General features: G+C 43.5%; 1 protein-coding gene across 1 annotated transcript; it reads right to left on the reverse strand.

Moving 5' to 3' along the window:
- Nucleotides 1-8438: 8438 nt before the first annotated feature.
- Nucleotides 8439-39482, reverse strand: LOC146191912 (uncharacterized). The gene is made up of 2 exons (XM_084600398.1): nucleotides 38663-39482; nucleotides 8439-8614 (listed from the first exon to the last, which is right to left on the reverse strand). The coding sequence occupies exons 1-2, from the start codon at nucleotides 39480-39482 to the stop codon at nucleotides 8439-8441; spliced, it is 996 nt and encodes a 331-aa protein (XP_084456524.1).
- Nucleotides 39483-72089: the final 32607 nt, after the last annotated feature.

The raw sequence follows: 72089 nt of genomic DNA on the forward strand, positions 1-72089 counted from the left end.
ACTTATTATTGATACCAAAACTGATGCTCCTCCTCTACCCCCTCAACTCAGCCCATGCATGTGAGCAAGAAAACAAATGACGTTAACAGGTCGTGACGACGCACCACCACGCCCCGTCCAGCTCGGGTAACATAGGAGCGTCCAATGAGCGGGCGTGCCCAGCAAGCCCATATGACGTCACATGGGAGGTTTTCGTGCGGAGACCACGGAGATGTGTCACCCAAATCGATCGTGAGTGGTCGCCAGGAGCACTATTTAAAATTTATTTGTAAATCATACGCTGCAAGCAAACGTTTCAAACTTGAATCGAATACTCAAAAGAACTATCTCTATGGATTTCTTACATTAGAATATTACCACAACTAGCATTTATGGGCCCTTAACCAACGTCTATCCTGGTATTTCTTACGTTCAAATTTGTGACAGGACATGAAGGGGATTAACATCGCGACACTCGAATCGCTAGAGGAAACAGTGGCAGTTTAGCACAGGTGGAAACCGGATTAACGCGTAAAAAAACAACTATAGATTGCGTAGAATTTAATGTCAGTCATTTTAAAAGAGTGTTTACTATATTTCGCGTGAGATAACAAGTATTGATAAAGCTTCGAATAAGGAAAAGTATGCGTCGGTTTTTTTATCGCTGAAAAGTACAGCGCAAATTGTACATTTTTTTCTTGTACCTCAAAGGTCAATGCAACGAGGGCTGACGGAAGAGGTAAAGTTACAAGAGGATCTAAATGCCAGTATCTCTTACTGTGATATTTATGGAAATGACCTATTTATGCTTTTCAAAAATGGGCACTGCCTTAACGCAGCTATAGCCACCTTATACAAAGCGAAAGCAGTAGTAGTCGTGGATGAGGCCGAATTGCTTCACTGTTATTCTTGTCACACCCTCTTCCCCGCCACTTTGAGTCGTCGCTTTTCAAGCCTCCTTTCTCGCTCTACACAAGTTGCCATCGATCGTTTTACTCTCTCAGCTTCATTTTTCCCACGCTCAGCTGCTTCACGGCTAACGATATTGGCAGAATGAATAGATTCGGCTTGTAGGCGAGCTCATAGCGAGCCTTTACACTAAGCCTTCTTGCCTCTTCTATGCCATTGTACTAAAGACTGGGTGGATACTGTCAGCGTGTGTGACTATATATATATATATATATATATATATATATATATATATATATATATATCATTTATATAAGAAGAACGAGACGAAGAAGAATGAATCGCCGCCTGCTCCGTGCACCACACATGCGAAGAAGAAGCGGGCGGCGAGCAGGCAACCAGCTGAAGTCAATCTGCGATACGGGAAACATCGCAACTAGCCCAATGAAGGTTTCCCTTCAAAGTCCTTCCTGTTGACGCTGTTGGAATTATATTTTCTTCATTGAAAATAACGAAGTTCTATTTCACATCATCATGGTACAGCTAGTACCTGCTTGAGATCTGGAGATCTGGGTGCGATGCTGAAAAGTGAGTACATCTTTTTCTTTAATCTGCTGAGAGGGTTGCTGAAGGGTACAGGATCCAAGACTCTTTGCCAGTTTGGCTTCCGAGAATGGGCATGTTGATAAGCATGCGTGAATATAAAGTTATATAAGCCAAATAAGGTTCACGTGATTTAAGATATGTGGCGTATTTTTCATGGATATTTCTTCTTTAAACCAGGGTTTAACTCGATTAGAGAAAATAATTATGAGTAGTACTCAAGCTCGATCCCACTTTAAGGGTATGAAAGGATAGCGTTAAGTGCAGTCTTCAGCACTTATTTATCAATTTCTTAACTTGTGTGTCGGATATATCACACATTCTTCTCAATATACAGTAATAAGCTACCAGGTTATTCAGCTTTCTGTCATAGATGAACACCCGGCATATAAAACTCTACTTTAATTATTCCGCACGAACGTGTTGCTTAGAATGATGGAGCGGGCATGACTAAGCATCTAAGAGCACTTTAAGGTTGTTTCTTATTCCATGTTCTTAACTCAATTGAGCAAACCGAGCTGGCAGCTCCTCCTAAATTTCCGATATCACGTAGTCTCGTTAGGTGGCACAAACCACTATGCGTGTTAATCGATGCCAGATGCTAGCTACCACCTGCCAGTGTCATGCTCGTGCTCAAACGCTGACGCTGATGCGGGTGCCGACGTTGACACCAGATTTAATTGCGTACGCGGTACTACGCGAGGTTTCAGCACGTCGCGTAAACCCGGTCGGTAAACATGTTTGATCTTTGACCTTTAAAGAAGATGAAGAAAAATGAAAAGGAGAAAAAGAAGAAGAAGGAAGAGAAAAAAAGGAAAAAAAGAAGAAGGAAAATAAAACAAAAAAAGAAAAAAAGAAGGAAAAAAAGAAGAAGAAGAAAGAACAGAAAAAGAAGCTACGTCGGCTTTGCTTACGCAACTTACCGCGTTTAACTAAAGCTAAACCCCAGCTAATTTTCTGGCTAACTAAGCCTTTAACGTTCTAGCATTAAATATATCGAGATAGGACAGGTGCCAAACGCGATGGCCAGCGTGGCCGATTTTTTTCCCTCTCGGCCTCGGTTCGAAACTCATTGGTGGCTAGAAAGTATTTTATTCTGTTGTGACTTGAAACGTCAAAAGTCAAAACAGCTGCACAGCCGCACATATGCGGTTTTGGCGTGGATACCTGTAAAAGCTCTACTGCCCTTAGATAAGACGCTTTGTTACCTTACCACCAGACGTTGAAGATGAATTAACCATACAGAGGCATCTAGATTCAAACTGTAGCTCGTAGGAAGAGTGCGCCTTCTGTACAGATTTCTTTCCCTATGATTTATATGGTATGGGAGTGAAAGGGCACTTTGCTTCTTATCTAACCATAAAAAAAAAACGACAAAGCAATAACTAACCGCGTAGTGGTAGAGTCGTACTGTAATTTAACAGTTTATGCTGAATTCGTTAGTTCAGCTGCCATCTTACGTTTGGTACTTTTTGTCACTAAATAGAATTTCCGCAAGTCGGTACTGACGCATGACAAAAGGGAGAGCGCGAACCAAACTCTCGTGGTGTGTTTTCTATTTTTTTGGCGTCGTCTATGATTCAGGTTCTCGCTTTCAGCATGACATGACTTTGTACATTCGAAATCAATCACCATCGTCAATTTTGCTAGCTACTAAAATTTTTAATAGCAATTCAATATCTTCAAAAAAGATGTCATTCTGCTGCTGACAACAATGCTGCAGATAACCAGCGCATGCGTAGATAGTCCCTCTTTCCTTCTTCCCCTCCTTTCTTTCCTTCTTTATATATTTTTGAGCCGGAAATAAAGCGTCGCCTTTTCGCTCTGGGAATCTGCCTGGTTTTCATCGCGTAGCTGCCGGCCTTTGGCCGATAGATCGCAACACATTCAAAGTATGAAATAGGAATGCGAGAAACAGTTGTTTTTAGAACAATGAAAACACTGTATTAATTCAAACAATCTTAGCTACATGGGAGAGAGAAAGAAAGATACACTACAAAAGAAAAAAAAAACATACGGGTTCAACATTGCTGAACCGAGTGGTTCAGCGCTGATGAACTGAGTGTGGAGCGAAAGCTTTGGCTGCGGGCCACCGAGCGTTGCATCGAACATAACCAGCGTTCTGTTAAACGCATCAAATTTCACCGGCGTTTTAGGTGGTGGTGGTGGTGGTGGTGAAGCTGTTTATTGAATATAAATAAGGGGGACACTTAAGCTCCGCTTTTAAGGGTACGACGCGGTAGCGTAGGCTACCAGCCCACATATAAAGCCCCGCATTAACATATGAAGGCATATGAAGGTGCCTTAGTGGCCTATAGGGGTAACGTGAATACCAGGGTCGCGTCAAGCTGATTCGGACATAACCGTCCCATGTGAACCGAGAGATCCAAGTTGGCAGCTCCTGCCACGGCGCCGTGGGGCCATGGCGCCGCGGTGCCATGCCGACGGCTTGAAAAGCTACAGTAACAGCTACCTACAGCTTTCGCTACAAAACTACTACAATAAGTAACGCCAACATTACTTCTCAAAATTCACCGTTAGTCCACTGGTTTGCCCACTCCATTCCCTGTGCCAAAAACGCGTGCGTGCGGGCAAACTAAGCGAACTGACTCCCGAAGAAAGAGAGTAACCGGGGATGGAACGCAGCACAATAGCACGTGAAAGTTCCGTAAAAGGACTTGTACTGCAATAGAGCTTTTTCTTTTCAAAGCACAGGACGTACTCTAATGTCAGTGTGAGTAGAGCCACTTTCCACACCGCTGCAGATAGACTGTTCTGCACGATACTTCGCAGGAATAACTCAGCCCGTTGCTCAGTAATTGTACATACATGTATGAGGCACTTCAGTTCGTGTAGAATGCGAGTTGTACGTGAACGTTATAAAAAGTGTGTGGAATAGCATTAGTTTCTCGTTTTTTTATTAGCTTCTTTAAGCAATGTGCACATTGGTGACACTTTGAAGAAATGATGATACTGGCGAACCGCAAGCTCTCAATAGGCGCTGCCCACTAGTTAAACCAACCTAAGCGAAGAAACAGTGGCTTCCCTTTTGTTTTGTACAGGCCAGACAGTTCACTTGACAATTGTTAAAAACAAGGCAACGTTATGCATCCAAAAATGTAGAAAAAGAATAATATTCATTTCAGAAGTGTTGGCCTTATAGAATACACAATGCGGGACCTGCTTTTTGGAGAAAAACATGATTTCTACGATTGTCCTAGGCTACTCAACTTACCTTTAGGTTATGAAATAAAATACGACCGGAAGCTGTCCCTACCACGTCCTTGAAACTGCCCTTCTTTTGAGAAAAACTTGAGCGGTAAACCAAAAAAATATGTTCACTTTGACTCATGGCTATGTACTATTGGTGGGTTTTAGTAATATTACCCCCCCCCCCCCCCCCTGTTTTTCCAAACTTACTTCAATTTTTCAGCGGTTTTTACTTTTGCCGTCAATGCGTTATGAATAATCAGTGCTCTCAGAAAGAATTGTCCACTAAATCACATGAACGATCACATTATTGATAAATCTGTGCCTTCCCGCAAATGCAAAATTCGTGTTTAGCTTAAGAATGGAAGGTAAATTACGGAGTAATTAGCGTGTTAGGTCGAAAGAGAATTATTTACGATAGTACAGGGCTTTTAACTTTGGATTTGGATCGAGGCACATTTTTCAATGCCGAGCAGACTCCAGAGAGATGAGCACAATCAGTAGTTGGGAAACTTAGTGGAAGCGCTCTATAAATTTATAGGGCCGCTTAGCGCGCCTTTAGAGGGCAACTGATTCGGACGCTTTTAGGTCTAATGCATGCGACTGAAAGTTTATAAAGACAACATGGCAAGCACCGCGCAAAGAGACGGACAGTTTAACACGCAGGGTGCTCGTCTAAATAGCCCGATTGTTTAGGGCTCTAAAACAGCGGGCACAGAAGGTTATCTATTCGAATTGTGTCGCAATAAAAACAAACGACTTGAGGCCATAAATTATCATATTATATTTCAAGATAAAAGAAGGCGTGTGCAGGAAAACACCACTAGCGCAATCGCTGAATATGGGTCTGGTACAGGCAAGCTCAAATGACTCTTCGACAAAGTTGCAGAGGTTTCGTAATATAACATCACCGTCCGCCACTGGATTTTCTTATCTGCTTGCACAATAAGCAGCGTTCGATTTCTGGCTCGAACGCGCAGTCAAAAAACGGGATCATCGTTTCGCTCTACCTATCAGTGGTATTATGTGAATTAGCGTGTGTTTCAGTACCAAGAATGCTGTGGGTCTAAATATTCAGCACACGTGGCGCTCCTTTGACAACGCTCGCTAGATAACAGACTATTTGCTTGACGTGTGACAGATGGAAGTGACTGTGGCTAATAAATAGAATGTGACTCATAAATTAAGCATTAGGCCTGACGGAGCCACGTGCTGAGGGCAAACACCTGTTTTTGCTTCTAGGCAACTCAGGAATAGGTGATGTCACTATTGTACGCGTAGGCAATGAGTAAACAAGCACACGCGGGGGGAGGGGGGGGGGGTGCATTAGTTCTGTTTCTGTAAGCGGGACCTTGAACTATGCGAGTGGTACGTGTCTTGGAATGGTAGTGGGTTTACCGAGAAATTTCTTCTTACTCGAGACCCTTCGTATTTACCATAAGTATTCAATAAACGCTGCTTAAGTCTAATAAAAAACGAACACGTGATGAACTTTATACCGGCCACCTAAAGACCTCAAACCATTTTCTTTATCATTTATAGATTTCTCTTAATGGCTGCAGCTCATCCGGCAAAGTATTGACTTCCTAATATTTTTTTATTGCTTAAATGTCAACTCTGCCGATAATTGTAGTCTGAAATTCGCAATCATATCATTGTTACAGTGATGCAGTGGCTTCTAACCACGGTGGAAAAGTATAGCTTGTTCTTGGAGCGTGCTTTTAACTAAGCATGTTTGTAATAACAGTACATGTACATGTACATGTTGGCTTTCAGTCGTCCAGAGATATCAACCCGCTTGATTTCATTCGTCGCCCAACTCAAGTGAATGTGTGTATTGTCCAGTTAACCTTTATGTTTATATATTGCAGTATGCATTAAACTTAGGCACCATTGTTTATGAAACCAGATTACACCATTCTCCAAAAGAAATCATTGTCCTTGGAAGTCCAACTGCGCGCTACGTGCATAACACTTCTCAAACCTGGTTGTTTATAGCCGATGACATTCTCAGCCAGTAACATAAATCTTTGGTTTGTTATTATTGCAATTTACAGCGCTTTCTGCGTTTCCCCAAAGACCTTGCCCTTGCTGTGGGACGCATATATTCTCTTTTATTCTGGTATTGAATGAACACAGTAATATTCCTTGTATTACCGACCTTCGATTCAATACTTGTTTTTTTTTTTTGTGCCAGTTATAAATTGATGTGTGATGCGAATTCTTCCGGTCACAATGAATAGGCGCAAATTTATTAGCAATTTCTCTAAAAAAAAGGCAAGCCGTTGTAGGCAGCAAATATGTAATATGTAATATTACATATTGGGAAATGTGTAAGGAAATTGGAATTATGTAAAGAAAATAGCAAAGATATAAGGCAATGAGAAATATCATTTATCGAGGCTGATTAAGAAAACGGGCGACAGGTTATTACTCCTCACTCCAATGCAACAATATTTCACACTGCTTCAGTAGTAAGGGAGAAATCGCCGATTAAAAAAGACGCAGCTTCTTTCTCTTCTGATCTCACGCTCACAGGAGAGAAAAAATAAAGGAAACAGCTTCGGCACGGCGCCTGCCATTGGGATAGTTATTTGGTTGATGTTTCGTTTGCCGACTTTCGGTTGTCAGGCTAGTTTCCTTCAGCGTAACGTTTATCCCTTTCGTGGGGCACTACTTTCATGTTCCCTCTTTGCGTTATCTGTATTAAGGGGCACGGCACTCTAAGCAAATCGGACCCACGTAGTTGCGGCATTGGTATCGTACGTTCACTCATGAGGGGCCCGCGCAGCAATTTGAGCAGGCAGCTTTCTCAGCTACCGGAGTTGTAGACGTGATGGCTGCAATGAATGATAGCCTGCGGTGGCCTCTAACGTACCGAACATCACCGCTGCTCATTTTGGTATCACACTATTAGTATTTATGTTGGCATGGTAAATAATCTCGCATTGTTTATTGCATAGAAATGTATACGCCGCATATGAATATGTCTTCTTCAGTACATTTTGTATTTCTCTGTACACGGTGTATCAGTTCTGCAAAACACCTCCAGTTCTCAGACACGTTTTCATTCAGAACTTTAAGCGGGAATAGCGCTGGAGAAATAAATTGATTTTAATTGAACAATAGTAGGTTGGAAGGTGAATAAAACAGATATGTGTGATTTGTTTATGGGAGGAATTCAGCTTTTCTCAAACTTAGTTACTCTGAAGGCACATTAGAGCTGGTTAATATAGTTTAACTTAATCGGGTTACGTGAAAATAGGGATTGAATAGCTATGGGGGTGTTTTCCTAATTTGAATATTATCTAATTTAATGGCAATCTGCATGAAGTGGACGCTATTGCCAAAGAGCTCTATCAGAGTCTTTAACAGAGTCTTTAACGCGTATTTAAAGTCTGAGCCCTAATGGAAAAACGCGCCGTAGCTCAAAAACATATGGAAATTTTAAAACACACTAGCCTTCAATGACGCCTATTGTAGGTATATTGTTACATTTTATTCCAGAGGGAATGCAAGGATGAGAAGGAGGGAGCAGGGAGCCATGAGGCATATTTGGAGCATATTAAAGAATGAACAAGTTCCGTACGGCCAACATACCCACCTCTTAGCGAAATAATATCTGCCAGTGCTCTCGCTGCCGATATTTTAATGCCGACATAGAATGACGACATAATAAGCGCTTAACGGCAGGTGTGATTTATAAAGTTGTTTTGTGTTCGAGCTCACTTGCTATGTCAGTTATCTGCAGGTAAATATAGGCTCTTAAGGTGGAAGCAGCAGGCAACTAAGGTCCGCTTTTGTGGAGCCGGCATGTTGTCAGGCTGTTTTAAATGACCCTCAGGTGGAACAGAGACGTCCGCTGACACAGCCACTCCGTGATGGATTGCCTCCGACGCCTGTAGAAAAGAACCTAAATGGGGCAAGAAAAGAGTTACGTTTTTATATTTCACTGCCTCGGCGCGAATGCTCTTGCCTTGCGGCGGTGGCTTTCATGTAGCAAAAAGACACGCTCTCATACCTTGCCTGCCGTGATTTAAGGCCGCCGTTCTCGTAGCAGAGCGTTAAACTACAGACAACAGTGCAGTCTTGTAACCGGCGCCCAATCCCCACGTAAGCGACAAATGAGAGTGCATGCTGGGCTTGCGCATGGCTCAGTGCGCCTTTGCGCCTTCATGCTTGGCACCTCGCAATAGGGGACGTTGGCTACTTTCTCCAACAGCTTTGTGCAACAGCTCTGTCCATTCACTAGAAACACGAAACCTAACGTTCACTTGAAAATACGCACAGTTTTAACAATTGCGAAGATACTAAATGAGGCTTCTTGGTGCACTAAATAATAACATCACATCTTCTGCCTCAGTGGTAAAAAGCCCCCTAGCAGGCATTGATAATTACATAAAATAAATATTGTTTAGGGATAGAGCATGCTTCTTATCGCAGAGCATAGCATTCCGCGTTGTTACTTGCGGAATTCTACCTTACGGCTTGAAGAGAATACCGTGCTTCGGCAAGGAATCGAATTGGCTGGACGAAATATGATACTCATTTTTTATTCCCTAATAGGCTTATTCGTTTTTAGAGCGTGTAGCTCCCTAGCACGGCGAGTCAGGGATTATTTACGCTTCGCGAGTTTAGCCGAAGTAGGACTCACTATTGAGGCGGGGTTGTACTGCCATGTATATTAGCCACTCCAGAGGTTCAGCTGCTCAGTCCAGACTTCAAATCTGGGCACGTTCCAAGGCAATTCAAATTTTGACCTCTGCATCTAAAATTCCTTGAATGCACTTAGATCATCACTTTCATGTGCGGTAAGGCGAAAGCCTTTCCTGCAATTATTTTCCCTTATTTGCTGCTTTTCACTCATTCGCTTGTTTTTTTTTGTTTTTTTCCTCCTGTCTTATTTTTGCATTTTTTTCTTTATCACTCTTTCTAATTATCGTTATTTTGTTGTTTCTTCTTGTTTTTACTGTTTGTACTCTTTATAATGTTTTAGTAAATGTTTCCACTTTTACTCTGGTTGACTGTTTTCAATGCTGCTACTCAATGACTTCGCCTGACAAAACTTTGCAATCTTCATGCACGTTGTTTGCGCAATTTTTATGTCATCATCATCATCATCATCATCATCATCATCAGCCTGACTATACCCACTGCAGGGCGAAGGCCTCTCCCATATTTCTCCACTTAACCCGGTTCTGTGCTAGCTGCATCCACTTGACCCCTGCGAACTTCTTAATCTCATCCGCCCACCTAACTTTCTGCCGCCCCCTGCTGCGCTTTCCTTCCCTTGGAATCCAGTTTGTTACCCTAAGCGACCATCAGTTATCCTCTCTTCGCACTACATGTCCTGCCCATGTCCATTTCTTCTTCTTAATTTTGATGTATTTTATACAATTTCGACGTGCGTTGCTGTTTTCACGTTTGCACTCTATATCGGCGTCCTATGGCTAATTAGATATCGATTCAAATTTTTGGCTGGAAATAATTAACTACGCCACATCAACGAAAATTTGCACACAGGCACATGTTTACACCCTCTACCTCATACAGTTATTCCTTTACTCATAAATAAATACATTTCTAGGCAACGACCGGTGTGACTCACTCTTCGGACGCGCAAATGCTGTCCGCACTCATGATACTATAAAGGCTTTCGCCTTAATAACATCAAGCAAAGCACTCTCACTGCATCAACTGCTCCAATGCCACAGCGGTTTGAAACTTAATGATACGTACCGCGCCAAGGAAAAACCACCAACATGGCCGTAGGGAACCAAAGCAAGGTCCTCTGTCTCCTTAAGCACATGCGTTATCACAGGCCTCATCACGCTTCGGCCTTTTCCAGGTGTGATACTCAGTGATATAACATTTCACGCGCAGGTACTTACATTTAATTGGGCAGGTGCGCTCTACGGAATGTTCAACTTGTGGCATCCCGGAGACTATGGACCATATATTATTGGTGTGACCAGTGTATGCGGGTGAAAGAAATGTGATGGCCGCTTCCTTGAAGCATTTGGACATGAGGCCTTTGTCGGGAAGACTGCTGCCCGGCGCTTGGCAGGACAAGGGGAAGGGTGTCCAGGCAGTGCGTGCTCTTTGCCGTATTTTTATGTGCCACCGGACTTGATTCACGCTTGTAAACCAAGCTACTGCGCTTGTAGATATGTATTTCATATGCCTTCGCCCACATCTTCACCCATCATGATCTTCTTTCTTCTCTCCTTCCCCTTCCCCAGTGCAGAGTAGCAGGCCAGATTTGAGGTATTCCGGCCAACCTCTCTGCCTTTCCTTTCAATAAATCCATCTATCTATCTATTTGACTCCACCATTCCCCACCCCATATTTCAAAGCTCAGCTTAACTAATAAAGCTTTTGCTTTAAATGTTTGTGTTCCTTTACTTCCTCTATTGTGCCAGATACGAGCGAAACTTCTCCTTTGTTATGTTGGTTTCTTAAAACAATGCCTGACCAATGTCTGCTTGTGTGCAAGACCGAACTATTTCTGACGTCAGATATACCGTGACATTAACCGCCAGGTTTCTTTATTCGGAGTTCTTACTCCAGCGTTGTGCTTGCTTCGAGTGCGACACCACTTATGCTTTTTGCCTCGTTTCTATGGTTTAAGCTGTGCTGGGGTTTCTGTCATACCGATTCATTCTGGGCGATACTCCCGTCCGCTCAACGCTGTCACGGCGCGGTGCGCCGATCTTCCCACGAGAGTACTTCTAGGTCATTTGCGCGCGAGGTAGGTAATTAAGCTGTTAGGATGTTGTCACGCACCAGCCGTGCAGACCCATCCATTAGAGAAATGATAAACTGCTGTCAGCACCTTGCTGAAAACAAAGGCACAAAAATTGCAGGAAATAAACAAAGAAAAGAACAGATTTGACACGGATGGCTTTCCTGTCATAACTCATTCCTGTGGTCTTTCTAGAATTTTGTCTATCATTAAACATCTTTCTGCCTGGACACTCGCTCGTTTTTGTTTTCGCCAAATCGCTTCTTAATCAAGTTTGCGCTCTGAGGAAGATATATATATATATATATATATCTCAAGCACACTAACGCTGTTTCTAAATCTGTTTGAAAATAAATGATGATGATGATATCCACGCATAAATGGTGTATTTTTTTTTTTCAAATTTTCAGGCCCTTAATCATCAGGTATGCACTTGCGAGAAGATATACGGAACCCGTGAAATCCTGAAGAGTATCGAGTCTCGTATTTTAACTTTTTTAAATGTCAGGGGCATGCAGCTTCAGTATAGCTGTTTTCTTTTCTCCTGTGACCATTAAAGTATTGGCTAAGTGGTTGTATTTTGTTGTAGCTGATGTAAATATCCACAGCTCCGGCACAGTACGCGTGTCGCTAGACTGTGCATGTTTTGGCAGATTTCCGTGCTACCAGTAGCGCGTCTAAGTAACTTTGCCACCTGGAGGGCCTCAGTGCGTATGACAATACGGGCCGTGGGAGGCATGGGAATGACGACCACAGAGCGAATCGCTTCTTGCACTGCAAGCAGTTCCGCACAAAAAGAAAATGGAGGTTCAAGTAATTGAAACGTTGATGTCTCATTCAGTAAAGACTTGCTAGGGCAGTAAACTGCAGCTGTCACTTCGAAGGCTTGGATACTCGCGTCGACGTAAATTATAATGAATCCTTGTGGCAAGCGGGCGTCTTGTTCCATAATTCGCTCGCGAAGTGACGACGCTGTTTCCGGTGTTCTAGGCCGTCGTAAATCAGTTGGCTTGTTAACACTCAGCTGTACAAAACGCCAAGAAGCAAAGAACTGGCAGTGGCGGCTTCAGAAGCGAATTTTACGAAGCATAAGACCTCAGAGCGCACGTTGCGTGAGAGAGGGTGCCCTTAAGCCTACGTGCATCATGTCGTGGCTGCACCAGTTGATCCATTGTGTTTAGCTGCGCGTTTTCTTTGAGTGCCACGATTAGTGCGATGCGAGGGAGGCAGGTGATGACCCTCCAATTGTGTTACGTTTTATTCCCTTCTTTCCTCACTGCCCACTGTGATCTCCTCTGAACTTGCAAGCAACGTATATTGCCATCGCGTCGAGTTTCAGCTAAATCGATCTCTTCCTTTGAAAACCTCGGCATGGTACAAGAGCAAAAAAGATAAATGGGAGACAGAATTGTTTCTTCAATAGACGCTTCATGCCGGAGCTTTTGTAATGGTCAGTATCGTAAGCGCATTCCTTTCCGCTTTCCACAAGCATCTGAGATGAGCTAGCGCGCCCAGGTCGCACGCTAGACCAAGAACGTTCAACGAAAACGAGAAACCTGATTTAGGTCATCATCGTCAATACAGATTAGGAAGCCAATTTTGGCGCTCACTGCTTAGGAAGCCTTGGTCGCAACCAATTAAATTTGACTTCACATGTCTGCCGAGGTCATCAAAAAATGCTCGCTACCTTTTGACGTAAAACTCTACATTCATTTCAACAGTAAAATGTATAATGTTCAAGTGAATTTTTATATCATTCTTTACTTCACCAAATGTTGAGCAAAACGAGTTTGATGTAATGGTCTCATTAATTTGTCTGACATTCAATACATTACAAGAAATACGGTTCAATCAGTGGTAGACTGCAGCCGATTGAAGAAATTTTGACACAGTTTTGAGTATTGATTCAAATTAAACTCTATGCTTCAAATGAACTTGCTTGCAAGGCAAATATTAGGATTTTTATTGCTTTTATTTCTTTTAAGCTGTTCTAATACTATCATGGGTCCATTAGTAAACGAGGGAACCGTGAATTTATGCCAAGGTGGCCGTTTTGTTAGTGTCATTGTATGACGTAGACTATTTGTAGCAACAAAAGCGCACTAAAAGACACACACGCATGAAAAAAAAACTACAGGATAAGTACTACTTACCCTTCCTTCCTTCTTTCCATGTGCGTCATTTAGAGCACATCTTTTCCCCCGCCAAAGGCTTCGTGCTATCTCGTCCAAACATAACATTAGTAAGACGTAGAATAAAAGAAGTTTTCACGGGAAGAAGTTATTTTTTCTGTCGATCGCATTTAGCCAAAAATGTAATGTTCAAATGTTTTTGGCATTTATTATTTTCTCCCCTGAAGCAGTTAAGTCCGTTTCTTAGATTGTTTTGCCATACTTTCCTTATGTTCCTGGTCTTGAAAACGCACAAATGGTTAAGGACACACGTTCAAAAATGTAAATAAAGAAACTTGCACTTATCTCATCTAACCAAGACCAGAACTTAAATTACGCTTTTGCGTCTTCAGTATCAAGAACACGAGTACCAGCAATGTGCAAAAGTTTTGCGGGCCTTCAAGAACGAATTTTCAGATAGTTTCGCGTGATCGCCTCTGAACGAGCTATTTGATGTGACGTTTTTGATTTATTATTTTTGGCAAACAGGAGCACAAAAGAAGAAAAGGTCTGACCACGCTTTTGCTTTCTTTCGTTACTTTGCTTTGTGCCAGCCAAAGCTGCACTGCTGTGCGGCTCAATATTTTTTGCTCACGACTACAGGTTTAATAACCAGAGAAGAACGGTTGTTCGTGTCTCTCATTTTTTTGTAGAGTAAGTGTGCACGTGATAAAAATCTCTGCCGCATGTAAGTACATATTTTGAAAGCAGTTCTGCTTACGTGATCAGTATAAAAACTAAAAAAAAAAAACAAATTCGCTGCGCAACGCAAAATAACTGATGGTAATTAAAGTGTGAGGGCTTCTTATAAGAACTTTAACAGACCCTCCTACTTTTGCTCTATATCGGCGCAAATCCGCGTATATTATGAAGCCCGATTGTATTAAAAATAACTGATACCACCCTCGTTAGGAGTCTAAGGGGATGGTATTTTGATAAGAACATACGTGTAGTGCTGTTCGCGTTTTCTTTTTAAAGTTCCTTAGTTATATGCGGGCGAAGAAAATGTTGTACTACATAAACTATGTGCCCCAAATACATTTAGGTAGATATTAGCTACAGTTTAACATTCAATACAGTGTTTAAGAGGCTACTGTGTGACACATCGAAAAATGTAAGGAGTAACGATACAAATTCTGAAATTCTTAATGAACTCTAAATAGCTAAATTGTTTTATAAAATAATTTTGTGGTGTACTTCATTCTACGCATTTTGTGCTGAATTGCGGGATTGCATGCGTTCTTTCCAGTGTTTGAATCTCATCCATATACAACGAAACACAGGAGGACGGTTATTGCTAAAAGAACCTTTTTGCTATCCTTTCATTATGTTAGTTGACCAAAAAAAGACACGAGGTTGTATTCTACAGGGAGATTATCCTTATCTATTCTGCCGACAATCGCTTCACCTTAGCAGTGTTTAAATGTAAATAAAGTCCTTCGTTCAGCTTCATACCTAAGGACCCCCATTTTCCGCTATACACACGATAAGCTACAATAGTACATTGTCCACTGCAGCTTTTAGGGTCTATGCACACATCTATGTTTCCCTATGGAACCTCTAACAGCCATGTGACAACAGGGATGATGTAGCGTGTATACATTTTACCTCAACTCCTCACCTGTTCTCGGCTTCTACGAACAAGCATCTGTTTACGCTTTAGCCTTAAAAGCCCAACTAAGCGGCATATCTGTCGTTGGCGTTAGCGTAGGTGCGCGCTTGATTGGCGAGGAATGATTGGCAGGGCTCTAGGAGTTAACACCTGGCGGCTAGCCCATATCGACTGGCACTGAACGGTCGTTAAGTTGTACAACGGTGCGCGACCGCATCATATGACCCATGCTACTGGACCTAATAATCGCTTCGGGTTTTATGTGGGAGAGTGAGAACAAAATACAGAGCTCTTTCAAAGACTCTTACATTTCGAGTCAAGCACACTGCAGCATGCCAGGCAGGCATGTTTCATAGAGTTTTTTTAAACAGGGCATTATATTTTTTTTTTGTAACCATCAATATAATTGGGCAGCTTGCGAACGCATCGAAAATATTAATGTGCCTGCGGAACTGAAATAAGGTATTATTAATAAACCGTCTTCCAAGCAAGGGATTTATGCGAAAGAGGATCCACGAAAGGACCCAGCAAGCCGGAGCAATCAAAGCTATCGCCTCTATAAAAAATAGCTCAAGCGTCTTATCATTTTATTGTGAATCCTCTATATGCGGCTAAGGTGGCAAATGTCGAGCGTCAGAAGCTCACTTCGATTTAAACTTGTCAGCCTAACGTAGCAACCGCGTGACTATGTCCGTGTGCACACTTGAGTCAATACAGTGATCACTATTCACCATGGCCTACATGATCCTTGGCCCTTGACCATTGGCCTTGAACACCACCAATAATTGGGCGTGGTTACCCGAAACTTGACCTCAGCCAGTTTTGACTAATATTGGAATCCAAGTAGATTGGGTAGAATCAGTTCGATGGTCAAACTATAATTTGAGTCGGGCCATCCCAATGTCTCAACGGGATCGCTCAAAAACTCTGCCGAGTCGACGATCCTTTTGCACAGGTTAGAGATGTAACTACTCTAAACCGCTATGATTTTAGCGGTGTTTCTTCGAATAAATATAATTCCATGCCTTCTAATTAAGGTCGGCGAGGCCTGAACAAGGAAAGAAAGGGCTTGCATTGGCTTAGCTAGTGTTGCGTGAAGGCAACAGGAAAGTATAAAAATGAATGGGAAATTCAATAGACATACAAGGAAAACAAGCTTCTTATCGCCCATTTACTAGGGTTACCTTTATTGAGCTGAACCAGTAACCCTTCGCGACATTAAAGAACTGTTCTCGTCTCAGAATTCAAAGGTTATTGTTCAATTCGACCTCATCGATACTAACCCGTGCTTCTTTGGTACTCAATATTTAGGTACAAATTGCTAGGTACAAATTTTTTTGAATAAAATAGGTGCAAATATCTTGGGTAATTTTTAGGCAAATCTAAGGTTTTATGTAAGATTTTTAGGTAAGAAAACTGGAGTCAGTCTGAACATTTTTACACTGGCGCTAAGCTAATACGGCTCATTTAAAATATTCATTTTCTTTTGCTGTAGACAGACAGATAAAGGGAAAGTGGAAGGCGAAAATGCAACCTTAGATAGCATTCCTGCAATAAAACCACGTTTAAATGTGAAGCGACTGTTCGCAAGAATTACGAGGGGTGTAATATTAACGACCCCAAAGTTCGTAAAGGGTTTTGATTTCGGTTGTTCATTTAAACTTAACGCCTGAGAGTAAAATAAAGTTTGAATAGTCGAAGAACGCGTATGTATTGAAAAATTTCAAATTTAGAGGTGCGCTTATATTTATAGTGAGTGCTGAAAGGCGCTTGCACGAGAACTTCTTCACGCTTTTGCAACGATATTTGTATCACTCTTACGGTTACCTTTTGCGGCACTCAACGCGTAGGCCTACACACGACCACACAACTAGAAATATTTCAGCGGCATCTAACTGGCGGTTAGATATTGAGCAATAATGGCTAAGGTGGCACTACGGACGCTTTACACAATCATAGGAGGGTATATAATTCTAACTTGCGGCATCGTGGTGTTCCTTCGCTCCAGTAAGTGAATTAAAGTTACGAAGATCGATGCCGCAATTGATCACAATAACAGAAGAAGGTGGTTATGAAGAAAACGGTTGACTGTGACGCGCCCTGTGGAAGATAAAAAGAAGGAAATACATCCCAACCCATGCTGGTAAGAAGTGGTCACTCGTGTTCAAATTCAGTTTCTCAGGCTTTGAGCTTGACATCTTTGTCTTAACCTGTTCACAAGATATTATAAAACTGCCGGCCTTGCTCTGCGAAATACATGTCGTCGCCTTCATCATCCATACACTGATTTTCTGCAGTCACTGCACTGACTTCACGGCGCATTCTGCAGCTCTGATTGCGTAAAGTGTGAATACTATGCTACATGCTTGCATGGCACGGGATAATAGGAAGTAAGTTTCAAAACCTTGTAGGAGTAGTAAATATTTTTATTCCGTTAAGTTAATAAAGTTTGTTGCTCCAAAGCAGCAGATGCTATCAAGTACGCCGGTGCGAAGAGCTCCGAACAATTCAACTAATTATAGTTGTTTAGCGTTTACTGGCACAACACAGTGCACAGGCACCTCAATTTCGCCTACATCAAAAAGCAGTTAACAACGAGACTGAACCTGCATCGTTGGGTTCGACAGTTAAAAACCAGACCACTAATTTGCTCGACCCGATGTCCCCGCTGCTAGCCAGACGGCTTCAAAAAGGTCGCCCTTAGAGCTCGCTATCAAGACGTACGTGAGGTGAGACACACAAGGCCGGCTATACTGCTGCCTTATCGGTCGGCCGAGCCCTGTCTGTCATGTCGATCCATCCGCTGCTTACTAAACATACCGAGCCTAAGTGAAATTGTTCGGAAAAAGCCGCAGCTTAGCCGATGTCGTTTTTCTTTTCTTGTGCATGTCTGACTCATGTAGGCCATCGTTATTCCCTTCTTCGGCACTAGATACGCATCCGCCTTCTTGTTAAGTGCAGCTTTGTGGAGCTCCCTTGTTTTCTCAGTGTCTCATTCATCTGTTGCATGCCCAGAAACTTCATAGGCCACATTTATTGCAAATTTTCCGCTTCCTTATTATGCCACCTACGATGAAAGTTTCTCCTACAACCATGTCAGCAATGGAATCGTGCCTCCATAGCATTTGGGAGAGAACAATTGGCAGAACATGGTATGTGAATAGCTTGTGAAGTTTCATAATATACCGGTATGTTCCAAGATTCCTAATCTCACAACATATATAATATACAGCTCATGATCAAAGTCAGTATTCGAAAATGTTACTAGAACCACAGTTTGAAAAATCTCTGCTTCCGCTGTACATTGCGGGCGGAGCCCAGCGGTTTCCTGGGGTAGGTGGCGCGGCGGTTGAAATCGGCTCCTGACCGACACTGTGGAGCGGCAGCGAAAGCTGGTGCGCGGTAGGTGAAGGGCAGAATGTCCGAAGTAATAATTTCTCTAAAGCAATAATGCGAGCGTGTATTTTTATTTTTTAGCAGCTGCGACCTTGGTAGTCGCAAAAAAGGTTAGGAACTAATGTAAAATTTTGCAAGCAATCATTTTTAAGGCTCAGCTACATGCATGTAAGCGAAAACTCACGCAAACGCGATTGAGATGGCGCGTCGCGCAAAGCCTTCGCGCGAACAGAAATGCATGTGTCGCTTGGCTTGTCGATCGGATCTGCCGAAATAGAAAATTGCGCTCGTTCTAGTACATGCGCGATCATGAAGTGGATACGCGGCAGTGATGTACTGTCAGCGTACGTCACTGCTGCTCATTTCGTACGCTTTATTTTTTGCAGTGTTACCTTATGATTGTGCTTTGCCGCAAGGCTGGACAAGATACTTCAAACACAAAAAAGTATCTTCGATACCGACACTCGGTACCCAGAAAATTTATATTTTCGGCACAGTTAGGAGATACATCATCGAAATCGATTTTCGATACAGATACTCGGTACTATATATACTTCGATACATCACTGAAATTGCAACATAATAAAGGTGCTAATACGATTAGTGGCATTAGAAAATGTTACCCTGCTTTCTGCAATTGTTACTGCATCTTATAGCGTAGCTTTCCAGAAAAGGCTGAAACGAATCTGACAGCACGAATTGTAATTCAAGCTCCTCTGTCTGGGCAGCTGGCATTGTAAGAACTTCACACTAGATTGAAGCCATGCTTGCAATGAAGGGATCGCTTACACAAGTGGCCTAGCGAAACTATTATTTAAACTATTGCTTTTCATCGAACTGAACTGCGGGCACCTGGCTGTATATACAAATATATCTTAACCTTTTTCTGTTCCTTTTCCTTTCATACGATACGTTACTTATCCGGTGGCCCCAGTGTTTTCCCTTGTGCTAAAAGGTGCAACTTCGTGCGTTTAGAGAGGTGAGCAGTTATTTGCCATATGTGTGACAATGGACTTTAGAAGCTGTGCATGTTGTTCAAAGCTAGAAGGAAAACGACAAAAATAAATGGGTGAAAGTTTTCATTTGTCCGGAAAGAGCCCGATGTGGGCGTGCTAACATGAGGCAAATGAGAAAGCATCTCTACATACGCACACCGCAGTGTTATAATGAATGAAGAAGCCTTTTATCAGCGGGTAAGACTGAGCCATAGTCGCATCGACTAAACGTCCCCGAATGCAGTTAGGTAACTCTAGTTTCGAAATCGTCGCTTGGGAACTACAGCTGGTTGTACGTAAAATATAGAAGTCATATTTTTAACAAAGTGGCTGATATGCTGTCGATAAACAACGTATTTATTTTAAAAATGAACAATTTTCGCCTTTAAGATACAAACACATCTTTAAAAGTTTCATTCAAACTTTGCTAAAAGGTTTTGATAAAATAAAGCTGCGCTTGACAAAGCGCAACTTTTTTTCAAACTTGTGGGCTGAAAATTAAATTCTTAGCTTTGATATTGTGTATTGCGTAACATTTTAAACGTAATAGTTTTTCAAGAAACAAAGTCTAGTTGAAGTTTAGTGGGCTGCTACAAACAATGTTTTGTTTTCAAACATTGTAAACTACAAGAACGGCCGTTAGCTGTCTGCATCGTGGCCTCGACTGAGGTCTCTCCGGTAAGCCTAGATGACACAGTACATCAAAGTACACAATACAAGGCAGCGCAATTAAATTGCTGCGCCTTGAATGAACTTTCCACTGGTTCTTTATTTACTTATAATGCGCAGCAGTCACTCCTATTCCTGAAATGTACAGCAGTTCGATTGCTTTTAGAGGCCGCTTTTCCTAATTCGCAAAACAAAATGAAGAGGTCATTGAACTATATGGAACTTTGTTTCACGTATCTGGAAACAGCTCTCGCCACACACTCCTCTGCGCTTCTTTCGCCGTTGTGAAAATAAACGCGCATAGCTGGCAGATCATTGTCAATAGAATGGTAGCGGAACGTACAGCTAACTTTTCTGCTCGGTTCCTCTTCATAACGCAACCTTTCACCATTCATTTGGCAACTGAAGAACATATTTTATTATTGAAAAGCAGACGAGTAAAGTTCAGCATCTCAAGCCCTGCAAAGGCAGCCGTAACAAGCATAAAGCGAGCACTCTCACTGCTAAAAAGAAAAGAACTTATATCTTATATGGTCTGTGCTATCGAAACCGCAGTTACTACTCTCTTTATAATTTTCAAGCGCATAATTTATTCGTTTTCACTCAGGCAGCACCATCGCAGTTGCAATATCTTCATGCCGTTCATTATTCAGTCGTCCGGTGCCTTCGTGGGCATTGATCGCGAGTGGCTTTCGTTCGATTCGTCAGTAAAGGTAGCGGTAGTTGCGCAATGCACGCAGCCTGTCTTGCACACTGAAGTATTTATACGCCATTCATCTCTTGTTGTAAACCTAACGCAACCTGACCACGAGTCCAGGTGGATAAACAAGTGGCATCCTCAGTTCTTGTTGCAGCGATATTGTAAGCTTCAGCTTGCATTGGGGCGTAGTTTGTTTAAAGACTGTTCGCTAGCAAGAAGAGATTGTTCGATATATGGGCCCCAAGACTACATTGAACGGGTGCTTTGCTTAATGATAGGAGTTATTCGTCTTGAGAGTCTACGATAGTTTTAGGTGCCTAATTAAAAGGCGCACAGAGCGAACCAGATGCATTTCATATAGAGATGTGCAGTGTTTAAAATTCTGTTGCGCTTTAGACACAACAGAAGAAAAATAGCAACGAAAAAACATTAAGTCAGTGCAATTGATTTCGGTGTGAAAATTCTTACGCGCCAGTTTTCGGCAAAAAAATCAACACCAATCACATACTGCTACTAATACTTTGAGCTATGATATAAAAGCACTTTTTGTATTGCCTGTTTTAACAGTTTTCTGTTGCTTCAAAGCAGGCAGAAAAACCCCCGCAAACGATTCTTCAGACAGATGTCGCCCAAAGATAATAGTAAATAAATGTTTCCTTGCTCCAAGTGTGAGAACTTCTTTGGCTCTGAAGGGATGTTTTATTTCATATAGACCTTTAAAAATAATGAACACGAATATCACGTTGTGCTAAGGTAATTAAAAACAATTATCAGGTGTAAATAAACCATATAACTCAGCCTTCGTGGTACTAAAGAAATGAGTTTGGTTTGGCTTTTTGTATCACGTTTAACTGACAAAAACCACTCAGACTACGAAAGATGCTCTAGTGGATGGCCTAGGAAACTTCAACCGCATCGTGGTCTTCACCTCGTACTGACATCGCACAGAACCGCGCTGCTATACAGTAGAAGCACAGTAAACGTGGATATCACTGCGGCGATATCTGAGTATTTAAGACAAATGCAGGATGAGTGCGACATCGTGGCCAATTCTTAGAGCACAGCAAATATTCGCCTGCCCAGCGAGTCTCCCATGACTTTCTTCCTACTTGGTTGTTGGTCAGAACATGAGGCATATTTCATTAGACTTGCCGTGCTCTTCAGCAGGTTGGTTTGAGAAATGGTTACAGTATTTTAACTAAATCATCTGATTCACAAGCAACGTTTTTTTGCAAATTTAGGTCTCGCACATTGGGGTTAGACCAACAGCTAAAACTCCTTATTTCTGCCATAAATTAGCTGGTATGCAATTCATTTTTTTACAATGTGTTTAGCGCAAAGCCTGCCTATATCCGCACGAAGAGTAGAGAACACAGGCATAAACGAGTTCTTCCCGTTTACCCCCGCGCTGCCGCACAGAAAAAACCATTTTTTCCTCAAATTGTTACGACTATAAAATTAAGTTCATTGTATTATTTTACAAGACACCGTGCAGCTGTCTGAAAAGGACACGAAGATAGCCTATGTTTTCTGTACCAGTGTACATAATAAACCGCATATTAGTTTACAATTTACCTAAACAAGAAAAGAATGATATTTTGCTCTGCGACTTGAAGCCCCCCTAATTGTCAGACCCTCTTTCTGCAGCCGGGATGGGACAACGATGCAAAACGAAAGGCACGGGTTAACTCACATATTATCATGACTGAAAAGCAAAGCCGAAAGGAAACGGGTTCCCGCCGCGGCTGCAATGTACAGATATGCATCGATTACTGCATGATATGAAGCTTCTGCCTTTGTCGTCAGGTCCACAAAATCTGAAACCTAAACATCTTATCCTGCAAAGATATGTACAAACACTTCATCAATGCAGAACGAGAATATTTTTCCCGAATCAGACGATTGCAAACTAGACGAAAAGAATGCCATACATGAGATCAATAAAAGAGCTGAACAGTAGCCTAAAGTGGCCTTTTGTCACACTTCTTTCATAGCATATTTCTGTTTAGTAGCCATAGATGACGTGTATGTCAAAGCCATGCGAGATAAAGTAATGGCGATGTAAATATTTTGCATAATTTTAGCCCCCCCCCCCCCTCTCCATAATAGTCCCCCACTATTGACATCTTTTTTATCTATGCCATAAATCTGGAATATTAGAAGATACTCTTATGGAAGAATGATGCTGCCTTTCAATACAAATTCATTCTTTTAAAATTAGTTCTTGACGTGCACGTTTCAGCTGCCATAGAATACCAGGAGGAAGGGGATTAGAGCTAAAGCTCTAATACTGAAGGTACACACGCACAAAAGCATCGCTGCGTAAGGGATGACGTTCGAGCTCGGCAAAGGCTTAACTGAAACTTAGTCTGCCCGGTGAAAGATCGTTCTTAGTACAGGGTACTATGGTGAACTGGTACATGACCACATGACTTCCTTGTCGTTTACCCACCGCCACTTAGCATAGGCTTGATCTTCAAACTTGACTTTGATCGTCGGTCAGTTTTTCAACGACCATTGACCTAGACCTTGACGAATAACGTGATTATCAATGTCATTAACCAAGTTACTGATCGTGCTGTGACTTGAGTCGATCGGGTGCTAACAGCTATAAAAGCGCCTGTCGGGGAACCACCGCTTCACCAGAGCCAAGAATGTAGGAAAAATGTGCGAGGCCGTCCAGCCGAACTTTATCTGCCTGCATTAGATCACTGGTATTTTTTTTTTAAGGTTTAAACGTATAGCATTCATGAGGAGGTTATTGTGGAGATATTGATGGTCATTATGTAATCTCACGCCTTCGGTAGCAATGCGCATGTTAAGAAATTCTGGGTAGGTAATGAGAAGAGCCGAGAAAGACGCTCTTGGCAGTAGATTCCCTAAGCCATCTAGGAAAGATTATAATTGGCGAGCTGGTAAGCATGACATTTCTTAAATATTGACTACACCACTAGTTAAATATCCTTTTTGAACACTGTCTTAAATACTAGGTACTCCACTGACGCCAACCACCTAATATAAAAACTCATATCCAAGGCCATTTCCCTAAGGTATGAGTATTTGTTTGAAATTTTGAATTATTTTTATATGACCGCACACTTAGACGTAGCACTGTCAGCTGTGGTTTTCCGTAGAATAAACTCAAGAATTTACCAACATAAAAACATGCCAGGTAAATTGTTCCCTCTCACATTTGGTTTGGTAATTATGAAAGCATCTTAGCCTTTGTGACTAACAACCATATTTGTACTTAGATTTTGGAAATACCAACTTCCTTTCGGGCCCACACGAAAGAAGAAGTGAAAGAAGTGAAACCAAGGTTCCAGATAAAACTCCAGCTGTGCCTATGAACGCTAGTCACATAAAGGCACACTTGTAAGTTGCTCGCTAAAGTAGAGAACTCGATAGGTGCGTCACAGTGTGATGCAGTTCGCTTTCTCCTCTACTTCGCTATCGATTCCGCCCTCGTGCTCCCACAGCATACCATCCGCTGAAGTGGTGAGGAGAGCGGCACTTTCGGAAATGAAAACACTGATACGGATAACGCTTCTTGTAGCCTAAGACTCAGGAAATTAGCATTCAAACTATACAATCTGACATTAGGCTAATATTGTTAGATAACCGCTAGTCAACCTTTTGTATCTCTACTGACGAAGATGCTTTGTTGAATAGAGTGCTCAAAGCGCGCTTTTGCAGAAAGAAAAAGGTTTGCTAACTCGACCGGCTGGAGCAGATTTGTGAATAAGCGCTTCAATACGAGCACCTTAATTGCAAGCGAATTTCGCTGACGTGACAACCGTAAAATATTAATCATTCTTCTCACACAAAGGAGCCGGCTTCAATCGACAGAATATTAAATTTTCCGGTGCACTAAAGCGCTTTAGCTCTACATGTACCACCTCGTTCACTTCTAGCTATAACAAGGTCACTGCTTTCAAAGCGCCATTGCGTCCGACCTGGCTAAGCAGTAAAGCTATGAGGCAGGCCATGTGAAGAAGCACGTGCGGGTTCTTCTGTGCTTGCGTCACTTTGCACTGATATGCACCTGCATTAGGCGCAGTGTTGCTTTGAAAGCAGTGACAGTGTTATAGCTAGAAGTGGATGACCCCGTACATACTTCATCGATTTCGCTATGGATTTAATTTCGCATGGTTTGCGTCATAATTGATGTTACCCGTCGTGCGAGTTCTCTCAAACTCAGTGACTACTTTTTTGGTAAATATAGCGTGTGTCCAGTTTCCTAGTTGTTTTTGATATTTTACATTTAAAACTTTTTTACCATCCTGAACGATTTCGGTAGTGCTGATGTAGGCATTTATAAAGAATATAAGAATTGCTGCAGATTAAGCTCTGGTTAAACATGGAAGGAAGCAGAAACTTCATTTCCACGGCTACACCTTTGGTGGAGCTCGAGATTAAACAAATATTAAGCACTGGTTCCAATCGTAGTTCCGTCTTTATTTATGCCAATGAATACGCTGCTAGGGTCAGTGAAGTAGTGAGATTTGGGTTTTGGTTTCTTTCTTGTTTATCTGCAATGTGAACTTGATTATCTTGCGTTCGAGAACCGAGTCCAAACTGGCGTCCCATTGGGTTATAGTCTTTGGTTTGTGTTGACGCAGCTAAAAGTCAAACCTCTTTGCTGCAGTTGGCGCGAAGGATGTTTCACGCTATCCGTCTTTGTCGTAGTCATCCACGGGGACCACGAGTTCTCTTGACGACTTTTGAGGAAAGAAAAGCGCAGAATACTTCGGACGGACCCCACGGAATCTTGGACACCCAAACTTGATTAGGTTAAGCTCACTTGAAGGTCAAATATAGTGGCACGCAATGACCGACTCTACCTAACGTAGTGGAGATTTAGCTTCAATTATAAATTAATTTATAACGAAGGAAAGGCGCACTATCTGTCAAAATCACTTGAAGGTAGGTAAAAACGGACGCTAAACTGAAGGCTCGATTTGCCCGCCGAAGTGAAGCTTCTGCTTGAATAAAACAAATATCGCCAAAGCTGCTTCCACAAACCGGATAATTCTTGTCTTGATAAAATTCACATGTTTGTTTTATGTTGCTATGAAACTATAAGTACCTGATTGTACGGATGGTAGGTCACGATCATGTTTAGGCCTAGACCCACCCAGGGTCCAGCCACCATTATTTCGCGCTCATTAACAAACAGATTTTCGAAGCCAATTCTCACGGCAGCTAGCCGATACTGCGACATGAATAAGTTTACGCCATCTTCGCAGGGTCTAGTCAAATTTATCTCCACGTCAGGATGATGTGTGTAAAAGAGTGAAATTTATTTCCCAAAATGCAAATTCTGAAAAATCAAGCCCTTAATTTTGATCTTTCTGGTTAAATTTGTACTATACGTCAACAATCCTGCTGAAATACCCTCTAAAATGTTTTTCTAGATTGAGAACTGGTATATTATACCCAATGAAGCCGCACAAAATGGCGAAGAACTTATTTTTTTTTTTTATCTGTTGTACAGAGTTAAGGTTCCAAAGCCACTTGGGCATTTAGTATAACCCTATATACTACTCCTTGTGTTGGGTGAGAAAAGGAAGGCTGGAGAAAGTTCTTTCGAAAAGAAGACAGCTACAATTAAGGAAATTAAAGTGGTAAAAAAAGTCATTTTAAACACTCATGATTTCAAACTAACCTTCTAAGGCTGAACTCTGCGCTCGAAGCACTACTTTACGGAGGCAACTGAAGCAGGGCGCGTTATTTTGGTTCTGCAGCTATAGCGTAACTGTGGTGTTTCAGAAGTATAATGTTTTACTTTGTAGACACTGAGGACGTTCTATTGCCCTGTAAGCGTGTCGAATCTCTGTGGAGACTATCGCGATGTGCCATTGATGTCCGGGCTATATTAGGTACATACAGGCGTTTGTAGAAACTACCTCGAATTGCGAATATTTATACGGAGGTATATTACAAGTCTCTCAGAACAGCGGTAATCCTTGCTGAATAAAGAGCTATCAGCCGCACCAATTCTTAGTATAATTCACAATTTAGCATCACATACGAACAGTGCAGCAGCGATAATCATAATCTAACTTAGATTAAACACTTTGTGAAGCGTTCTACAATTAACAGCTCAGCTTGTTTTATTAGAAACTACAATAGCTAAAAAAATAACTGAAAAAGTAGGTCTGACCAAAATAATGTTCTCTCACTTTACATTGCTCGATTCATTATATGCTGATGGAGAAAATTTCTCATAATTGTTTGTGTAATACACTTATGAGTATGAAGCTTGGATACCCGTGTATGGTCTGGAGATCACTGATTCGTTGCAGTTAACATTGAGCATATTTTTCACGCTTCTTGTGGAATGCTCCTTCCTTGCTTAAATTTATGGGATGAAACGTATTCGAATCAGTTATAATTAGGCGTGTCGATCACGCTGTCTGAACAGTCGACATGCCTCTGGAATAAACGGCATGCCAGAACAGTTTAGATTCGTTTTAGCTCTGAATAGTGTCTGCCTTGAAGTAGTGAATGCCAGCCCTAACATGGCCCAATCTCCTAGTGGAGCTTCTATAGTTATCGGTCTCGCAGCATGAGCGCTGAACCTGGAAATAAGAACTACGTATAGGCCCCATATCAGCATATGTTTGCTTAACCAGACCGGTAGGAAACCTGTTATTCTCTTTAATATTGTGTTTCATGAAATGCGAGATTTCTCAGTAGAAGATTTTGGGAACGGCATCTGTAAGCTGAGATCGCTGTAAATAAAAACGAAGCGAAAAACTTCTTGGGTTATCAACATATCGTTAGTTCTTATAATACACGAACTCATGCGATATATTTTGTTTTAAAGATCATATCCAGAGGCCAGAATATTTTGTAAGAAAGGAAATTTTCTACTTTAGCATTTGCCGACTGGATTGGGTTTGGCGTGTTTTACCTTTCATTTCATTATAAGTGCTGAAGTTTATAGCATCACATCTTTAGGCAAACGTATTAGCTATTTCACTATCACCTACATGTGAAGTGACTTATAAAACGCACAATAAAGCACTTTTCAATTTAAAATATCATCTGAGAGGCGCAAAACAAGTTCACGTCAATGCACTTGAAAGGCTTTTCATGTTCTACTTTTTCCTTGAGTAGATACGCCCAGAGGGTAAATGGCAGCGCTCTCCAAAGTGAGTCGCCCCCGTTTGGTCTCATTGGTGAAGTTTAACGTGATGACCTTCTTCGGTGTTTTTAAACTAGTTCGCCTTCTGAGGCGTCAGTATTGCTTCCTTGAGCTTTGATAGACGGCACAGATAAAGGCGGAAACGATGGCACCAGAAGTGGCACTTTTGAGGTATCTTCAAACTCTGGCACATTTTACTACCTAAACAAAATGTAAAAGTCCTGTGCCGCGGCACAGGTTTACCCTTTTTTACTTGTGTAATGCGGATCAAAAGCTGTCTATGGGGAAGTTTTCTATTGAATCACGATAGCTAGCATAAAGTGACAAAATTCCTAGGGAACGCTGGCTCTGCGACCGGATTTTCATATAAGTTTAGAATCTGTTTCCTGAAATCTTGACTGGCGTACTAAGAACATCAAAGAGCTCTTGAGTCCGGAGTGCTCTTTAAAGTACTGGCTATTTATCTTACGTCTCAACTTGCACTTTTCTATCTCGGACAAGGAAAGTGATATTCCCAAGAGACAGAAACGGGAAACCAAACGCGTGGGGGAGCTTATAAAAAGGACTGAAGGGGAAAAGAAAACTAAGTGCATAAAAACCAGGCAGAGAAGTTACTGAACTTCTATTTTCATGTTTCTGAGGCACAGAAAGGATATAACATGAAGAAAAAATGTTCGCGCACTGAAAACAGCGAACATTTTTCATCTTTCTGAATGGAACTAAAATTATCTGATTACTGGGGCATAACGCGCGCCAGTTTTGGCACAGTCTTCCGGCTTCTATTCACGAAAGCTGAAAGTGAATTTCTAGGATACGGATCGATTGCATTCACCGTGTACTTGAAGGAGTCAGCAAAGGGGAGAATCATCATTAAATTTGCGAGGGCTCTCCGATTTAAAATGTTTTCTGCGTTGCTCATTTAACATGCCGTGTTTACCGCGGTTAGCTATACACGAAAAACCATTAAGATATGTATTTAAAGTACCCTTCACAAGCCTTGTGTATTTTATATCGTCAGTATTAGTATTGTCATCATTGTAATAAGGACGGCGTGTGAACTAAATATGCAAATTGGTTGAGAGGAAAGAAAGGCACAGTGTCTGTCACACTTTTCCCTGGAAACCTGAAGCTCGCCGTGAGAGAAAGGACGAAGTTTGGAAGGAAAAGTTAAAGAGAGAACGAGACAGCGGTGTTCGGGAACAATTCCGATTAACCGGAGATCTGTATTGTGCACTGACAACGCACAGCACACGAACGCCTTTGCATTCCGGCTCCAACGAAATGCGGGCGTTGCGGTCGGGCTCAAACCCAGGTGCTCAGGTTCATTAGCCCAGCACCAAAACAACTGTGTCACCGCGGCAGGTTGGGTGTGTGATGCATCAGTTTTATTTTGGGACAAAGGGAACGTGCATTATTTGTATCAGTTATTCGTGGACACCTAAACGGCTCCCTAGAAGGAGAGAGGGAACTACTAGCGATCTATAGAAAATAAAAAAGGTGTCATGTTGGAGAAGTGAGGAATAATTTCGACCACCTCGGAATTTTCACCCTGCTCTGACATCGAATGCGGGATCAGCGTTTGAAAGTTAAAATGAGAGGAATGACACAGGAACTGCATCGCCACTTTCGGTGGACCGATCGATCACGACGTGAAAGATTAGAGAAAACATTTTAATGACAAAAATAGGATGAAATGAAGGCTTAGCGACTACGTCAGTTCTCGGCGGACACATTAACCTTTCATTTTCTTTTTCTTTCTTCTCTATTTTCTCTTCTGTACGCACGAGGGAGCGAAGGTGGCTCAGCTACAGAGCCAGTAGCAGGCCCGTGCACTTTCTTTTCCTTCTTCTTTCAGTTTCAACAACACATCAACTTCGCTACTGAGAACAGGAACATGCAGAACAAAGAATTCTGAAGATCAAGGATCTTTAGTACGCTTGCACTTCAACAATCTTGACACATCAAATCTTGTGTCATTTGCTGTTCGCAGAAGCGGTGCAAGAGAGCAAGGAGTTCACCATCACTATCATCAGCAAACATAGAAATATACTCAACATCTGTTCCAAATAAAAACCTGAGACCAAATAAGGGAATTATAAGTAAAACGTTTAAGTGCATTTGATTGGAGTGAAATTGATTAGTCAGCAAAATCTATTCGCACAACCTGACCTCCAAATGGAAATAGAGGTTATTTGTCCTTCCATCTTTTTAGCGTTTTCTGTCCATACGCACCGCCTCGTTAAGGTCACAGTGTAAGGAATTAAGCGGCCGGACTGTACGCTGGTACCCGGGCACAGGCGATGGTCTAACCTAGCCTGCTCCAGAGCCTTCCGTTTCGTTCCGAAACCACCAAAGCGACCTTACAATGATATCTGGCGAATAAAACAGTGTTGCTTATCTTTGTATCGCCCCCCTTATAAAAGAAGTAGGGTAGGCACCAAGCCGTTATTACTGCGTTTAATGTTGAACACCGAATCTCAACATGGCCCTCAGTTGTTGTTGCCGTTGTCCTAATAACATAAGGCACATACCCACAGAGGGTGATCGGCTAAGAATTGGGCAGCAAAAACGTTTTTGAGTAGGCTTACACGTAAAACAATTGATTGCAGACGTAGAGGAAAAGGAAAGACAATGTGATAGGATTGAAGTAAAAAATAAAAGTCCTGCGCGCCCCAGTTGTACAACCTTAATTGTTTTCTTCCTCCTCGTTCTTCAAACGCTTGCGCGAATCCTCCTCACTACTGCCGCAATTGAGCTCCATTGTTATTTTTTAGGGCGATAAGTACTCTAAAAAGTTGTTTGCTCAGGGTGCAAGAAATTTCAGACTTAACTTAGCCTTCACGGTTGTCACTTTTTCTGTTGCTGATTGCAGGTGAACTGCGCTCTATTTGTGCACGCCAAAGTTGAGTTGCCGGCACGTTTCTCAGATAGCGCTTAGACAAATGGCAAGAACTGAAATTGGAGAAATTGGATATTCTTGCTCCCCTAGTAAGCAGTTCTGGTTTTAATAAAGTGACGTTATTGTCATTATACGGTAACGTGATATGTTCCCTGAAAAAGTTTCCTTCGATGCAATAGGTCACATATCATTTGTCATACAAATTTATTGCTGCTGTGACGCTTTCTATCATTAAGTAACCATTGTCAAATAAGTAATGCCTCAAGTTTCCATGCTCCTTGCTGGGTAATGCGACATCCAAAATTAAATTATATACCAAATATTTCACACCAAAATTTTATTTGCTTTTCTCTCTTGGGGTCCACAGACAAAACCTGCACTCACTTCATTTCCTACGTAAAACATTTCCCTCAAAAGCATAAGTCTGAAGTATTTCCCGAATATTTAAATTATGTATCGAGTGCTCTTTAAAAAGCCTGCTTTCACAGCGGGACTTGAGGCATAGTGTCTTAGAACCCACAATTTTGTGGTCACAAGATCAACTGCAGAAAAATTCGCTGGACTTTCCCACGAAGTCGTTCCCATGAGGGTGGCGTTTACCAACCAACGAACGGGTATAGAGATTGCCTCATGTGGAATAACGATAACACGAGGTGTGGAGGGCATCTTTCTAAATCCGTTCACTATTATAGGAAGTTTTAGAAACAACGTGAGAGTTAGCACCTTTTAATTCTCTCTTCGCTGTCCAGATTTGTTTTCATTTTTCGGCAGCCGTCTGGTGCTTTCCTCGCTGTATGTTTTTGAGGCAGGCGCGCTGTTCAAGCAGTCCCTTCAAAATGCTAAGAATTAAAGTAGTCCCCTTAATTCGGGCAATTCGTCCAATTTAAACAATCAATTGATGACTCACCGCATTTATGTTTCTTGATTTTGGACGCCATTTTTTTACCAATCGCTTATTTGAGTAAGCGGAAATGTCCCATACCAGCAATTATTTACAGGTGCAATTTATTCGTCAGTAGGTTCTTGATTTTATATTATAAAACGCCAGTATCAAATATAAGTTTTCGTAGATGGGCAGCGTTGTTTTCAGCAGTTCATCTAAATGATTGTTGTACACATAAACCAAAAACCACTGTGGCATGACCGATTTTAGCGAAAAAATGTTAAACTCAAATGGAGGACACTCAGGTATTAAATTTCTGGCAGAACTAGGAGTAACTCTTCTAGAGCAAAACTGTCAAACATCAGCGCTGGCAGATATGGTTGCATGCATAAAAAGGATCGGTCTGTGCGGGACAGCCCTGTGGTTTTCAGCCACCTCCCATCGCTGCTGATCTCTGGCGTGTCTAACAGCTATCAGGCTGGCACGTATGGGCGCGAAATGGCTGCCTTACAATCTTCTCTTTACTTGAATAATATTATCTGTTTGGATTCGGACATTTAGCGCAAGGGGCAGCACATGAGCGCTCTGCACGGTATGCATGACTACGTTATCACGCCACCAATAAGTGGCACCCGTGGCTGGTGGCCAATGTTTCTACCACCTGCCTCTTAGCCTCCTTTTATTCGGGTATGCTTAGCTGCACGAACGCATTTGAGGTCCTGCCTCGACTAAGGCACTAACACGCACGATTTGTCTATGAGCTACCGCATTAACTGCTAAGGATCTGGTGTAGATCAAAGAAGTCATTTAGAAATTCTTGAACGGCGAAGGCCTAATTCCTAAAGACTTTCATCACTTAGAATATCAAAGAAGCATCCATCTATAAAGGCCGCAAGTCCTCCCTAATGACATTTGTCTGGCTTTCATAGATTATTAGAATATTGAAGAAGCGTCTCCGCGTTCTCTTGTGTTGTGTTGGGCTGGGGCTTGTAGCAAATAAGCAGCTAAGGCGGTCTTGCGCCAAGCACACGGTTAGATACATATATTTTGTTGCATGTATTCTATCATTACGCTTTCCAATCTGCACTTTGTTAAACACGCTCATCTTTTTTGAAAAATTGAAAATGCAAAATAAGTCGACGAGGGCGTTTTGATCTAAAACTAATTCATGAAGAAAAGGGATCTTTTCCTTGCAAAAAAGTGCGTGATGTTTCTTCCAAAGTACCTCGTATTTTACAAGAGTAATATGATTTGCATGAAATTGTGGTTTGTCTTGGTTTGTAACAGAGAAGCAGCGTGTGAGGTGTGTATGTCCTATGCGAAGGGAATGTTTAGAAGGCGGCAAGTGTTCACCAAATACTGTTTTTCTCCGTGAGACTCAATCCCAGCGCACGCAGGCAATGTCTTAGTGAATCTGGAATAGTGAAGTATCTTGCATGCAGCACCTAACACATCTTTCTTTTCCTAGGTATGTTTTCTTGGGATCCAAATGGCGGATGCGTACTCAAGTTTCGATCGGATTAATAATTTTTAAGCAAGTTAATTTACATGTTAAGAAGCAAGGGAAATGTTACATTTAAGGACACCTAGCTTTTTATTCGCAGATGAGGTCAGATTTGGTACATGCTCGAGACATGGCAGATATCTGTTGATAGTAATAATGATACAGCGAACAGCTGCTGTCAGGGAGCTCATCAATGCAAAGTGTTTCTTATCGTTATACGCACGGCTGGCGGTACTGTTCCGCGCCTCCTGCTGTCCAAAAAGCCAAATGAGAGCATGAAGAGACCGACGTCGCTGTTATCGGCGAGAGCTGACATCAAAAATTAGCAGTAGCCATGAGGTTGTTCAAGGCAGCGTTTCTTCCTGTCTGCGATTAGAGTCTGCGCTTTCTCCATCTAACCTGCCCAGCCCTCTCGTAAGGGCTAATTCGATAGAACAGGGCAGCCACGTCGGCGAAGAGATGAAAAAGAAAAAAAACGGCGTTGCTCTGCGGTTCCTACTGGTTCACTTGCGTGTCGCAGAACGTTCCTTGCAGCTGGTCTGCTGGCCGACTTCAAAGGGAACCGCCTCACGTGGAGCGAGACCCGAGGGCGGATGAACGTGCGGCCTATACCGACACTCCATAGCATTGCCCGCGCAGTCGAAGGATGGGTTACTTGCGAAACGTAAACTGGGAGAACGCCGGGCTCGGACAGTCTGAAAGCAGCGGGAACGTAACCTATGGGACAGTTTGTTGGTTGAATTATGTGTGTTCTGTTAAGTTTGGTGAGTGTAACGTTTTCTGTAAAACCTCGTTGAGTAAGTGTTTTAGTGAGCATGCATATACTTAAACCTAAACTTCAGTCTGAATAGCACATACTGTTGGTCAAGTTCGTTACAGATTTGTTTAATCAGGGTGGAAGAAAGCGTTGCTTCTCGTCCTGAAGCATTTTGGAATCGAGCGGGCAGTAAAGAGCGGCGAACAACAAATAAAAAGCAAATTCTTGAGAAAGAACATGGTGAGTTCCGAGTCATTTTTACAAAATAAAGCAGTTAATTCCGCCCCGGTAGACATGTCTTTGCTGTTTTTTTTTTGGAGAGACGGGTAGTGAATATCGCTACGAAGATGACGAAGCGGGCAATGGCGCGGGGTGGAGCGCTCGCGCCAGGCCCGCTGGCCATTAAAACATATTGTTAGGGTTTATTTACAGAGCGATTCTGCACCTTAGCCTGATGTGCTAAGTAGCAGATGGTGAGCTTCTTCTTCTTCTTTCTCTATCCCGGAGAGCCTCTTTTTGCACTTCCTTCTCCTCTTCTGTGCGCATGCCTGACATTTCCCCCTTCGCAGACGAAGCCCCTGGGCTTTCAGAGTCCCGAGCGAGAGCGGCAGCGCTTCATTCTTGCGACATGAACTACCTGTGTTTTCCGAGAGGGGCGACCGTGGGAACATTGGCGAGACACGACGTAATTCAACTCGTTGATGCGTTTGAGCACAATTAAAGGGACCTGTGTAGTGCGACAACAGCTTCTGGGACAAACCACGCTTGCGGATAGGTGTCCAGAGCCACACTAAGTCGCCGGGAAGGTAGGAGACATCCTGACGCCCATGATCGTAGCGCTGCTTAGAGCGGTCCTGCGAGGCCAGAGTGCGTAATCAGGCGACCCGACGAGCCTCTTCAGCGCGGCAGAGGGTGCTCGAAACAGACGGCTCGGTGTCGAGAGAGAACGGCAAAATGGTGTCAAGAGTACGTCGAGGCGGACGGGCGTAGAGGAGGAAAAATGGACTATAAGAAGTTGTCTCATGCTTTGAGGTGTTATAGGCGTAAGTAATGAAAGGAAGCACGTCATCCCAGTTCTTGTGCCGCGAGTCAACATACATCGCAAGCATGTTTGTCAGTGTCCGGTTTGTACGTTCGACGAGGCCATTTGTCTGGGGATGGTACGGCGTAGAGTGACGCAACTGGCAAGTACAATAGCGCAGAAGCTGTTCCACAACATCTGCCGTAAACTGGCGGCCTCGGTCACTGATAATTCCACGAGGAGGTCCATGACGGAGGACGACAGCGTGAAGAAGAAAGAACGAGACGTCAGCAGCGGTGGCGGAAGGGATGGCGGCAGTTTCACAGTAACGCGTGAGATGATCAACGCACACGATGACCCAGCGATTGCCTTTGGACGAGCGGGGAAACGGGCCTATGAGGTCAACACCCACTTGCTCATATGGTGTGGTCGGTGGTGTCACCGGATGTAAGTGGCCCGGCGGAGAAGTCGTGGGGAGCTTGAACCGCTGGCACTGCACGCAGGAGTTCACGTAACGCTGAGTCGTTCGACGCATATTTGGCCAGTAGAAACGTTCCTTAATGCGCGTAAGAGTCCTGGCCTAACCCCAAGTGCCCAGCTGTAACGTCATCGTGCATAGAGTGTAGAACAGAGGAATAGAGGCTAGCCGGAACGACTAGCAGAAAGCGTGCACCGCCAGACGAGTAATTTTTTCGATACAGCAAACCATCACGAATGCAGAAAGGGTTCGCAGATGCCGGATCACGAGCTTTTTTAAAAAGTGCTACCAAGTCTTGATCTTTTCGTTGTTCTCGCTGGAAAGTGGCAAGATCCGGAAATTGTACGGAAACGGCGGCAAGATAGTCGTCAAAGTTGTCATCGCAGAGGGTAGTTGCGAGGGGCAGCCTGGAGAGGCAGTCAGCGTCAGCGTGTTGGCGGCCACTTTTGTACGACACTGTAAAGTTGAACTCCTGAAGGCGTAATGCCCAGCGGGCCAACCGACCGCAGGGGTCGCGTAGATTCACCAGCCAGCAAAGCGAATGATGATCGGTGATGACTGTAAAGGAACGTCCATAAAGGTACGAGCGAAACCGCTGTACGCCAAAAACGACGGCAAGGCACTCTTGCTCTGTCACGGTATAGTTGCGTTCAGACTTGCTAAGGGTGCGACTTGCGTAAGCGACAACGTGTTGGTTTCCGTCATGCCGTTGTATGAGCACAGCACCCACGCCGATGCCACTTGCGTCAGTGTGGAGTTCAGTGGGAGCTGTCGGGCTGAAATGACGCAGTATGGGCCGCGAGGTAAGAAGAAACTTGAGCTGGCGAAACGCAGAATCACATTCAGGAGTCCACTTGAAAGGAATATCTTTCTGCAAGAGGCATGTGAGGGGGTAGGCTACGTCAGCAAACTTAGGGATGAAGCGTCGAAAGTAAGAGCAAAGTCCCAGGAAGCTCCTGAGTTCTTTCACAGACTTGGGCTCTTTGACGCAGCTGACAGCTTCAATCTTCTGTGGGTCAGGCCTAACACCGTCTTTGTCAACCAAATGCCCAAGCACAACGATCTGGCGTTCACCGAAGCGGCACTTCTTAGAGTTCAGCACGAGACCCGCTTTCTCCATGCAGTTAAGGACCACAGCTAAACGGCTGTTATGCTCGGCGAAGGTCCTCCCAAAAACCACTACGTCATCTAGGTAACATATGCAAATTTGCCACTTCAGACCACGCAAAAGAGTGTCCATAAATCTTTCAAATGTAGCCGGAGCGTTGCATAGGCCGAAAGGCATCACGTTAAATTCATATAACCCATCGGGAGTCACGAATGCCGTCTTCTCCTTGTCTTTCGGATGCATCGGTATCTGCCAGTATCCGGACCGTAAATCAACAGATGAAAAGTAGGAAGCTGAATGGAGGCAGTCAATGGCATCATCAACACGTGGGAGCGGGTAAACATCCTTCTTGGTGACAGTATTGAGGCGGCGATAGTCGACACAAAATCGCCAGTTGCCATCTTTCTTTTTCACGAGAATCACAGGGGCGGCCCATGGGCTAGATGATTCCTGAATGATTCCTCTTTGCATCATATCACGGACCTGTTCGTCAATTATCTTACGTTCTGAAGGTGAAACACGGTATGGTGTCTGTCTAATCGGGTGTGCAGATCCAGTGTCGATCATGTGATGGGTGCGGGAAGGCGGAATCGGTGGTGGCTGATCTCGAGCAAAGTCGAACACGTCCGCATGTTTCATAACAACCTCCATTAATATTCGCTGGTCGTTGGTGGGTAGCGATTCATTTATCATAGACTTAAACTGGGAATCAGCATGATCGGGACGTATAGTTGAACGAGCAACGCCGTCATTGAACGCGGCGATGTGCATAGAAAGGCGTTCTTCAAAGTCGGCGAGTTTCAAACCACGCGGCAATACGGCAGGTTCATTGGTGTGGTTGACAGTCCAAAGCGTGGTACGGCCCTCGTTCACTCGGACAACGCTGCGGGGCACCAACACACTTTTTTTGGCACCGGAAAGGGAAGTGGGTTCCACCAGAGTGTCGAAGGCATTGGGAACCGCACCCGAAGACACAACTGGGACGAAGATGGCGGACATCGCCGGAATGACGGTATCTTCGAAGACAGAAATCACTTGGACCGCCCGCGGCGATTCTTCTATGAGGGCCGATCGAAGGCTGGGGCTTATTGATATCTCGCCACTGTTGAAGTCGAGAGTTGCGCCACACTGCTGTAAAAAGTCAACTCCTAGAATAACGTCGTGCGTAGAGCGAGGGAGCACCGTAAATTCAGTTCTAAACTCGTGTCCAGCCATCGCTACATTTACAAAACAAATACCAAGCGGAACCAACGATTCTCCCCCTACACCTCGAAATATGACAGTGCTATCCCAGCCAAACATAATTTTGCGGCCGAGGCGGTTCTTAAAATCTAAGCTCATCACGGAAACTGTAGCACCAGTATCCACTAAAGCCATAGCACAAACACCATCCACTAACACTTCCAAGCGGTTCTTCAGCATAACGACCGGTAGAGGAATTGGCAATATCGATGACCTGGCGACCGCACCTCCATCGGCCGCACACGCTAGTTTCCCGGTGGCGGAGAGGAACGGCGGGGAGAAGGCGATTGTCGGGAGCGGCGGGCAGGAGGAGTCAGGCTGCGATCAGAAACTGGCGAGTCGTTGCGTGGTGGTACGTAGCGGTAGGAGCCCGAAGGAGGAGGATAGGTCGGGTCATGGACTTCTGGGTTCACAGTAGAACGGCGATTTGTCCATTGGCGCTGGTAGCGTGATGCCGGGTTCCGGCGGCGGCAGAATCCGGATATGTGGCCAAGCATACCACAGCGGTAACAGACGGGTGGTTCACGAGCACGGTCCAAATAATAGGCCTCGGTAACAGGATCGCAGCGATCAGCAAAGTCCAGCCGCTGGGGTTGTTGCGGAGGAGGTGGCGCCCTGTAGTGGGTACGAGCTGGGGGAGCAGGGCCATATGAGTCGTTTCGGTGATCACGGACGGGAGGAGGAGCGGTAGAACGCCAAGAAGAGCGCTGGATGGGAGCTGCCTGCAGGGAGCAGCTATCACAGGGGATTGCACTGCGGTTCACATCTTGATGGCGGGAAAGCTCATCACGGACAATTTGGCGAATCATCTCTGCCAAATTCGGAGGCTCATGTGAATGCTCGTGAGAATCCACGCTTGCAACAGTGGTCACGTTAGGCAGACGGCCGAATTTCGGGGTTATGCGACGCAACTTTAAAGTTTCGAAAGTACGACAGTGCTTGATCACGGCCGCGGGAGAATCTAAGTTTTCTTTTGTAATTAAAAAGTTATATACATCCACCGCGATGCCCTTTAAGAGGTGGCCAACTCTGTCTTCGTCAGACATGCTCGGATTGACCGCTTTGCAGAGTTTTAGGACCTCTTCTATGTACATTGTACATGTTTCACCAGGCCCTTGGGCTCGCTGGAATAAAGTCTGCTCAGCGCATTTCCGTTTTGCCGTGGTATCCCCAAAACAATTTCGAAGCTCCTCTTCAAAACGTTCCCAGCTCGTTAGAGACGCTTCATGGTTCTCAAACCATGTCAGGGCTGTGGAGTCTAAGAAAAAAACAACATTTGCCAGCATTACAGTAGCATCCCAGCGATTGTACTTGCTCACCCGCTGGTAATTGGTGAGCCACTCATCCACATCTTCGCCAGCCTTGCCAGAAAAGGTCCGCGGCTCACGGTAATGCTGCCATACGGGTGCAGCTGGACCTGGCTGCCGTGCGTCGCCGTCCTGGATCATTGTGGTGGTCAAAGGGGGAAGCCCAGCGAGTCGTCGGCTCGAACGCGGTAGAGAGGAATCCGTGGTGATCTTTGCAGCACCTCCACCACACTGTTAGGGTTTATTTACAGAGCGATTCTGCACCTTAGCCTGATGTGCTAAGTAACAGATGGTGAGCTTCTTCTTCTTCTTTCTCTATCCCGGAGAGCCTCTTTTTGCACTTCCTTCTCCTCTTCTGTGCGCATGCCTGACAATATTTCATCGTCATGTCATCACGTCGTTCTATTTCTGTTGTATCGCCGTGTTCCATCGCTTCGTCATGCCACCACGTAACATTTGGTTGGAGGTGCGGTTCATCCCCATCCTCGCCTTGCACCGTCGAAGCCAACCGTACGCCGGATCCATCTGCCGAAAGCCCATGGAGATCGCCGCCCAGCTCTGCTCCAGCCCTTTCTGCTCAGACCCGACCAGCCGCTGTCCTCAGCCTCGTCCCCAGCCCTGACCACAACACACGACGATCTGGAAGAGCCCAAAGCCGATCCTACCGACCTTACCGACCCCACGACGAAGCGACCTCACGACCACTCGAGCGAAGACAGCCCTCCCGCCCAAGCCGTTCGGCGTGTCCATGAGCCTAGGCCTTCGGCAAACGGTGAAGATTGGACTTGATGCTCCGGTGCAAGCATTCCTCCCATCTTCGCAATCATTGTGGTGTCCAGCGTTTCGTGTCCCAATCCTGTGTCTGTGTTCATCGTCACGTCATGCATTGGATTTCAGCAATCGATCGGGACGATCGCTCGGTGGTCCCGGGTAATGCTACGAAGATGACGAAGCGGGCAGTGGCGCGGGGCGGAGCGCTCGCGCCAGGCCCACGGGCTATTAAAGCATATTTCATCGTCATGTCATCACGTCGTTCTGTTTCTGTTGTATCGCCGTGTTCCATATCGCTTCGTCATGCCACCACGTAACAATATAATTAAATTCTGTCACATCCACAACACAAGGCAAAGAGATAAGATTTCCAATAAATCGAATGTGTATTCATTTCAGGACCTGCAAGTGCGGACATTATTTTTCTGTAGTCTCTGAAAAATGCTTGAAGCGTTTCATATCTGTTGAGGTGGGGTATATGGCGTCAGCCATCGTTCTGTACAGGTGTCTCTTATGGGCTACGTTTTAATGAGGTTGCCTTAAAAGAGCCGTTACTCTTAAAGGCCGGCCATGGCATTGTGAGCAAAAAATCACGGTCATGGAGCTGACAGTGGCATCTGATATGTCCAAACACTGTTCTTCAATGGTTTGAGCGACTTAATAAGACTACATGATAGCAGAAAGTTGGAAGGAGCTGGCGGCTGAGGTTGCTAGTTGGAGGTGAGAAGATAGAACAAGAACCCTCCAGGACTCTTCGGTTCCGTGTAAGGCACGCTCCTCATAGGCCGCGCAGGTACGTTCACGCTCTTAGGTTAAAGCGAGGTTTATATGCTGGGTGGTCGGCTACGTTATTGTGTAATGGCTTAAAGGCTGAGATAAGTGTCTCCATAATTTGGTTTTTGACTGGGGAGTTATCGGTGATCACACGTTCTTTTGTGGTTTTATTTTTTGTTTATGCATGCGCATATGTGGAGAATCGGAATCTGCTAATTTTCTTATTTCATTTGCAAGACAGCGTCGTGCCTGTCCATTTTTCAACAGTCCGTATTTTTCGCGCTAGTTAAGTTGAATTGCACGCGCAAGGTCACGTATTCTAGCCTCATAAAAGAGCTTAGCCAATCAAAGTGACGGCACAAGCGTACATAATTTTACTAGGGTGTAGCTCTAAGGGTTCGTACTTTCACACTAAAAGAAGCACTAGGTATTTAAATATCTAGCTTAAAAAAACGCGCCCATGACTGCTCTCAAAGGGTACTAATTAGCGTCGTCGGTGGCTGCATCTCCTGTAAACACTCACTTGAGAGAAGCCACCTTGAGGAAGAAAATTAAAAAAAATGACTGAATATAAATAACCGCAGCAACAGAGAGAAAACTATGCAAAGTAACGATGAAAGGATCTCTCAAGCGTGCCACATAATTCACGCGCCAAATAAATTTAGTACTTACGCGAATGAATGCGCATCTATATGCCCCGTTATTATCTCCATTTTACTGGTAATCGCCCACCTCCTCAGCTTTCGTACGGCGGCTGTTTCTGTGTTAAAAACAATTTCTGAGGATCGGCTTACAAGGACACTGAAAGGTGGCCATACTGTAATATAACTAGCCTCTTCTTAGTGCTGGAAGCTCTAACGTTGAATGGGAGCCATTAGTTCTATTTGGAAAACAAACACTTTTGATGTTAAATGGCTTGCGGTAAAAGGACCTAGATTCGACTAGATTCGACTGCGTGCCCTCAACAATCGTAATTCTTGTTTAGTTTGCAAACCTCGCACAATTTCCTGTGTTATCAAACTTTGGTGTTGCTTCCTTCATCAACTAGTGCAGGCCAGGAGCGCCACATAGTGACGCTGAAATGTGCTACAATTTTTGCCAGGGTCGGTGCCTCCATTACAATGTTTATTTCTCTGCCATGTATACGACACTATCCGCTGCTATATTTTATGCTCCTTGATGTTACACTCCGAAAGCATGCATATAAACAGACGTTGATAAGACCACGCAAAATACAAAAGGGTTCAGTAATTTTCCCCTTAAACGGCGCACTTCCGTGTATCTGTGTGCATGTCTGGAAACGAAAAGCATAACCGCGGGGATGTGGCACCCGCAAAAAGCGTGAGATCACGCGAAGATTTATGGTCAAATATCGGCTGGCTTCCCTTCGCGTGGTGCAGCCGCAAAATTGTCCTGTGGGCATTTTTGGAATGATGACCGCACCGAATAACAGCCGAGACCAGGTTACGTATCACTGTCAATACAAGGCCAGTTTCAGAACTCTCAATATGCCTCGCTCTTACTGGTAATACTTCCAGGGTTCAGGGCCGGGTAACAACGTTGTCCGAGTGTGTTGAAACTGCATTTCTTTATTGCAATCCATATGCTCATGCAACATCATTGCAGATTCGAAACGTATGAAATAAAAATTTTGGGGACACTCAAGCTTCGCTTCAAATTGTACATAACTCGCCTTTTAACACCATCATACAATTCCGCGAATGGTTTTAGATTCCTTTGTTTACGTTGCTTTGTGGAGGGAGAAAATGCAGCATCTGTATCTCTATCGATGGACACCTTCACTTATTTATCCGAGTCAAATATGTCATCAGTTCGAACAACTATCGAAAACTACACCTTTATTAGAAAACGAGCACTAAATAGGAAGCGAAATAGTATGACACTACCTTAATGCGGTGCAAAGAACAGTTGCGTCAAACTTTTAGCATGAAATCACATGCGTACCTTATCCAACGCCGTTTTTTGCAAATACCGTTTATAAGCTTATAGTAAGGTATCAAGAGGCTCAAGGCCCGAAATCCAGGGGTCGGCCGGGACTTCTTGAAATCTGTGAAGCCACTAAATCAATATCGATGAGTGCTCGTTGGTCTTTCATGGTAGAGCTGCGTACAAGAACCTCCCAATTGCGGTATGTATGTGCAGGTGTCTATTGCCCTGGGCAAGTCTAGACCATATGGTATCAAGGAGTCTGCTGAATTGGTGCAGTATTTACAAAACGCGACATAGCATTCGGCGTGCTTTGTTGTCGACGCTGTTAACGCGATTTCAGCGCGTGTCTTGTTTCTTCGTAGAAATGCCAGCAGAGTCGATAAAACGTTTAGCCCCTAAAACGCGCTGCCATGAACGGCGCACAGGAGTGTCAGCTAACTCACCGCAGCGCGGGCGCGCCGTTTGGCTATCCGACGGAGCAGTTTTCCTTCAACTGCCGTGGCCTCAAACGCGACTTTCGGCTCCCTTTGATCTATGCGCTTACAATCGGTAATAGCTAATATAGGAAGCCATGGTTAACATGAAAGCTGCTGCTGAGGACCTTCGTATCATGCAAACATAGTTCTCCCTATTTATCTGAGTGCAGTTTTCAAAAGAAACAAAAAGCATTTTCGCTTGCTTTCTTTAATCAGGCGAAAGTCCTGTTATGTGGTCACTATATGATAACACGCGTTGTAAGGCATATACAGCCGTTTCACCGGTGAATGGAACTGCATCAAAGACCCAAGCCCAGCGCTCCAGGAGCTGTTTTTTCACATTTTTCTTGCAACCCTACTTTTATCGGTTGCACGCAATGATCGAGCGACGTTGGGGTAGGTTTTGATGACATTAAAACACAACTGCACGCTGTGTTTTTTCGCTTCATTCTATATATTATGAGCTATCTTTTTGTGCGCATAGTATATCTCCAGGGTTTATCGTAAACTTCTGCTGCTCGCCTTGCTACCAAACATGCCTTGTGCGGCTGTTAGGTTAGGAAACATCGGTTTTGTAACCGTCATCGTGACTGATTGCTTCTTTCGTACTGGGCGCGTGTCGTGCCCCTTCTATCTACTTTAGGGGTTGCCATTGGACACCGACAATGAAGGAAAGCTGAACCCGCCTGTCGTAGGACAGCAGCACAAATGGAGGAATTGGATAGACATTTGGCTGGTGCAGGACCAGAATCGCATTGGTTGATGCGTGCAGCGAAAACAGAGTAAGAGGAACAAGATTGCTTGTTAAAGAGTTCACTATCTAAGCGTCCTGCTCGTCAACCAAGTGGAGTGAGAAAAGAGAATGAGCTGTGAATGATTTTACTGAAGCTTGAGCTTCAGTAAAAACAACCGATAAAAAAGTTTTATTGATCGATAAAGGAATGAAAATGAGTTCAATGCGGGCGTGCTCTATCAATGAATTGAAGAGAGCTTCTTATTTTTATTTACTTTGAGAGTTTCTATCACATACAGCAGCGCCCGCTATATGCCAATTACTTTTACTTATCTAGATACAGGACTAGTTTGCAGAGGGAACGAAACCTTCCTGACACGACAGTAACATTTAGACCTGTTTTTTTTCTCAGATTGTAGCATATCTCACACGCCTTTCCTTTTCCTACCCCACAATTCTTGTAACGTTTCTCCGGAAGCCGAAAGTACCGGTGTCATTTGTTGATTTCTGCTTCAAATTACATTCACTTTGTATACGATTCCATCGTAGTTCGTTCCATTACCTGTCTCACTACATGAAACATAATGTTTCTATAAACTAACTGCTTTGGTGCAAATCTAAACTTTGGTTCGCTTAGAATAAGATCCCTTTAAAAAGATATCGGTACATTTTAATAGAACGAATGTCTAATGCGAATGCACCTCTGTGCTGCATTCTGTACGTTTGAAGGACGTTCCAGAAACGATTCCTCGGTCATTCAATGGGTTATCAATAATACAATTGACGTTTAAATTCAGAAACGTGCTAAGTTCCCGACTTAAACGCGGGTTATTAGGTCATAGCTTTAGGCTGTTTACCTTACTATCTTCAAAAAACCTGGATCGATTACACCACAGCTTGACTATTCTAATGAGGAGTGCACTGAATCTCAAATGAAGCGACCTGTAAATCCCCTTGGATGAGCCGTGAAAAACATTTTCTGGACATGAACGCCTTTTGTTGCACATTGCGCCGAGTATATGTATGGTACTATTTGTGCCATAGGACATTTTTCAGTATTGCGTTTATCTGACATACGTGAATCAAGTAAAAGTTATTTAAATGCAGGGGCTGAATTATTGGCACCAAGAAAAGTTGTGTATTTATCTTAACAGTTAATTGACCATCGTCCAAAGTGCCCTCCTCATTTCATGGGCTTTCTTCGAAATATTTTTAAACTTATCATAATGAAATGTGAACCTCTCTCAGCAGTCGGTACCGATTTAAGTTGCTCTTTGGAAACAAACATAAACTGGCAAATGGAGCAAGCAATACCTTAATTCATCGCCCCATATTTTTGCTGTATTAGTGAGAAACCACTCGCACGTTAACCACTCCAGGCCACAAATCTTGTCCAACCGTCGTTGTTTGTGCCGCCACCCTTCTTGCCTAAGCTATTTCGTGATGTGGCCTTGCGCAAGCTAAGTCCGGTACAGTGACTCCAGCGCGCAAGCCTCCACGGCAGGTCTCTCTAGTTCGCCAGTAAACAGAGAGAGTTATGAAACCCGTGAGTTAATGACCGGCCATGAAGCTCTGTTTTGCTTTAACACCTAGAAAAAATCACCAGAGCATACTCTAACCAGTCGTGTTCGAACCAAGGTATTCGAATTCAATAACCGTATGCGCTTCGTAACGACTGAGCCAGCGTGGCGTCTCATTTTTTATTTCATGTTCACAATAGAGAAAATAGTGGAGTAAAAGTACAAAAAGTGCGATACCATGAATAATGAAAGCGAAATGCCGAGGTGCATATTGTGCTTCAAACATGTTGAGGTCTCCGCCAGCTCTATCAAAACTGGTATCCATTCAGGTTTTGAACTTTGGGCATCATAGCTTGATTTAGGTGAAGTAACACTTTCAAAGAAATGCTCCCTCGTTGAGCGAGCGTCCACCTCTGCCCGTCTCACGACCATTTTCGTTTTCGACACATTGTAGAGTCAAAACAACAATAATAAGTACTCTTGCTTAATACGTTGATTACGGACAGGCCTGGACGAAATACCATGCGGCGTACTGAAATATCGCGGCGGGTGCTATTTTGTGTTTATCCCCTGCATTTCACGTTACAGACGAGTCATTGATCCAAAGTGAGACAATTTACAGGAAACACATCTCATTGCAAAATTAGATGGCACCGACCAAAAGAAAAGGATGGGATGACGTTTTGGCTCCCCCACAGGAGCCTTGTTCGCAATGAGCTTATTGTGAGCAAGGCTCCCGTTGGGAAGCCGAAACGTCATCCCATCCTTTTCTTTTGGTCGGCGCTATCTAATTTTGGCATGCACCTGCCGCAGGCTATAAAAGCAGAGAGCACTGTCATATCATACGGAACTCCAGTTATCGTTCTCCACAAGTAGAAACCGAATACCATGATGGTTTAAATGAAAATATTTGTGTAAAGTCTACCCTAAACATCTCAAAAGAAAACCCTATTCCAAAAATATATATACGCATCTTTAATAAACTGCAGCTTTCTAAGTAAAATACAGTTGCAATATATTCTAGAGCCAGTGCTTTCGCTCTGTTTCATCACTTTTAAGATGTGTAAACATACTCTATATTACGCGGCGGCTGCCAGATGGAGCCATAAGCCCGCAAGGTCGCCACCAGTGGTCATTTCTCTATGAGTGTCGACGACATCTAATTGTGGCTAGTGTGTTTTTGTTCTAATTGCCATTGAGGTAGACGGTGCTGCTTCCTATTTAATATAGTCATTTCGTGTTCAATTTGGTTTGACTTGGTATGAGGAGTTTAACGTCCCAAAGCAACTCAGGCTATGCCGTAGTTTAAGCATCTGCAAATTTTTAGTTTATTTAGGCTTTAATAGCTTTAATACAGTACACGATCAAACCTCTCAAGTTGGACGTTTTTTTCACTGTGGTGTCTCACTGGTTAGGACTCTCGAATGGTAAATCCAAAGACGCAGGTTCAATACCGGCGATGGCGGCAGCTTTTCGACAGAGGAGAACGAAAGGGCCCGTATGCTGCGCAATCTCACTAAACGCTAAGAAAGTAAAGATGGTAGATTTTTTTACCTTTCTAATAAGGCGGCTTTCACAGACTGGTCGCTTAGGTAAGCTAAACCATGAAATCAATAATAAGGGTGAAATTACTGTTTGAAATCTACCTAACCGTATTTCTACGACTACAAACAAAAGCTCTACAACTTGATAGGTTTCCTTTCTAGTTGCACGGCTTCACTTCAGTGAATGTCAATTACTACAAATATACACAACCATCAGCAAATTTCTGGAACATTCGAGCAGCCCTAAAATCTAAACAAAAGTCTGAAGCTATAGGAGCTATTGGGCGATGTGCTTTTTCGTTTGCTTTTTTTCCTCTATTCGAGAAGACGCTCTGGTAACTGCAAAGGTATTTACCGCATGCACCATTAAGTAGACCCTTTGACCTATGATCGTACTACGTGTCGAGGAAGCCCCACGTCAGCGTATTCGGAGAGGGACATAAGCCTTCTGGTTCTCCACGATTCTTTTCTTTATATATTGATTTATACACTAGCTGCGCTGATGTTCTTTGTTTATAATGGACGGAAAGATTGCACGGTTGTGCCTATCTGAGTTCAAAGTCATTTACTACTGCTGCGCTGTTCTACTCTTGCCCCGTACACTTCAGCGAAACAGCGCGAACTTTAGGACGTAGGGCTTGACAACTGTTTAGTGCAGAATTGGTTGCTTTTTTCTAATTAATGTAGAGTGCTCTACCGGCCTCGCTATTTATGGCGTCCGTGCCCCAGGAGACGATGTGTTCAGAGTGCAAATGCTGGTAACAACAATTTTTTTTTTATCAATTTTATTAGACGCTGATTGAAATTTACGACCTTGCGTGCCCGTTCTACGATGCTGTCGGAAGTACCAGAGTCTGCTGGCGTGTCAGGTTTGTGCCTAATTAACAGTATATGATATAGCGCAGGGTAGTTTTAAGAGTCGCGTTGCTTCGGCATGACAATGAAAAGTAACCGACAGCAACAACTGTGTCGCAATGAAGGGTTATGTATCGTAAATAGGTAGGAAACAAACTCAAAATAATAGATGCCATACAAAGAAAAAAGGCCTTCACGATGCAGCATAATTTCTGAAGCCTAGAAGGGGTTTGCTGTGGTTTAGTGTACGGGGTTTGGTGTCCCAAAGTGACTCAGACGTTTAGAGACAATGTAGTGGAAGGCTCAGTATATTTCGACCACCTGAGGTCTTTAACGTGGACGGTACCTTTAAAGTGCATTGCGCACTGCTGTTAGTAGTACATGTGATCCTACATTTTAACCATGATAAGCAGTGACCATGAGCACCGAGGGGAAAGAAAAGTTTATTGCCGTATATAAAAAAAATTGTTGCTCTGCCTTCACGCAAGAATAAGAGTGATTACTTCAAAGCAAATGGGCCGTGTATAAATGCTGCTAAAATTCGCACAGCTTTTTTTGCCAACTTGAACTTGAATGCACTAAACATTCACTAATTTTTCGTAACTTCTGGCTTAGGTAACCGCTGGGCATATAATTGGTGTATGGCGATCAGCCCTCTCCCATCCGTAGCTTTTAGCTACATTTAGTCAGAAACTACTGGCACGCTTTACAACACACTGCCAAATAAATTATAACTCCACAATGAGCAGTAAATTTATCCACAAATGTTGGCCTAGGTATTTCCCTTAAAAGCCAAACCAAGTAATGGATAAAACATTTCAAAACAAAAGACGTGTGCATGAGACGCTTCCGCCCTCACACAGTGAAAAGGTTTTATCAGGAGGGCGATTTTCGACCAGTAAAATAAGCATTCTTGCTAAGAATGGTACAGTTGGAATACTAATCTGTCGGTCTGTGCAGCTCAGGACTCGCTGATAGCTTTAGTGACATTTCTTTCCTCTTCGGTAGAGCTCATTTAAACTTTATTTGTATGATAATCCGTATCAAAATATTTATACTGTAAGAGAAGGTTTAATCTATACGTCGAGGATGGCGTCGAGGTCGGCAAGGAAGCGCACGACGATCAAACCAGCGCGATGATCTGCGCGGTCACAATTCCACAGACTGCTTCCTCTTCATCAGCGTCCAGCAAAAAGGGCTCATCTTCTTCTTCACAATACTTATTTTAAAGGCCAGGTGAATTATGGGCGAATTGATCTTTTTCCCCATGACCCGGACACAAGCAACTCACTGACCATTTAGGGAGAGATGGCTCTGCATTGTTCCATAACGCAATACGTACATGTGCTCCAGTTGGCAAGAAAAATGTTTTCTGCGTGTGAAGGTCCAAGTCAGGAGCATAGATGAAGCCATAGCGAATAACAAGTGTTTCACACGAAGAGCAGTTAGATTACTGAGTGTGTGATTAGAGACAAACAAAAATCTTACTCCGTACAAATCGTTTCACGACGTATTGTTCTCCTGCGCAATAGCACAGTTTGCCTCACCGAAGAATAGCTTCAACATTGTTTCCGACGCGAGTGGCGCTTATGACTGATTTCATCACACGTCGCATTTCTATTCGTCTCTTGTCCGAATTCTAACTCGTGCAGTTATGAACACAATCTTCTTTGTTCAGAGCCAGGTGCACTTTCTAATCTTTTTTTTACTGGACTATTTCTGAGTGGGACGAGGCGAAGCACATTCTGATGCCAAAGAAACAGATCGAAATAGCCCGTGATGCGCCTGCAGAAACGTCTGAACCTGACCCAAAAACGAGAATAATTTTAGCATGAGCACTGAACGTGCACTCGCATGGTTCTTTCGACAGTTCCCGGTCACGGGCGATACCTTTCAGCTTTGTAGCTTGGCGTTCACGGGACAAGTGAATTTACTACTTGTGGGAGAGTTTGGAGGTGCCTCACTCTGATTCATCAGCACTTAGGTATCTGAACACTATAACCAAATGGGCGAGTTGGTGGAACATATTGGAAGGAAAAACAGCGCAAGAGACAAACACCAGAACAAATAAACACAAGACAGCGCTCGTCTTGTGTTTCTTTGCTCTGGTGTTTGTCTCTTGCGCTGTTTTTCCTTCCAATTAGGTACCTCCTTGGGCGCCAAAGTGCCAGTCTGTAGGCAATGGACTATTCACGTGGGGCCGACCCTATAAGCGCCCAACGCACATCTCCCGCTGTCTATGTTTGTCATGCATACTTGTGATGTAAGGGTTGCTAAAGAAAGGGGCTCGTACTTTAGGCTTAAAGGTCACAGGGTCACCTTTAGCCTGACAAGCGGCCTGACCATCGCACGTTTGACACTGAAACCTTGTACCATGTAGTTTCTTGTTTATTTAGTACTGTAATGCGTGAGAACTCTAATGGAAATGCTTACGATAACAGTACGAAAGCAAAATGGAGCCCGGAGACAAGAGAAAAACTGCCGTGAATCAGCTAATGATATGAGCAGCAAAATGCGTTTATTCCCAGAAGGAGCACGCATATACCACAGAACGAGCTCGTTCGCTTGTGTTCATAACGTTATGACATACGATTGAAAGGCTTAAACTATCCCTGCCATGCAGCCATTTTTATTAGGGCCAAGTGGAATATGATATAAGGCTGCTATATTCTTCGCTTATGAGTTTTACTGTTGCGTGTCTAGATGATGTTAGGCAGCCAAAACCTGTGTACACGCCAGCAGGCTATATGACCGAATGAGAGAAAAATGGAACGGACAGTATGCCGCCCACCCGCCGCCTACCTGTAGTTGTTTCGAAGGCTGCTTCTTTTTATGTTTGCTAACTTCGCAAGAAGTACCTTGCCGTAGATTTCTTTTAACCTGACAGTTTCTATTATTGTGGGTTGTGATGGCAGTGTACTGTCACCACTATGCATGCGGGCACTTCGTCCTTTGAAAAAGCCTGCATGTATTGAAATTATGACTTTTTTTCGCTTCAAGCTTCTTCTACAATGCACTGTTTCCGTAGGCGTGGGGTTTACGGACAAGATATTACGTAGTATGGGTTGGTGTTTCGTATTTTTTGAGCTAAGATTATCGTTTACACAGCCGACAGTTCTAAAGCAAAAAGAAGGATTTCATCACCACATAAGTTTTAGCAATAGTTTAACCATGGATATATACCGCAAACTCTCGTAGCCGTTTCAAATGCAAACTCTGATTTCTGGTTATCACACTCTCGAAAACGTAGCTTGTGCTTACCTGTGTTTTTGTGTTTTGTCTGTTCTAACGTTTTGTTTTGTATAAAAAATCTCAAACATGCTAATAAAATGTTAACTGCTAGAAAATTTCTAAGGCATGAACTGCTGAATATTTTCAATAATCAAATGAAATTCATGAATAAATCTCACAAACCTCAAGAAATTCATAAAAGGAGAAGCTCCAGACAATAGCACTTACCGATTGCCATGACGTCAATATTAACCTCCTTCCACGGAAGCCCTTTCAAGCCATCTGCAGTTTTACGCTAGGGCAATAAATGCCCAAAACGCGACGGCATTGACTGGAAGTCCTTCTCTAAATGAGTATCCGTTATGTTCTCCTGAGTTATATCCGACTATAACACTATAGCCGGCGTCCACAAATAAATGGATGGGAGATAGCCGCACCGCTTGCTCGCCATATACTCCTACGCAGTCGTGACGCTATGAGTTCCTTCCTCCCGTGGTGTTTGCTTACTTAAATAAATATCTTCCGCTGACATTTAGCAATAACAAATATTTCCGGACCTGTCCAGCCATGTTTTTTTTTTTTTTTTTTTTTTTTTTTTTTGTGCATGTAGCAGTTCAAAACGCCAGAATTTTTCCTAGGTGGACCGGCAACATGACCGATAGCCTGCTGTTTGGGATTATTAAGCGGTAATAAGTTGCTTGTTAAAACTCTTTTACATTTTGATATGCAAGTATATATAACAAAATCGGTGTTTCGTCATGACTTTTATTACTTTCAATGCCATTCACTTTCAGTTATAAGCAACATAGGATGCTTTCTACGGCGTAATACAGTAAACATTTATTTGTGTTTTGCAGTGCTACGTATATTTAATGGGGCTTAATTTTTCACGTCATTTCATCGGCCTTGATTACAAAGTATTGATGTCTCTAAAGGGCGCGAGGTAGAAGACCTAATGTCCTTATGCGCGTCACAGCGTCTTATATGCACATTTATTGGCTTATACAGTGACTGTCGAGAGTCATTCGCGTCCATATTTTTAGGCTCCTACCGATGCCCACATAATCATTCGCTTTATGCTGTCATTCATTTATTGCTATACACTCTGAGGGGTGTCATCGGACGACCTTGTAAGTCGAAGCCGCTAATTTATTTGGCATGTTAAAAACATGAAGGCGCTTAATTAGGTCTCGATTTTGAGATGTAAACAAAATAGCGTTGTAAGACCCCCTTTGGACAGCGCATTCGCTATAGACCCATTGTTGTTACTCTTGAATCAGCGATCCTTACATAGCCGCAGTGTGTCCGTCTCGCACAATTTGGTCCTGTGTCCGAATAAGATATTCTTTCCTTCCGCTCAATTAAATAGTTTTCTTCGCGCCCTACCCCCTTACTACGTCCTTCCGCTGTACCTCAAAGGTTGGGTCTTTTGGCCAATGATAGCACGCATACGGGTTCTATCTTGGTAGCGGCTGCGGCTATGTATTTCCATGAAGGAGACAAGCGAGGCGCCCGTGTGCTGTGCCGCGTTAGTGCACGTTAAAAAACCCAGGTGGTGGGACCACCCCGACTCCTCCACTACCACGTGCTGCATAATCTAATTTGCTTTTGCGATTACAGAGGCCTAGCTTTTTCAAAAACCTCGCGTCAATCCAGATATTCCGAACTTTTCCTGTGTTTGATAGCTTCGTGGCAATTTTTCGCTAACGGTCAAACAGCACGGCGACTACGCCAAATTTTCAGCGACATGCGACCCTTAACGATGACCTTAATATATTGAGGATTCAGCCTATCAAGCGATACATCAGACCGCTGCTGGTACGGTGTAGTAGCTGGTGGCGCGAAAGGTCGCGTTGGTCGAGGCATATGAGTATGCACACATGAAAGGTGCGTACAATGTAGACGGACGATGAAAATAAACGGAAAAAAAAACGACAGCGATTTCCCCTGTTGATTTAATTGATCAGCCGGTGAGGCATACGCACATTAAAGTTGGTCTGAATATTGCAGCTGGCTATTTCACAAATAATTGTAATGGCGCGTTCATTCCTTAGTTTCTCCCAAATATATGCAGCGTCACGATGTTTTCGCTTCTACGGAATGGGACACCTTTCATGCTGCAGTCCTTGGTCAAAACCATTGACAGAAGCCGAAAACAATAACAAAAGAAGTAGCTATCTTTGCACCGACGAGCAGGCAACGGCAACTCTTTTCCTGGGCGCATTTTCGAATGCTGCGGCTACGTTGATCTAGTGGCGCCCGCATAGGTGATGCACGGGGCCTATAGAATAAGTGCGCTACAGCCTCACGGATCCATGCAAGGCAACCGCACCACATGTCGGTGTTCAGCCGTGCAGTGTCCCGGCCCCCCATAGATTCCGTATGCAACAATGGCCATGAGATATGTCTCTGTCAGGACCTGCTGGTTCAGGGAGGAGCTATGACGCTGGCAAGCAACTGCGACGGCAATCGCAGCAGTGCCAACGCCGGCACACGCCCACACCGTGTACCAACTTATCGATTGTCGCTCAATTACCTCTACGCGACCCGATGAAGAGGCGCTCAGGCGTTGGCGCAAGCCGCCACGTTCAATAACAAATGCCGCTGCCTTCACGGCGATGAGGCGTAACGCCTAAATTTTCTGGCAATATATTTACCTTGAGGTATTACTCAAGTGCACGCTACCTTTAATAGCTTCACAGTTAGTAGGAATGGGAATTCTTATTATGTTAAAATCAATGTAATAGTTGCATGCAGGGGTGGGTAAGTTTCATATGGTCTAGTGCGAAAAGCATTGAGGGAAGGTTGTTACAGGTATGAATAAAAAACAGTATGAGCCATTTTTGAATTTTTCGATAGAGCAGTGTCTCTCGATGACATACACAAGGTACTTCCCCAAGGCCTTTATTGTGAAGAAACGTGCTTCTCTGAAAGAGCAAAATAAAAAAAAAAAAAAAACACTTGCTGCTGCACTGCAAGAGCAAATGAGATAGGTTATATGATTTTGATGATTGAGGTAACGTCCGTCACCACGTTAAATATATAATTACTATGTATTCACGTTACCAAGTTAAATACAAAACAAACCTATAGAAATAAAGCGTGAAAATACGAAATATATAATAAATTAGCGGTAAAAGCCTGCAAAACGAAAAATACTCGTACAAAAAAGCGCAATAAAGAAAGTAGAACACACAAGGAGCAAGTGAAAACTCGTATATGCCAATGAGGCTGCAGAAAACATTGTCTTTTGTCAACAATCCAGGTTATTTAATTTTTTGTTATGCGAACTTAACCCCTATATAAAATTACTTAGGCTTAAGTATAGTAAAAAAAATATTGTTGGGCGAATTTTTTTCATATTGGGCTCACTAGCTGGAGTTCATGTTTGGGCTTCTCATTGTGCAGCTTGAAGGCCTCTGACGACGCCTTTCCCGCTACGGGCCTGTTGTGCAAAGGTGTCGACGCTTTGTCATATAGCTGAGCATTAGCTGCCCTTGGAGAAAAGAACCGTAATTCTAAAAACCTTACAAGTGACCGTGTGAAAGGGGTATAAGAGGCATGAAACACAAACTAGACGCATTTCTTTTTTCATCCAGGCACTCTACGCGGTCCATGATTGCTGCATGTCTGATTGTGTACATAGCTAAGTTAGCAAACATGGCTTTTCCATCCAGACACTGTTCGTGTAATTCTGGTTCCCCCGTATATATTATCTTAAATGAGTTAACTGGCGCCGTCAGATAATATATGGGGTATTCATGGACTCACGTAGAGAGCGGTTTTACCTAACTCTATCCTTTGCTTAATTGGCTCCATTTATAAATGCCCCCCCCCCCCCTTTATTTTTTGGTTTTAATGCTGAGATATAATTTCACACCTTTAGTTTCTAACTTTGTGTACTGACTCCTCCTGTCGCCCCTATTATCATTTCTGCAGTCTTCCTGCCTATAGCAGTCGCATCGATTTAAGGGTTCTGAAAAAGAGGTCTCATGGAGAAGCTGCATCGCGGCGCACCTCTCAGATATCGGCACAAAGAGCAGTGTACCAATGTTTTTGAAAGAGGAGAGTAGAGGAAAGCGAGAACAATATGATTTAGCAAATGAAGCTTATTTTTGTTCTCATTGAGGTTTTACAGTACGAACAATGAGCTCGAACGCGAAACTGCTTAATATATTGTTACCACTATTGACCTCTTTTAGAATGGCCGTTGCTGCTCTGATAATCCCAGCGAGAAAACTAGAAAATAGTGCTCAACAAGTTCCGATTGTCGCTTGATGATGCTTCGCTTATAGGTTCAACGTCAGAAAGGGACACATTTATTAGGAGAGCCGTAGTGGAGGGCTCCAGATTTGATCTCACCCCCTTGAGGTTGTATAACCTGCCCTGACAGTGAACAGTACAAATGTATCTTTGGTTTCTCCTTCATTGAAATGCGATCTTTGTGTGCGGGGTCAAATCCAGGTTCTACGGCTCACTAGTCGAGCCCTTTAAATATTGCGCAAGAGCGAAGGAAACGGAGATTATGCCGCGCATTCAAAGCGACTTCTTGACCAAATGACATAATTATTTGGAATAAAATTAACATTGAGAACATCAGTCACATTTATATACCTTGCGAGAAAAAAAATGCATATCATGGTAAACAGAAATAATTGGGAAGCAACTGCAGTGGTTAGAATTGCAGAATTACGCGCAGGGAAAAATCTCTTCATATTCTAGTATTGGTCACTATTTTTTCCGCTAAAAGAAAGAAATACTAAACAGTAATTGAAATTTCTATCTCATGTCGAATAACATATGTGTCCCATTTAGATTGTACATTATGAAGGGAGAACCCGGCAAAAAGGACAAGAACAAGGAGGCAGGCGTTCACCTCGACGAGGGGTCGCTGTTGTTTACGTCACCATACTCGTCCTGGTCCTTCTTCGCTTCCTACTGTAGCAACGTTTTTCATAGGGGCAGTAAAGCACGATTTTAAATAATTCTTCCCACCCAGTATGTTGAAGTAGTAAACATTTTCACATAATTTAACCCAGTCAGGCATCTGGTTGTACGCTCGAAGGCAGTCGTGAATATTGTCACCTAGTAGTGAGAACCCAGATAGCGAGAAACGAAGACAATGGTGTTGGACTTGAATGAAACTCTTTGTTAGGCTGACATGCGCCCGAAAAAGAAGTAAGCGAATCTGTGGCGGTGATAACAGCAAATGGGCTCGTCGGGCATCGAACTCAGAATGCCTGTTATACTCTGCAGCACTCAATTTAAAGGTGGTAAGAAAATATCTAGATAAAGCAACAACTGTGACTAGCATTACCTGGAACATTGCAGAAATGTATGCGAGTGACTGGAATTTTCTAGACGCATCTCGGCCATCTTGGGCGAAAAAGAAAGCGATAAAGCTTCGTATCGTAACGACGAGTATGAACGAACAAAGAATACAGAATTGATCAGCGTGCCAGAATAAGAGTGATAGGGCCACTTGACGGCGGCTGTCTTCGAAAGAACAAATAAAGATTCGAATGGTTTGCGGCATTACTCCCCCCTTGAACAACATCAACATCGTTTCGATGTCTTGAAATAAACAAAGCTAAACATAAACATTAGAAGGTTGGACATCACGGATGCTCACAGTACTTCCCGAACGACCTCGCCGATAAGGTCTCGCAGACTGTCTCCGCTTGTAGGTGATCCGTTTTAGGGGCTTGCATACACCGCTTCAAGTGTTCGACTGTATTGGCGCATGCGGGCCTCAATAGTCATCTCGATGGTCGACGCTTGTTTTTCGAACTCGGCCACCGTTGTCGGTGAATTCCTTGCAAGGCCTGCCACAAAGCGATTCCTTCAAACGCCTCTTTAACAGTTTCACCTTCTCATCCTCTGTCATGTTTGGGTCAACGCGGCGGAAGAGACGCTTCATTTCCTCGACTTAAGTGAGGACAGACTAGTTCGAGAGCTGGGACTGCCGGACCAGTCCGGCTCTTTCATTCCTTACCTCGCTAGTGAACGGTTACAACAGTTCCTTCGTGAAGCCCTGCCATGTCGTCTGCGATGACTCATGGTTTTAATACCACGACCGTGCTGTTTCATCCAGCCCAAAGAATACGTTCTAAACATTGAAGGCGTCTTCCCAATGGTTAAATGCGGCAACTCTAGCATAATGGTCCAGCCAGTGCTCGGGATTTCGACCCGCAGCGCCGCTGAAAATGGGAGGCTGTATCTATAAATGGTGGTCGGGGTTGCTGGATCACGACCGGTACCACAAACTGGGCTTTTCCTGCTATAATTTCAAAAGCAGAAAGTTTAGCAGACGTACCTACGCAGAGAAACAAGCATTGCCCACCACTGACGCTAAACTTTTTTGGCGGAAGTACGTTTATTGTGAACAACAATGAAAAACGGTTCCAGCAGAGTGCATGCGAAAGGCGCCGACTAGCGGGCGTCCTGGATGCGCTATCTGCGGGAACATCGCGAGAGAACTTGTCCCCCGCTTAGATGCCACTCGCGCCTTGAAAACGTCGACACCCTGTTTTGTTGCGCAAACAATGCTCTCCTCACGGTGCGCAAGAAAGCTTATTTTCTTCCCACTTTTGCCACGGTTTTTGCGCTTTGCTTCCAGCTGAATCCTTGTTGTAAGAGAGTACGACTTTTCTCCTTTGCTGCCTCCCAGCTTCTCCGCACCGAAAATAGTTCTTAGGTGCCAAAAACTGCCTCCCGGTTTTTTGGTGATGCGTACTGCAGTCGTGTGCGTTTTTCTTTGTATTGATTCTCCGGCGCCAGACTGCATATATGAATGCATACTTCGGTGGCTTGCCGCATATTTACATATCCCGTATTTTCGTGAGATCGTCGAGCTGATCGAAGCGCTGCGGTCTCTCGTGCAGTCAACGATAAGCAGTCGAAGCAGCAAGTAACACGAAAACGAAAGTGTTGTGCAAAGAACAATGTTTGGGGCGTGTCTTCTGAACGGCGTGAACTTCAGTCATGCAGACGGCAGGGAAAACGACGACCGCTTTCATGACAGTGCTGTGGAAGTCATGATAGAATATTAGGTAGTTCAAAAAAAAGAACAGAAAAATATAAAGAGTCAAAAATGTTTAAGTCGACAGATTTCCAACCTATTGATTCAATATTGTTCTCTCCTACCTGCCAGATTGCTAGTAAGTACTCAACAAAGAGATCTTTAAGCGAAGTCTTTCCAGAGACAGTTTCATGCATGCATGTGGCCCTGTGACACGTACCATTAAAAATACAAAAACAAAAACTATATTGCAACCCAAGTAGCGCAGATGGATTTGGGAATCTTTTTTTGCGCTTGCATCCGACGCAAAATTTAAACTCAAAGCGAAAAACAAGCACTACGCCTGTTTTTTATTCATTCTTTATCCCTTTGCCTCATGAGTTAGTCAAGCCTTAACGTTTTTTTTTTGTTCTCTTCGTTCTTGCGCTTGTGTACTTGCACAATGGTCTTGGAATAATACTAAGAAGCACTCTTTTTGGTTCAAACATCTGCTGTACCCTACTAAGGAAAGATGTGCAGGTGCACTACATCTACGAGAGAAAATGACCCTAGTGGTTTCCTGAATAAATCCGAGATACGTGGAATTTTTCTTATGAAGTAATAAATAAATTTCAAACAATGAATGCACTTCGTGTTCTTTTGGCCTCAGCGAGACATATGATCACTGAGCTCAATAGCAATAAGCACCGAATAGCAGGTTCAGCTACACACCATGACTTACCATAGAGTCAGAACTCTATGGTGCGTTGTCATATTTCTCTGTCATTCATTTTTTTTTGGTCCTCTGATCTCACCTGCTACGTTTTTTTCTTACTTTCAGGCCATCTTCACTTTGTATTTAAATTTTTTTTGTAGCAATTTTTTCTGCACCTTCGATCTAAGTTTTGAGACAAATGTGTGCTTATTTTAGACCTTTGTTACCTGCCCTTTCTGTCAGTTTTTCTCCCTCAGATATACATCCTGAAAAACGCTTCGAAGGGAAAGGTTCTGGGCCAAAAACACTGAAAGGTCTCAGCGTGTTTCTGCTTAATGGCGGAAAAGAATATAAATAAATGTTTGGTAAAAAATTTTGATCTGAACCAGAAAAAAAAATCACCAATACACTTGGAAATTACATCTGCTGTGGCGTTTTTGTTACTCATCCTGTTTAATCCTCATTTAATAGTTCTCTTCGCATATTTTTTTCTGGAAGACAGCTGAACAGTGCATAGATATTTATTTCCTATTTCCTATGAATCGAGCACCAACAATAGTGGCAAACGGCAAGCTTAGGACGAAGGGCTGATACTACACCCTTTTCGCCTTTATGACTGTCGCTCCACTGTCTCATTTAGATTTGCTCCCTTTTGTGTAACGTCAACACACGTGAATAAATTTAGTTTTAAGGTACTACTGTAGAGGGATAAAAAAATTTGAAGCCTCGAAGACCACTCTTTCAGTGGCATAACAATAACGGGTGAGTAGCGGCGGTACCCCAGCGTACATGCTATACCTGTACATTTTGGTACACTAGTCGATAAATGCACTGTTCAATACTATTAGCGTGAAAATTTCTCAATATCAAATATAAAGTATGCACAGCTGGGTTGGCAAAGTGGTGTAACTGTGCGAGTGAGAAGAAAAGAGCAAACAAAAAATACCACGTCAGCTTTGGGTATAAAGCCATCACAACTCGATAGGAATTCACTGCGGCCCATTTGATACTTTCCATATTGACGTCACCTAATAAAAGCACACGATACTTAGTAACATCTATGGTTCCTCTCAGCATTTCAGCCTGCGCAATGAAATCGCAACATTGCACACTTGGAGAAAAAATATAAACATCCAACGAATAAGGTACATCTATCCTAACATTTTACTTCTACCCAAATAATCTCATCGCACCGCTCGAGTTCATAGCGCCTTGTCGCGTGAACATAAAATTAAATTCTGTTTGCGCTTGTATCTGTTCTCGGAGTATCTTTGATGCTGTTTGAATAATACTGGATTGATAGGGACCTGCATAAGTATGGAGGATTATACCTAAAACTTTAAGAACAGTTTTTTATGGTGTGCCGTGAGGCAGTCTTTTGGGACATTTCTTTTCTGTGTATATGTCACCGATATTTTTCAACCCAATTGTGATGCTTGTTGTGTTCTTCGTGTCGATGAAACCAACTATTTCTTTTCTGCTCGTTATAACCAAGAGGTAGTGGCAAAACCTGAAACTTGTCTGACGAGGCTAAACAATTGATCCAATGTCAAGGGCATTCAACTTAACACAGAAAAATATAAAGCCATAATCCTCAAACAAAGTACCAAAGAAACTGTTTTTTATGGTCTTTTAGCATCTGTTGACCTGTCATTTAAAATTGTGAATGAGAGCTCGATTCTAGTAGTTACAGTTCCTGACTGAAGTCGCACGAACGCACCCCATTGATATTAGCAATATGTCGTCATTATTTTCCCGAAAATAAGAAACGTTACGTTTACCACGCACTATCCACATCGCATTGGAATCAATGTGTGCTTCTTGGAGGAATAATAAATGTTATTAATATTAATCTCATTTTCCTTCTACAGAAAAAATCTTGCCCATATTGCTAACATAACTTACTACCATCTTACAGAACTGTTTCTCAAGTACAAAATAATCAAATCAAACAATTGTCTAAACTAGTAGTTTATGTATACGTATCGTTGCAAACAATAGCCTCGAATGGTTTAAAGGTTTTGGAAATTTAAGCATATAAAATGTGATGAGCCCACTTGCAGCTAAGTGGCTTGTAGCAAACTGGCGCCGCGGTCATCTTTGTCATTCCCTACAACCGTACCGTCTAAATGGTTATGAAAAGCAGAAAATATATTTTCAAACCTTGAATAAAAAAAAGGATTGCGTAATAATTCTGTAACTCATTAAGGTATGTACATAGAGGCTAAGTGATTTGAAAAAATTGCGTTCCAGTGCTTCCTGACGGTGCAGCGCCTGTTTTCAAGATTCTCATAGGGGCTTCCCTACTAGCCAAAGTGCGTTTTTAAGGCACGCATTTTTATGCAGAAAAACAGCGGATTGCGTGGTCATCTCCCCATTCGTGAAATACTGTACCGCAAACACGTTCACATTCGCATCATAATGAATGAAATGCTCACCGAGAGCAGCCTTGCTTTCCTATCTTCCCTGTCAAATCATACTGAACGCCGCTTACTCCATAGAATTTTTGTGAATAACAAATGTTTTAATATTGTATTGTATTCTAGCTTTATTTTAATTTTTGTTTTAAATGCGACTCTGCAGTCTATTTTACACTGGTACCACTGCTGCCTCCTTGGGCCCAAGCTACGTTTCAAGCTATGATAATGATATATTCGTGCCTGTATAAAAGTCCTGAAATAAAAGTAAAAGAATTGAATTTAATATACATACACAATGCGAAGAGCTTAACTTTATTATCAACTTTTCCGCAGACAAAACGATGCATTCAGGCCGCATCTATTCCGAAATAAAGAAAAAAGTTGGCAAGCCCTGCCTTTCGATTTATTCGAGCTGAGTTCGACCGCATGAAAACGACGGCATCCAAAATAATAACCAAATGATTGGGCCATCCCGGCTGGGGATGTGGTCATTTGGGAAAATGCGTTCTTGAGTGGACTTTGATTTCTTGGACGCTTTCTGCTAACGAACAAAATTGATTGAAAACTCGTGAATTTCTTTGCTTTATTATAGCGGTGGTTCAAATCTCCCCCTGTTTCCTGTTATATCCTCGAAGCTCGTCACATGGCTCCTCAATACCAACGGGCTTGAAGATAATCTCGAAATAGTGAATTTCCTTTGTTTTATTATAGGATGGTTTAAATCTCCCTCTCTTTCCTGTGATATCCTCGAAGCCTCTCACATGGCTCCTCATGACCAACAGGCTTGGAGATGATGTCGAAATATGGAGCGTAGTAATAATGCCTAAGGTCCATTAAAAATAGGACGTTCCAACTATTATATCATTTATTTAATAATTGATTTATACATCAATTGAGCCGTCTGCCACCCAATCATATGCTCATCGGGCTGTCTGTTCGTCCATCCATCCATCACACACCCTTCTCTCCATCCATTCACTGATCAAGCTAATCACCATCGCTGCCGCCCACTCAACCGCACATTTGTCCGCCTGGTATGCTTGTTAGACGGTACTGCCAGGGACGGTGTCCTCGACGGCGTTTCGGGGGCCAGCTGAGGCGCGAAACCAAACGCATCTTCGAGCCGGTTCTCATATTAAATCCCCTCATGCTCAAGCAAATTTTACTACAAAACGAGTGAAATGTGATGAGAATTAGAAAGTAATGCATAGTTTCGACTTTGACAACCTTTCCTACAGGAATAGGGAACCACAAGAAGCACAGGTCTTCAATATGCCAACTTTCAGTATATAGACATATGTAAGCTTCAAACGTCAAGAAATATCAGAAAATCAGGTTTGGTTTGTTTTTGTTTGGTTTATGAAGTTTAATGATCCGAAGTGACTTAGGCCATGCCAGACGCCGTAGTAGAGGGCTTGTTTTGTTGCGGAAGCAATACTACGCTAGTCGGTGAGCCATTTTGCGGAGCCCTCAATGAGCTAAGCTGCTCATGCGCGAGGAACGAGTGACGTCACACGAGGCACAGCTGGAAAGGCGCGTTGGAGCCGCCACCGACTCCTCCCCTGCGCAGGTGTCTCAGAGGTGCCGCCGCCGCCGCGCCAGTTGGGCATGCGCCAGGAGGAAGTGACGCCACATGGTGCACAGCTGGCACGCCGGGGCCACCGCCGACTCCTCCGCGGCGAAGTGACTGCCGTCGCCGCCGCGTTTGCCGCGTCACGCATGCCGAGCAGAGGCTGATCACCTTAGGCGAGCAAATCGTAATTCATTGCTGCCACAGTTCTACTCGGGATAGCCATTGGTCGAACAACAGCCAATTTTTTTTCGCCTCAATCGAAAAGCGGCCCCCGGGGCGGGGCCTCGATACCGCATCCTAGCGGACAGTAGTCGAGCACCACAAACACTACACCACCACGGTGGTGCCAGTGAAAAAAGGACGTCACAGTCAGCAATTGTGCTATCGTATCTACCGGCACTACGGGTATCTCTTGTCATGACCTGTTAATGTTTGTTGTCCTCATTGTTCAAACGCGTGACGATATACCACTATGCGAATCGACACCTAGTGAAGATGGTATTAAGATGCGGAGACTCATCTATAGAAGCTGCAAGCTAAGCTGATCTGTCCGCATCGCCACGGGATTATTGAAATAACTCTTGAGGCTTCAAAGACCGTGATGTTTAAGGCGAAAGCCACTAATGGCTCATGACTTCCCAGCGTGTCCGTGCGTGCGTTACCAGCGAGCGTCCGTGAGAAGTGTCCTACTTCTTCGTGAGATTCCGCGGGATACCGCGGGATTTCATTTGTAAGTCACATTGATTACGTCCTCAGGAAACTAGAAGTCCTGAAAGATTCTCTCTTCATCGGCGATCGAATTTCCATCCTTTGGAACCACAGCACAAAGCTTTAACCAAATTTGCCATATCTGTTCTTTTTTTCTTTATTGCCGGTCAACAAACTACATACAGGCATAAAAATCGCTAGCCTTTCTTTGGCGAAAGTGGTATAATAAAGTTTTTTCAGTTGATCAATCCGTCGACCACATTCATCCAGTAAGGTTGCTGAGGCCGACTACGGAGAACATATCCGAGAAATGTCACCCTTTCAATTAAGTTGTTACTAACACATAGCCCATTTTCTTCTGCGTGCCTAAGTGCCATCAGAGTTTTTCGAATTCTGTGGAGGCCCAGCATCATAATCATATCGTACGGGACCTCATAACTTTGTACGGGTAGAAACCAGGTGCAGTAAGGATTAATGGTTCGTTCTTTATTTAAGGTTCATTGTAATATATCCCAGTGAAAAACAGGGTTTCAGCAGTCTATAAAAACACGATCGATGTTCTCCCAGATGATTTCGCACCCTTTCTGCAGTATAGTCACACGCAACTCGAACTATGTTTTTTAAAGCTTTCCCTGTCTGCGCATATATAGACTTCAAAAACAATCCATAGTGTTAAATTCACGACTTCAGAGTTACAACCCGAGCAACGAATATACCAGCCTTGCAGGCCTCGCGCGTGCAGACCCGTCTTTTTCCAGGGCCGAAGACCGCAGTGAAAGCCACGCATTTTTTCTGTCTCTCGCATCGCTGCGTAATTGCGAGCTGCGACAACATCGAACTAAATTTCAAGCCTAGGGCGTGCGTAAAAGACCACGCTTTAAAGCTAGATTAATTCTGCCATGTGGGTCTCCGGTGGCAGGACCCGATGAGCTCTCTGGACTGAAAAAAGCGCGGACAGGGCTAAATTCCCCAATCCGTGAGGCCCGATCAATGACAACGGGACCACGTCAAAGACCTTCCTGCTGTTGTCCATTAAAATAATCGACCTGACAGCGTACCAACAGCATGGACGTGAATCAGCTTCGCTTGCACTGTGAGGGATGCTCTGCATTTTCCCCGGCACTGAAGCCCAATCAAGCCCAGTTAGGTGAAATGTTTTGCCTTAAAGATTTGATTTGTGAGGTTTAACGTCCCAAAGCGACTCAGGCTATGAGAGACGCCGTAGTGGATGACTCCGGAAATTCCGACCACCTGGGGTTCTCCAACGTTCGCTGACATCGCACAGCATACGGGCGCCTTGCTTTCCGCCTCAACCGAAAAGCTGCCGCCGAGGCCGGGATTCGATCCCGCATCCTTGGGAACAGTAGTCGAGCGCCGTAACCACTGCGCCAACCTTCGACGCAAAGCATTAATTCTACCTCTCCAGTGCGGCTGTTCAATTGTTCAAGAGTTCTAGGAAGTGAAATATATGTCAGTTCATGTTCCGTAAATTGGAGAGCTCTGACGACTCATTCCTATAAACAGTATGGCTCAAACAAAGAGGAGCTCTAGTCATGAGACATTATGCCAGAGTAGAGAGCAGTGCGTGTAATGCTACTACGATATGCAGGAATGCCTCTGTGCATAAACACGGGAGGCCGGGGGTAGATAGTACATAGTCAGACTTACTCCTGGCCACCGTGCCAGAGTTTAATGTAAATGACGCTATGCTAAAGTACACTGGTCGAGATTATTTGAGAGCATCGGAATAGTCTACCATTCATAACTCGCGTGCAGCACCTGAACGACACGCTCACGGAACTCTTTTTGAAGCAAAAGTTTCAATACGGCAGGTAGTTCGAGCCTTCAGCGTAGCGCCTGTTTTCATGTTCAAGTGATCTTGACAGATACTGTGCCCTACCTTTCTTTTTTAATTGCTTCACAGGAAAGAAAAGGCACAGTATTCGCCACACTCACTTGTTCTGTGTACACCTGAAATGCGCCGTAAGGGAAGACAGGAAGGCGGGAGTGAAAGTGGAAAGAGGAACCGCAGTGGAGGGCTGTTGAGTAATTTCAACTTCTGGGGATTTTCAACGTGCACTGACATCGCACAGCACACGACGCCTCTCCATTTCGCCTTGATCGAAACGCTGCCGCCAGCGGTCGTGATATAACCCGGATGCTCCGGCACAATTGCGGCAAAGGCATGTACCTCCTTTGCAGGCACGTAGTGTGCAGTGAGATATGACATAGTTTTGCGCCTTTTTAGCTTTGGCACTGTTTGTTTTGGTTCGCCTTCGTGTTTCCGGCGAGTCCATGTAGTCCGTGTGCTGTGCGATGTCAGTGCACGCTAAAGATCCTCAGGTGGTCTAAATTACTCCGGAGAACTCCACTACGGCACCCTTTTCTCTTTCCGCGGAATCACCTTCCTCCCTTCCCTTACTAACGGTTAAGGTGCCCACGGAGCAAGCGCGACAGATACTGCGCCTTTCCTTTCCTATGAAGCAATCATTATTGTTATTATTAATATGCCCTTAAGCGTGGTACGTTTTTTAGAGCGCAGCTCTTTGGCGCCCGTTCCTGGGTTTCGCGGCGGCGTCGCCGTTGTCCCTCGTAACCAGCTCCAGTTTCACTCCCATCTTCCTTCCTTCCCTTATGGCGCGGTTGCTGTGTCCACAGAAAACGAGTGAGACAGATACTGCGCCTTTCCATTCATGTGAACCAATTATGAAAGGCACGCTTCACAGCTCAAGTGGACTTTCACTCTCACCTTCCTTCCTCCCCTTACGGCGTGATTCAGGTGTCCACGGAAACAAGTGTGACAGATACTGCGCCTTTCCATTCATGTGAACCAACTTTGAAAGGCACGCTTCAGAGCTCAAGTGGACTTTCACTCTCACCTTCCTTCCTCCCCTTCAGGCGCGATTCAGGTGTCCACAGAAACAAGTGACCAACACTTCGCCTTTACATTCGTGTGAAACAATTATGAAAGGCACGCTTCACAGCTCAAGTGGAAGACGCGACCACAAATGGTGCACACTGCAAAGATAATTCATGAATAATGCGAGCGCCCACACCGAACTGCAGGGTAACATGTGCAGTAACCGAAAATTCACACATTCACAGAGAAAAGCATCATATTTTGATGTAGCTTGCTTATATACACGTAGTTCACCACGGTAAAAAAAAACAAAAAAACCGCTTTTCAAAATATGTCTCGAATGGCATCATCGTTCCAGCATTAAGCTCTTTGGCGCCTGTTCCTGGGTTTCGCGTCGTCGTCGCCATTGTCCCTCGTAACCTGTTGTCTGTAATTGTACATATATGTCTTGCTCGAATTAGTTGCCTAAATCTATAGAAAAGCTGAAACAGCTGACGAGCTGCGCTCAAATTTCGCATTAGAAAGTACCGTAATCGTCGTCATTTTTTTTTTTTTAGTCAGCTCTTCTAGCACTGCCACCCTAATCTCATCAGCACTGCGCGTTCGCCCCTCTTGCTGACGCCGACGTTAGCACGAATGCACGACCAAGCCGTCATGGCCCTTATGTGAAGCCGGTGTCTGTAACGGTGGCGAGTCCCGGTGGGCCGTCGTGAGCAGGCAAGCACGTGTTCCTTCGAGTAGGCGTGCTACCCGAAAGCGCGGCCGACGTGTCAATGAAACGGGTGCGCTTAAACGAAGCCATATAAGCGTCGAGTGTAACACATGTCATAATCGCCAGATCTTGTTAAGCCGAGAAAGTAAAGCAAGACGATAGGGCACCGCCGTTGATACAGCCATTTGACGTATGCATCTACTCTCGACTAATCGAAAGGCAGTGACTTTTCATTGCAAAGGTACCAATCCGAGGACTAAGCGGTGACTGCTTCCATTTCCGGCTGTAGTGCTTCAGAAAAAACAAACGTCAGAATAGATTGAAACCCATTAACTCCTCATGGAAAGCGAGTACACAATGTCGTAAGTATCGCCACAGCCTATCGCCCTTTTGAAGTCGGCTGTACTCTATTCCGGGTTGCATTGCGAGTCGATCGCCTTCACCAACTTCCATCTCTGGGCAAACACTTTCGTATACGTCCTGCTCGGTTTAACTACTTTAAACCGCTACAATATTATCTTTTCATTTATATCATCGCAGTTCGCCACACAAAAGTCCCGTGCCACCTGTCGAGACAGGACGCACTAAAAATCAAAGGAACTGAGTATAAAGTTTGCACAAAATTCAAAAATTTATTAAAAACAAATTCTGGGCAGTGTTATGAACTGGATATCTCCATAAACATGTTAAGAAAGTTAGGTCACCCAAATCGCCTCAATCTCTTAGTTACCATATTTCATTGTTGAGCAAATTGAAAGCGTGGTATTAGCGAACGTAACAAAATATGAAATTTGGCTTACTTCTTTAAGCGACTAAATTTGTTAGCAATTTCTTTTTCTTCGCGGCATACATTACTGACCTCGATTCCTCTATATTGTAAACCAAAAGAAAAATCGTTCGTTTTCGATTACGCAGTGACAAGCAGACAGTATTAGGAAAGGAGATTGCTTTCGTAACAGACGTGCCTCTTTGTAGAGACACTACAATCTCCATCGAGCTGTGCTGGTTCGGATGTCTTAACCCAGTCTGTCCGCTTAAGAGAAAAAAAATTAATTAGGTCTCTTATACCCATCAGACACTAATTCCTCACAAGGGCAATTACTCCGAATCTTCATTGTGCTGACATGCCCTTTTTTTCCGCCCCCTCAGTAATTAATGGGCAGAGGGGAAGCAGACAGGTGATGATGATAATGAAAACGTTTATTGAGAGCAGCAAGGACTTCGCTTAAGGGAAGGTTTTTCGGATTCCTAGACCTAGACACCATTGGTAAAAGCCGCCGTCCATATTCTCACGAGGACGGCTCGTTTTTCCTCGAAGTGCAGAAGAAAACTCTTTTTTTTTTATGCTGATTGTGAAATCCTCTCAGGGACTTTCTGTGCTCTCGAATTTCAGCTAAACGTCCACGCTCGCTCACAGGTAAACTCGACGGCTTGTTCAGTGCATAGCTTTGTGAAAAAGTATGTCTGCAGCGTAGTTCAGAAAGAGCAGCACATTAATGCAAGCTTGCAAGCACTGAGCACTGACTTTCATTGAAGTATCGAACATGGCCCGCATCCAAGTACCTATATACACAGCGTTCAAAGCTAAAAAGCACTAAACAAAAGCTGTTTTTTATTGGACTATACAAATGTTTTTATTCATATACTATATGTGGGCAGGTGGACGATAACCGTGAGAAAATTTGCCATCGGACTATCAGCAATTACCTGCATGCAATAATTATTAATTGCGTGTTTATTCTCGGCAGCTAGACTGCATGTTTATACTGAAGACTACGAGATAATGCAATTCAAAGATTATTCTTTTTTTTTTCGAAATTAATTAACACGTCTGCGTCCTAAAATATGCTTGTCCAAAATCTCCGTCCAATCCATCTTATTAAGCTTCCAGTCGCTGCGTGCGCTCTTTACCAAATAAAGTTTTGCAGTTACTGGAAACTATGATTATTTTCGTTTCCTGCTCGCTTGGACAAGCAGGTCTTGCCTGACTCTGTTCGCACACTGATTGCGCTTACAGTTCTAAGAAACAAAACTGAAGCCACGAACGAAAAGTTTCATCATCGTCTCCGGTCTCTTCATCGGCACCTGGTGCTTTGTATGCAACTAAGGTGTAACACCATGGAGGACCTTTATGCCGAGTGCCGCGGTCACACGTGCGCAAATAGACGGATTGGTCTGAAATGCTTTACAAGCATTTCAGGGCACAGGCGCGTTGCTTAAATTATATAAAACAGGTTAGCCATGAAATTATACTATCTCAAAATTGAAAATTTAAACGTACATACCAACTCGAGCGAATAACAATTTAATTATTGCGTTTACGTATTTATGAAAGATGCGATAATAATTATATTCCCAGTTTGAGTCCTGCTGGCAACACATCTCATGCGCAAAAACTTGCTGTTATGTAGACCTATTTTAATTGTGCTAAAAATCCTAACATCCCAGTTTGGGCAGCCTGCATGCAGAAAACACTTTCTTTGTTGCTTGACACATTTGCAGTATTGGTTTCATCATTCACGCTCCACCGTGAATTTTTTTTTCTGAGCTTAATGCTAGGGGTTAACTTACTGGATCTTTAACTTTACAGTGATTTCGGTGCAAGCCTTTGCGGACTCATCCCGTATGATCAAGAGGGGCACATTTTATATTGCACCAAGAACAACAAAGAGCGACGAATGAGTTTAAAAGTGTTTAATGCGATGAAGCAATCATCTCTATATTAGCCGCCGTATTTGACACCCAGCTCTCATGTAACCTCACTCATAAAAATATTAGAGAATAGATAAGTAAATGTTGTTACGGAGAAGGAAGAAAAGGTCAGAGGCGTGGGCAGGAGCACTCGCGCTAGGCCAGCCAACATTCACTAAAAGCCTCTCTCATGATCATGTCATCACGTCGTCCTGTTTCTGCTGTGCGGCCGTGTTTCATAGCTTGCCATACCACCACGTAACAATACTTATCATAATTAGGCTTCCCTCCACCTGCGTCATAACCTCCTCTTATCATAAAACTACACATCTGCCCCATGTCTTTCTTCCCTCTACTGCTCTCCTCTATCCTCATCTCCCCTAAATCTATAGTAACTAGTTCCCTCGCTCGATTTTGCCTCATCCTCACCCTTGAAGGCAGTCGCTACCCCTTAGGCTAGCGAATTATAATTGAGATAAGTTAAAATGAATTTGTAAAATTTATTTATTTTAACTTAACTGTCTCTTGTGAACACTGCCAAATGAGTATATAATTACCTCACACAATGCAGAAAGCCATAATACTGCATCTGTAGATTCCACCATCCAGACATTAGGCTGTCTCTCACCCTATTCTGCCGATCCATCCCAGCAATGGCAATCTTAACTCAGGTATCTCCTTCACCTCTCCCACACGGAATCAGCCTCTTCTGACCCTCTCTTCATACATCAGCCCTCGCTTGTCCCTTTATCTTCCACTTATACCGTGAAAGTGGTGAGAAACATCTCCCATGCCACTTTGCCACGAGCCACTCAGTATTGAAAGGGACGGACGAATGGTGGCTACATTTTTCAGCGTGGGGGCCCTGATTCGAATAAACAAATCATAGGTTAAATGTAGTAAAATATGTTGTGACATAGCCAACTGTCTTACAAGAGGAGCACTTTCCTGTGGCCTGTCCACCAAATCCTAGTACCCGATGGGCTGCCAATCCAGCAACATTTACCGCGTAGGAACTCCACCCAGATCCATTATAAACATTCTCCCCAATGAGTGAAGTTTTACACTTGTTAAAGGTACTCATTAAAGCAAAAGCATGAAAAACGTAATAAAAGCTACACCCCGCTTCTACCGTAGCCTTTAGGCATCAGATTTCATCTTTATACGGTTAGTATAAACAGGAAAAAGCAATTAATCAATCGTGTTTTATCTGAAGGCGTAGCTCTAAACCTAAAGCCATGCGGACGTTTCTTACACGGGCATCCTGCACTGAATGAGCTCGAAGGCAGAGTTCATGCCATTCAAGTAAGCAAAACAAGTGTATTTTCGCTCGTCGAAGAACCAAAGGGTGCATATGGAAGCAGTGGCGAAGTTGATTCCGGGGTTGATTTCGCATCCATAAGCCGCTTTCTCTAAATATTCATACGAGACATAAATATTAAGGTTTGCTTTTTGTAATTGTTTTATCTGCCGGAAATATTTTGTCTCAGCGTAAACTTAAAAATGTATATTTGAGATTAAAACGAACTTGCTCAATAAAAGGAAATTTTCTTTCTCTCTCTGTCCATACAGAAATAGGCTATTTTCAAATTAGAAGCATGAACAGCCGCTTTGAGATTACAGAGAGGAAAATGTGAAGGTATTTAATCACAATATTCCCTGTGGTTGTCAAACACAATGTCATATTTGTTGAGACGTAATGTGTGTGTAAGCAAAATTGGAAAGCGAACAATCTAAGTCTTCTTTTGAGGATTAGCAAATTTAGAAATTTGTCACTGTGATGTGTCGTCCGACAATGAAAACTGAACTTTTACTATCAGCCGTGGCAGCAGTTTTAAATAACCTTTGTTAGTCTAAGACGCAAAATGGCGGATGTATAACGGCACTGGATGAAAAAATGCTACATACACATATTGCTAACCTACAGTATTAGCCTTGGTTGCTAGCAACGGAGAAGAACTCTACTCTTGCTTGCCAGTATGTATTAAGAGGTATCTTCCTTCTCTCGGATAGCAGAAACTAACCTCGACGTCTGACGTACCCTGCTTAACGTTACCTTCTTTGATTTTTTGCACTATGCAGTATCTATACCGCTTGCTTTCCCCAACTACCGCTATGAAATTGCATCAACTCCCAAAATGAAACTAACAAAATATGACACAAGGCAGACACTTCGTTAATTCATTGTCTTAAAAACAAAATTATCCTGATTCCA

The sequence above is a fragment of the Amblyomma maculatum genome, chromosome 4 (assembly GCF_055883805.1).
Source record: "Amblyomma maculatum isolate TAMU_Amacu chromosome 4, ASM5588380v1, whole genome shotgun sequence".
NCBI lineage: Eukaryota > Metazoa > Arthropoda > Arachnida > Ixodida > Ixodidae > Amblyomma > Amblyomma maculatum.

Bases quoted from the DNA above. Each gene is read 5' to 3' on its own strand.
- LOC146191912 (XM_084600398.1), bottom strand. From the start codon at position 39,482: ATGATCCAGGACGGCGACGCACGGCAGCCAGGTCCAGCTGCACCCGTA. The intron at 8,615-38,662 runs GTACCCACTACA...TGCCCCATTTAG, and splicing joins TGGCCCTGCTCCCCCAGCTC to GTTCTTTTCTACAGGCGTCG.